This window comes from Papaver somniferum, chromosome 3 (assembly GCF_003573695.1).
Source record: "Papaver somniferum cultivar HN1 chromosome 3, ASM357369v1, whole genome shotgun sequence".
Lineage (NCBI taxonomy): Eukaryota > Viridiplantae > Streptophyta > Magnoliopsida > Ranunculales > Papaveraceae > Papaver > Papaver somniferum.
Window position 1 is genome coordinate 184,796,728 of NC_039360.1, and position 72,089 is coordinate 184,868,816.

General features: G+C 36.6%; 2 protein-coding genes and 2 long non-coding RNA genes across 26 annotated transcripts; 3 read left to right on the forward strand and 1 right to left on the reverse strand.

The window, feature by feature from the left end:
• The first annotated feature begins 4,262 nt into the window (after positions 1 to 4,262).
• On the forward strand, positions 4,263 to 6,779 carry LOC113358260. Of its 13 annotated transcripts, none has more exons than XR_003364362.1 (6): positions 4,263 to 4,561; positions 4,881 to 4,906; positions 4,994 to 5,061; positions 5,142 to 5,192; positions 5,295 to 5,630; positions 5,727 to 6,779. It is a non-coding gene; the product is annotated as an uncharacterized LOC113358260 (long non-coding RNA). The 13 variants fall into 13 exon arrangements; XR_003364363.1 differs by having other exon boundaries at positions 5,013 to 5,061; XR_003364361.1 differs by having other exon boundaries at positions 4,263 to 4,906.
• A 13,487-nt stretch (positions 6,780 to 20,266) lies between these two features.
• LOC113360419 lies at positions 20,267 to 21,418 on the forward strand. Its single transcript, XM_026603928.1, has one exon. It carries the CDS (start codon positions 20,267 to 20,269, stop codon positions 21,416 to 21,418), a length of 1,152 nt encoding a protein of 383 aa, XP_026459713.1.
• Positions 21,419 to 21,490: 72 nt separating this feature from the next.
• Positions 21,491 to 22,957, forward strand: LOC113360420 (ATP-dependent DNA helicase pif1-like). The gene is made up of 3 exons (XM_026603929.1): positions 21,491 to 21,797; positions 21,894 to 22,327; positions 22,472 to 22,957. Exons 1-3 carry the CDS (start codon positions 21,491 to 21,493, stop codon positions 22,955 to 22,957), a joined length of 1,227 nt encoding a protein of 408 aa, XP_026459714.1.
• Positions 22,958 to 58,782: 35,825 nt separating this feature from the next.
• On the reverse strand, positions 58,783 to 62,939 carry LOC113358262. 11 transcript variants are annotated; one of them, XR_003364368.1, is made up of 10 exons: positions 62,784 to 62,939; positions 62,319 to 62,383; positions 61,914 to 61,988; positions 61,100 to 61,242; positions 60,788 to 60,947; positions 60,641 to 60,700; positions 60,142 to 60,481; positions 59,857 to 59,915; positions 59,259 to 59,744; positions 58,783 to 59,017 (listed from the first exon to the last, which is right to left on the reverse strand). It is a non-coding gene; the product is annotated as an uncharacterized LOC113358262 (long non-coding RNA). The 11 variants fall into 11 exon arrangements; XR_003364374.1 differs by having other exon boundaries at positions 61,914 to 62,000; XR_003364375.1 differs by having other exon boundaries at positions 59,857 to 59,940; positions 62,508 to 62,937.
• Between the last annotated feature and the right edge of the window lie 9,150 nt (positions 62,940 to 72,089).

Here is a 72,089-nt window from a genome sequence, read left to right on the forward strand (position 1 = left end):
TGCATTTTGGGTTCCAGAGGTGTTCACTTAAGAATAGAAAATAGGGAACTGTGATCCAGAAGATCCATCCAAGGAGTTGACTCTTGCAGATAAATCTTTAGTTGGGATCTACCTGTCCCTTTTCTTGATGGGAGAATGAATGACGGGGATAGAACCTGCGGATTATGGATTCACAATCCACTCATAGATGGGAAAATTCATTACGGTGTTCACTTAATTTTCTTTAGCAGTAACCAATATAAAAACTGCATATAAAGGAGCCTAATGCCCCTAGAAAACAGTAGAGCAACAAATTCACATAAAAAATTATGTTAGCCAGATTATTCATAGTCCTGTGAGCGTATCCCGCAATGTGGCAACATGCACAAAGTGTCTAACTTACTATATATGACCATCTCAGTTCCTGCAATAATCTATATATAACCATCTCAGTTCCTGCAATAGTCAAAATAGTGAAGACTGTTAAACATGCATCTCGCGGTTTCCCAGCACCTAATCGTTTGTAACTCTAGTGCCAAAAATACGCACATGTACACACACAGAGACAATAGCTAGGTACTAGTGAATCAAATTCAACATCATATAATGATATAAAAAGCAAACCTTACACCAGCAACAATTACAAATGGTATCATGTAAAGCAGTGAGATAGCTGTACGACCATTCATAAAAATAATAGAGCATCTTAATTGCATTGATAATATCATGAATAAGTAAAACTATGTGACTAACTGATTTGCAATTGTCTTAAATCCGAATGAAGATACGTCAAAAAACTACGTTATCATACCATCAACCACTATTCTTTTTACCGGACAGACATAAATACCACTTCGATACATTTTTCATTATACTGTAAACTCAACCTATTTAACAAAGTAGAAATAACATATATTTATCGTGGATTTTGAAATTAGCTACTGCCAAGTCACGATGTGTTCAGTCACAAACAAATTAACTACGAAAATAGATGCTAGACAGTAGGCAGTACAACTTACCAACATGATCCGCAAACCCGTACTAATTATATGGGACGAAGTTCCCATGCAACATAGATTTTGCATTGAAGCAGTTGATCGGACGCTACGTAATATTGAGATTAAGGAAAGACAATTTGGTGGAATTAATGTTGTTCTATAAGGATACTTTAGACAGACATTGCCTGTTATACCCAGTGGATGTCATAAAGAAGTCGTTGGAGCATGTTCGAGGATATTATTGCTTTGGAATGATGTCAACGTTTTGGTGCTCCATCAAAATAAGCCGTTGGATGCGTTTTAACCGGAAAATGTAATTTTTTCAAAGTTCTTAGTATAGGTATGGATACCCCTAATGTCATTTACATCTCTTTGTTGAGTTTTTCCTTTAACATGGCTCTGATCTATATTTATTGGATATGAATGATATGTTGGTGATAGTCTTAAGGAAGTTGTTGAACTTTCACAGTTAGTAAATAGATGTACAGACACCCTAGGACTGATAACCGGTCGGTATCCTTGGCTGGGAACAAATGAAATAATATCTCTAGAACACTTTACTGAGTGGATTATACTGTCATCCTACAATGACGCGATGTGCAAAATATTAACGTAAAAGCAATGAAGAACTTATACGGGGATATGTATACATAACTTGCTGCAGATAAGCTAAAAGCAGATGATGCTGGAAATATTCCACCTGGAATGCCTCAATTCAAGTTAGATATCAAAGTTGGATTCCCAATCATGGTGTTGAGAAATCTTGCACCAACAGAAGGTCTCTGCAACTGTACACGACTATTTGTAATTAGATGTGGAAATCATGTAATTGAAGCCAAGTTTTAAATGTCGAAAAAATCAGAGAAATTGTATTCATCCCAAGGATAAATTTCAAACCATTAGAGTCGTAGATGAATAAGAACAGTCAATGAAATACGCGAAATCGATCTATGCACTCCCGTGTTTAGCTATGTGCAACTTTACGTATCATTTCTGAGATGCACTGCCGCATGTAGTATAACTATACTACTGCTGGATGAAACCAAGGACCTTTCAACCACAAACATTGTCTACCCCGAGGTTTTATTGTAGAACTACTGAATTCACATATGAACTTTGATGTAATTTCAAGTTGATTTTTTTCTTTATGTGGAAAACTCAGAGAAGACTCAACGTCTAATGAGGGGTTGGATGCAAAAACTACAGAGACATCCTCTTTTTTGTTGCATATATTGTTTTGAAGAATCAAATTTCTAATTGAATTATTTGTTAAATCCTGATGCTTATTTTTTTTTACCGTCTCAACAGAATTGGATGCTATAGAATCTGTATATGCGATAGTTTGTTGATCAAAAGGGAGTGATGCATCGTATGCATGCATAACTTCGTAGTTGGTTCATTTTACCTTTGGTGAAAGGCGATAATTGAAGAAAAAAATTGATAAGGAAAATTTTGAAAATAACGAAAGGTGATGGAGACAGGAAACAAAAAACTTCAAAGAAAAAGATGAATGATGAATTGGATATAGAAATCATCAAAAAATTAACAATTATGATAGATGAATATAATGTGGTTGCAAAATGTTTTAGGATGGTTCGAGCTAAGATACATCAAATTCCCATGATGTATCTTGGCTAAAAATGACTACCATATTCTAATTTCGAAGTAAAGCACCATCGATTTGAACTTTCATGAAGTTGACCCAATCTGAGCACTTCTGTTCAATCTCATTCTTTAAATATTATCACCATTACGTTCTAAACTAAACTAATTTATAGTTGCCAACATGAGTCCATATGTTATTTTGATTTTTCTCTATTTCGGTATTCAGTAACAATGATTGGTTAAAAACTAATCAGGAATAAATATTTATGAAATTAAATCAAGTGATTGATTTTTTTTTCAAGATATTTTTTGCTAGAATTGTGTGTCTAAATATAAAAAGTTGGATTCTATTAATACTAGCTAGATTCTATTAGTACTAATGTTACTAGGCGTTTAGTGATGTTATAGCAGTATGGGTACCCTGGAATAATATAAGTTATCTATTGTATAATTGACTAAGTTTTTGTCTTTTAAGTATTTGGACACATTAACTAAGTTATAGTTTTTTTTAATGTATTTTACAAAGAAATAAATTACGTATACTTCTAAAATTATAAGGAGAGGTTGAGATGGGCCCTCCGGCGATACCTAAGATACGTTGAAATCAAAACACATGCTAATTTAAAATCAAAACAGAAACACATGCTATGACGATTCACAACAATGTCTAGAAAGGATATGCAGTTCCCAGTGTAGAAAAATTTGGACTCGAAAAAGAAGACAATTGTACAAGAATAATGAAATCCCAAAGAGAGAAGCTTGGAGTTCATGGACGTGTCAAAATTATATTCATGCACTTTTTGGAGCAGCTTTTAATGGATCTAAATTCTTTTGTTATTTTAGTCAATTTACATTCTTGACTAGGTGTATTATAACTCCATTTTATATTCTTCACTTTATCATACGCACGGTTCATCAAGTTTTTGGACGTGTCAAAGACATTCACAACTTCAATAGCTTTTGCATTATTCACCTAATTATTTACCTTATCATTGTTGTGGTAATTTAAATTCTTATCCATATCAGACTGTTTTCTCTTCGGAATATACATATCTCCTAGATTGCTTTATTAAAAGTATATATTTGCTTTAAAATTTTTTTAAAAAATAAAAATTCTTCTGAATAATTTATTAAAGCAAATACTGGAATTGTTCATTTGTTCGTTTCAAGTAAATAATTCAGTTTTTGTTCAAACCACGGTTCAACTTAATTTCTTAGATAAAAGCGCTCAACATCATCCACTTAAAGTTGACTGCCATCTTTGACATGTGACGTTCATGTTTAATCGGTGACCACCATATAGTTATCCTGGAATCAATGAACCGACAAATCGAAAGAAAAAATTTAAGAAATCGTCAACGGTGATACCTAGATAACATAAACCAGACAATATCAATAGAGTATAACAATCCTATTATTGATATTTTATAATATTTTTAGGGGACATATCAACCTAAAAATTATGGCTCCAATACGGAAAACTACATGACGCTTGACATTAATCCCAGGAAATAAGAGTAATCCGTGGCCGTCCAGATTAGATCCTGCGGCTGGTATCGCAGGATCCGCGAGAGTAAACCGGGGTCGTACGATCAGCGGGAGTAATTTATGGCCGTCCGAATTTATGGCCGTTCGAGATTTTGTTTGTAAACAGTACGAAACAATAAAAATAACGAAACTGTGTTCTTCGTTCATCAATCTCTTTCTCCCCTAAACCTCTCTCCCTCTCTCCGTGTTTTCCATTGAAGCAAAGCTATTGGTTAGGGATGATACTGCTACTGTAAAATTTCTAAGATCGTTAACCTTATTTTAATCTCTATCTCACAGTTGTTTAATTTATATTGAATTTGGGTTTTTTTATAAATCGAATGGAAACCCAAGTCGTTGAATTTGGGTTTTTTTTATAAATTGAATGGAAACCCAAGTCGTTGAAGAAACCCTGATGATTTCACGGATTTTCCTTGATTTTCCTTTTTGAGGTTAGTTTCAAAAAAAACCCTAATTTATTTTGTAGAAATTTTAATCCATGATTTCATTGGTGATATAAGATGTAACTCGTTTTGATTATTTGCAATTCAGGTTGTAAAATTCAAGCTTTAGACTCAATTCCAACCAAAATTTCATGTCCTGCAGTGCTTTGTGTCTCAAATTTGTATTCGGTTTTTGATTATTTATTTTCTAGGGTTTTGGCTGTAAATTGAATTTTAGGGGTTTTGATTGAAAGAGTTTTAATTCTATGGTTCTGACTGTAAATTGAATTCAATTTTCCCTTTCCCTGTTCTCTTTCGATCTCAATAGGTACACAAACGAGAACTCTTAACCAGGTATGAATTTGATTTTTTTTATATCCTCTTTGCTTTCGATAAATTGTATCTCAAGATTTTGATGATTTGATTTGGGTTTAATCTCAGGATTTCTATTGTTGTGTAGAGAGACAACGAGACATAGTGAGAAAAAGCTGGCATCTATCTCATCTCAGGTAAATTTTCTAAATAAACACTGGTACCTATTTTTGATTGTTCTGTTGTCGGATGTAAATGGCATGTGCTTGGTTTATAGTTAATTTCCCATCGAAGATGAAGTTGATTAAAAGAGAGGGTTATAGAATGGGTATGTTGATATGTACCCGATTTTTAGTTTTGTTTGATATTTTACTCCTCCTTTTCATAGAGATTTCTTTTCTATTTGATTATTTCGTTGTTTTATGTGCAGTTGCTGATACACTTAAGGATGGAAAAGCAAAACATAATCATCTTGGCTTATCGACCCTGTTCTTATTTAAGGTCGTATCTGTTCATAAATTTGATGCTTGGATTAGCAATTTGGATGGTTTTGTTGGTTATGTAATTAGAAATTCATCTTAGTTTTGCAGCGTTCAAAAGTATAGAAAACCTTTGAAACTGTGCGAGGGTCAGCATTGGAGCTATCAAAACTTTGGGGGTTAAAGTTCTGATCTTCTTAGCCTCTAGCCTTCTCAAGAGAAAGGTCTGTCCTGCTCTATTGAAGATTTTTCTGCTCTTTTGTGAACGGGTTCACACTCTTATGATGGTAAGATGATTACAAATCTATTTAAGGTCATATCTGTTCATAAATTTGATGCTCCGATTAGCAATTTGGAGTTAGTAATTCATCTTAGTATTGCAGGGTGCAAGAATATAGAAAACATTTGAAGGTTTGCGATTGTATTATCTACGAAGTGCTGCAACTTTGTGGAGAATCCTATTTAGTTGCGAAACATGTCTATCGGAGGTAAATCCTATTACTTTATGCAAGGACCTAAAGTCTGTGGCTGCCAAACTGAAACTGACAGGCATATCAGCAAACTGTGGGTGTACAAGTTGCCAGCAAGCTTCCTCAGAATGTATAAATTGCCATATGTTTTACTCCTCCGTGGACTGTTCCTCATGCTATTAAGCTGTTCTATTGGGAGCATTGAATCTGTCACCATGTACATTGTGTAGGATTGTGATTGTATTCTTTCAGTTAAGACTTATATTGAATCTATCCTGTGTCGTGTTAAGGGCTTCGAGGTATTAATGTTTTCTACGGATTCTCAACAGGTATACTATATTCCGTGGTAATTATCGCATGTCTTTATCATCTCCACTCCTCAATGTGAAGTTTGCTTGGAATTTTTCTATTTTTTTGTTGTTGCAGTAAGGGCTTATATCTGTTCTTCATAGAGTTTGCAGAGAAGGTTTGTATGCAGGGTATGACCAACTAAAATTAAGCATTGCTCTCTTTTGTAGTCTGGGTCATACTTATCACGGATTGGGTTGTCTAATACTTTATACCGTACCTATTATGTATGTACTTTATATGCAATACGCTTATTGTTGATGAAGCTATTACCAACGGCGAAACATGAAAGTCTGCTCCCATGAAGCGGTTTGATGCAAATCTTTTCCCCTGCATCATGGATGTTACCTGAACCTATAAAAGAAGAGATACTTTGGGAGGATGCCAAAGCTAGAGATAAAACAAGAAAGAGAAGGAGAGAAGAAAAAAGAAAAAGGATGCAGAAGATAAAGATAGGAGAATGGCGTAGTAGCCATCAATTTTATTTTACTTAGGATTTTATTGGATAGTTTTTACAGCTTCGGTTGATAATCTACTTTGCTTTCTTTTGTAAACAGTATCAAATTTTTTTCAAAATGACTTGCATTCCTGCACCAATATAACAACTGTAATTATGCACTAAGTTGCATTCATACTGCTTAAATGTTAGAAATCAATTAACAAACATAATAATACACAGACCCAAGTCCATTGCCAAAAATGGATACAATTCCAGCTTCGTACAAAACAGTACAAAACAGGAGACGCTAATTACATAGACTTCCAATGTTTTGAAGAGTAAACTCTATTGTTGGTGATGAACGAAGAGTGCCACTGGTGGAGAAATTGGTGGGTGCCGGAATTTAAACGGACAGGAAATAGTTGGCTTTGATGGCTGTAACAGACATGAAGAAGATTTAGTAAGGATGAAATGGGTATTGGCTTGATTTTCTATGTGGCTGTTTAATCGAGTCAGATGGGATTGCTGAGTTGAATCTGCAATGGGTTCATGCTGAGAATTGGAGGAAAGATGGCAGCGACAGTTGGTGTAAGTGGTGTTCAGATGGTCCGGTAGTGGCCTTGATGTCGAGAACCGCAATGGGTCCGTTGCAGGTATTGATTCGATGAAGAAAGAGGATATGAGCTATCACGTAAGGAAGTCTTTTGGTTGTCATTCTTGCCATTGATCCAGTACTATGCTGATGATTTTTGTTCGTGTCCTTTTCAATATTATGCATTGCAGTTCTTAATTTGTTTGTTAGTTTTTAAAAGATTTTGTTTCATATGTCGTTGGTAAGTGCAATCGGGATATTGAGATACATGATTGAAAGACTGTCATAGTTGTTGATAGGTAGTTCAGTTTGTTTATTTTTAAGTTGTTGATATTGATTCTTTTACTTCATAGCAATAAGATGTTTGCAGCTGCAGATGAAAGCTTCGAGAGCTAGCAAGTATATTTACCACTGATGCTACCGACAAGCTCTGTACCGGACTGGCCTGGAACACCAAAATTGTTCACCGGCTTGGGCCTCCACTCAGTTCTTCCCTTAACAACAACCTCATTGCCACTCTGGAGTCGAAGCATGTCGGCACACTCAACATCACCGACATCCAAAAAGGAGCTGCCAGCACTGGCATCACCATATACGGGTGTCAAGGACTTCAACACAACAGCTGGTGACTCTCCAATATTGTTGGAGGAACGCTCTGCAACAACAACAAAAAAATCAAATTAATAATCAAAAAATGAATTCATGGCATTTGGGAAACATGAAGGACAGACTGAAGTCTACATTATTGATAGGAGACTATTATTGGGTACACTATACACAACTCAAGCGAAACCGTAGGCATTTAATTCACTATTTCGATGGTCCAATGCAGACTATTATTAGTAGGAGATGTATTGGTTGGTAACAGTCCACCTTCCCTGTGTACAACCAATTTCCCAAGGTGCAGGAGACAAACAATGCCGTCATCAGTTTCCTATTATAAATTTGTTTCTTAACACGGACCAACATATATCAAAACTAACCGAATTCCCGATTTAGAACATATACCTATCTTATCTGGATTTCCTAATCCGAAATTTTAGGTGTCTCTGTGCATGTCTATATAAAAAGCCTTTGCTGCAGCTTTGGTTTTTAACATACGCTTTGGTTTCTTCTCATAGACAAGAACTACTGTTTTGCCACACTAATAGATAAGTTGACTTGCGTCTATATAAAAGTGCTTAACAGAAATTCGTACAACATCACAACAGAGTATTTGGATTAGTAAACGTTATCGAACTGATTTGAAACACCATGAGGTTAGTCTTTCATTACGTAGCATTGATTTTTAACGTTTTTGTTGATCACTATGCTTAATGAATATGTTTATGAATCAGTTCTTCAAAGAGGCAGAAGAAAGCATCATCGCAGGCTGGCGAGGATGGAAAACAATCAACCCAAGCACAACAGATAGTTTCAGATTCTCGAACTCAGCAACAACAAGTTGTATTTGGAACAACTTCAAAATCATACTCTGATCTAATTATGCGACAACAAGTTGAATTTGGACGCTCTTCAAATTTATCCTCTGCAGACGTTCAACCTAAAAATTCAAAAATACAAACAAGCAAAAGAGAACCACGAAAGAAGATTGTATCGGAGGTAATAATTACAAACAAAACAATCATCTATTGTATATGTTTTTCAGCTTAACATTGCGCTCTAACCTCAGTTGTATTATACAGTCTAGCCATACTCTTTAACTCCGGAGCTTCTCGAGAGTTTGATTAAGAATTAAAAAGTTTAAAGAATTAGCATGACATAAGAGAAAAAAAAAACACAAAACATTAATGTATGGTCCAAAATATGTATTACAGGCGAAGTCTGTGGCTGCAAGGTTAAGGTGGGAGAAGAAAAGACAGGATGACAGGGAAAAAAAGGAACATGTGGAGCGTGCAGCAAGGTTGCAGTTTGAACAACAGCTTGAAATTGAGCGACGGGTACTTTTTTAGAACAGAATGGTGGACATTAATATTCAAGGGAGATTTGCTATGTAATAAGATTACTGTTAATTTTTTTATACAACTAATCTGTGGTTGTCTCTTATTGCAGGCTAGAATAGAGGAAGATATGAAGCGAGAGCAAGTGAGAAGCAAGATTATTTTAGTTGTTTAAAAAAAAAACAGCTATATATTAACGTGTTTTTTGTTGTGAAAATGAACTTGATTAATTTGCATCTTATGTGTACTGTAGAGGAAGTCTGAGGATGCCAGGTTAAGGCAGGAGAAGAAGAGACAACGTAACAAGGAAAAACAGGAGCAGGTGGAGCGCGAAGCAAAGTTGAAGTTTGAACAACAACTTGAAATTGAACGACAAGTACTTTATAAATATAGAATGGTTCTCGTTAATATTCAAAGGAGATTTGATTTGTATTTACATTACTGTTAATTGTTTATAAACTTACTCATTGCAGGCTATAGCGGAGGAGGATACTAGGCGAGAAAGAGAACAACAGGAATACAACGAGCGTCTTTTAAAAGCACAGTTAGCGCGGGAAAGGTGAGGAACAATATTATTATTGTAGAAATATTTTTATATATACATTAACATGTTTGATTATTTATAATAGATTATTTTATTTTTACAGTTCAAAGCACGGCCTGAAAGTCAGTTCATAATAGAAAGGACAAAGGTAAGGTTTCATTCTTTTAATTAACGTGTGTATAGATGAATGAATGGTTTGTGTTTAAAAGTATGGTTATATTTTGTCTGCGATTCTCAGGCTCGGAAAGTGGAGGGTCAACGCCGGCGTCGTTTGAACGAAAAGGAACAAGAGCGTGAAAAAGAACGTAAAGGATTATTAAATATTCGCAGTAAATGGTCTGGGAATGTAATAGAACAACGGGAAATTGACCGTATCAATAGTCCATTGGATGCTCAGGTTCGTATATTATTTATTTACTGTACTAATTGAGATCTAAGCCTGTCGAAAGCAAAAATCAATAGTTAAATTGTGATCAATGGTCGTGTTATATAATATTTTTCTATACTTCAGGCATCGGCTGTCTGTGTTGGAGAAGTTAATTTGAGAGGAGAACCTCAGACTACAGAACAGTTAATTCGTCAGCAAACGCAAAGCGATAATAATATATTGGACGATAAAGAATATAAGCAGCGTGTAATGGTGGAGAAGCAAAGACAAACTCAGGTGAAAATTGAATTTGTCAATGTAGTTCCAGTTTATGTGGTCAGAATTTTATGTGTATGCGTATATGCCTAAGTAAATATATTTTTTCGTTTTTCAGCTTTTTAGTCAACAACCTTGCACACAATACATACTCGTGGGATGTAAGGTATGGATTGATATTTTTGTTTGTGTGGATTTGGTTTTTAAAATTTCGCTTTTTAATTTATTTATGTTTCTGATATTCAGGCTAGGAAAAATAAGGCGTATAATGAGCGGAAAAAGGCCGAGAGAGCATCCAAAAAGGAACCAGTGCAGAAAGTTAAAAGCACTAAACAAGTATCCTCGGTAAGAATTGTATATGTGTTCAGTCAAATGTAAAACATGTTATGCACATACGTTATCTGATTCATTGTGTATTTGTTCCTTTTGAACTTTTAGACACGTTCTGCAGCCAATAAAGCACGACGGGCAACTGAGAAAGAAAATAAGGCAGAAATGGAAAGAATGGATACTAGCGGTGAAGCTGTCACAGTTCAAAAATTGGATTTGGTTCCCAAGGCACGAGTGCTTGTGCAGCCAGAAACATTGGTGAGTTTTTAATAGTTATATTTTTTTAAATTGGTAGTTCTGTTTAAACAGTTTTTTTTAAAAAAAATCAAAATTGCAGTATGCATCTCTGACTAAGGAAGAAAAGTATAAAATACTTTTGAGACGTGGAAAAATCAAGGAACAAGTTATGATGGGACAACAAGATGGAGTTTCTAATGGTGGAAATACACCGAAACAGAATAAAATGGTAAGATTTCTTTACGAATCATTGGTAGACGTATTTTTGTGTCTATTTTGTTCTCAATGTTCTGTACTGTTAGTGCTCGATTATGTATTAATTATGATATTTTATGTCCTTGTAGGTATTTTTGGTAAATAAACACTTATGTGGAAAAAGTTGCTCGAAAAGTGATTTTTGCACCCCGGAGGACATGTGTTATTCGAACTCTCAGTGTTGGTTAAGGGGCACCTCAGTTACTAAGGGGCACCCTATGTACTATGCACACCCCATGGATATTCGCACCCCATTTCTGTTAGGGGGAGAACCATCTTCTTCTCCACGGAATGAACAGAATTTGGCGGGGAAAGTTTTGGCTTCAACAACGTATTTTTGGTTATAATTTTATGAGACTTTTTTTTGGAGATTTGTGGCACAGATTGGTTGGTGATGAGCTGTAACAATAAAACAGGGGCAATAATTTCCTTTGATTCGTAAAAGGAAGGATATATTCTTGGTTTGAAGAAAACAGTTGTGAAGATATTTTCAAGGTTTTGTTCATGAAGATACGTGCTGATTTGGAGAGTTTTGCATGGGAATGAGTTGGCATTACCCTGTTTGACTAAAACAGGAAGGGTAACATATTCAGATTCGGATAAAAAGGAAAATCTCCATTTATTGTCGACAAAACAAGCATGGGAAGTACATATATGTTGTGTTTATTATGGGAGATACTTGACTAAAACAAGAAGATTTTATTCTCTGGATTATATTATATTGATTAAAAGAGATTTCTTTGCCAACTCAGAATCGCGTGAGAATAAAGAAAATATTCTCGAGTTTAATGTCATTACTGAGGAGATTATGAGCATCTATTCAAAATATTTCTTGACTGTTGGGTATATAAATGATTCCTGGGAGCCAGAGAGGGGACATCGAGAGTCTGAGGAAGAAAATAGAGAGACAGCGTTGCAAATTCATTGTATCATTAGTTTTCTTTAATAAAAACACCATTTGAGCTATAAATTATATTTTTGAGTGTGTATTTATCATGAGAAGCTAAACCCCAACACTAGGACAACGGAGGAAGCAACTTTTCATGATTGTGGTAAATGAATTAATTCTTTTATTGACTTTTTGCATAGATTTAATTGCTTTATGATTTCTATTAATTATTTGTTATTTTGTTAGATGTCGCATGCTTAGTTCTAAATACTTTAGATGTGTCATGCTTTTAACTTACAAATAATATTTTACGAAATCTATTTTTGGCAAAGAACTAGAGTCACAACTTCTTTTGTTTGAGCTATATTGCTAGAGTTAATGACTGAACCATAACAATATGAAAAGTAGTGAAATCCCGCGTCTCAGCGTCTCTTCATCTTGTGACAAATTGTGTATATATATTTCTCCTTATTTTCTTTACTAAGTCTTAAAACAAATTCTCAATAAATCTGAGTGAACGAATCATCTTACTACAACATCATTGAAGAATACCATCAACTTTTTATTTTTGTAATTTTTATTTTATTTTTGGACTTTTTTATTTTTGGACATTGGACATTTTTATTTTTTTAAAACCCTACGGAATGGTAATTTTAAATAAACTTTTTGCAGGGAAGGACGGTGATTACGATATCACCTCGCCCCTCGGGTTCATACACAACATTGGAGTTGTGGCCCGAGTCGACTTCAACGGTTCATCCCCCGTCTGGAACTGGAGGTAAGAATTCTAAACACCCGCGAATCTCCTGTCAGCGGGTTCACTGGATGATTTTGTATGCATATATGTTGAGGAATCGAATACGGCTGTTTTAATTTCCTAGTAAAGGGAAAGGCCTGGCCATACAAGATAAGGGTTCGGATTTCATCACCGTTCTCTTCTTGCCCGCCTTAGGAAAACGAAACCAAACGCGAACCTAAGCCTAAAATTTTGACTAGAACGAGACCGATAGGGTAACGAGCTTAATAGGAAAGTCATTCGAGAAATATTGGTTACTCTTTTAAGCATACTTTGAAGTTCATGATGGTTTCTGTGAGTTGAATGCGTGACTGCGCCGCCTTGTAATAGCGGTGAGGCCTTGGGTATCAAAGCTCCACTGAGCTTCCCTCGCCCCTATTCAACTTGCTTTGTCTCGGATTGATTTCAGAGGGGTTTGCTTAAATTGTAACGAATTCCCTCTCGAAGGATTAGAAGTTGGTCTAGAAACAATCTAAGTGGAGCCATCATGCTTTTTGTTTGCTAGATAAAATAGGCTTGTTGTGGTCGAGTCAGCCTTCTTTGTGCTTGTTTAGAATTCCCCTGCAGTTAGGATGTCGAATTGGTATTATAATAGCCAATACAATGAGTATCCGACTGAGAAGCTTGGACATTATCCTTTTTATGACCATAGTGTGAATAGTGATTGGGAACGCGAAACTTTTGAAGGTTACGGGTCATACCATGGTGAGCCCAATTATTATCCACATGCGCACCGGTCATATGAGAAAGAAGACTATAACACTAGTTCCTCGTCTTTGGAGGATGCAATGAAACTATTGAAAAGTAGTTCTTTTTATGATCCTTCTGATAATTCCTCTTTACTAGAGTCAACACGTAAATTAGCTGAGTCAACACGTAAGTTAGCAGAAATGAATAACTTAGTTTTTGACGAAAGAGAACTTTCTATAGAGGAATCCCTCAAGTTGATGGCTGAGACGAACGAAAGACTTGCTCGAAATAATCTTACTTTCCAATATAGTGTTTCCAATAATACCCTTAAAAATGAGGATAGTTATTTGTATAATCAAGATGACGAGGTTAGAATTGGTAACACTACTCGTTTTGATGAGGTTCGATCATTTTCATGTTATTATAATGATGATTATGATGAGGATAGTATCGATGAAGAACATGAAATATGTAGGCGTAGTGATCAGGAATTTGTTACACCGATTGAGCTTTATAATAATAGTACTGTTTCCAGTACAAATCCAAATAATTTTACTAATTATTCACCTATTCAAAAGGACGAGGATTTGACTAGAGATACCCCCGTTTTAGATGATGTAGTATTTCCTGTCTACGAAGCCGATGATAGTTTTGAGGAACGAGTTTATTCGGAGAATATTGTTTTAGAGTCTAGAAATTTAGAAACATTAGACTTAGAAAAAGAAAATGAACTCGTAGAAATGAGTGAGGATGAACCCGACTTAGAAGAATCAATTGACCATTTTCAGGAATCCGATGACCTAGAAATTAGGGAAGTTGTGACTAGTCTTTCTAGAGACACAGAAAACTCTAAGTTTGGGGGTGATTATCAGTCTCCGTGTGCTTTAACTCTTAGAAAGTTCCCCCGTGTAGGACTTGACATTTGTGCCTCAACCATCTTACAAGATTATCTTCGTACATTTTTTCCTGAACCTAATGATGTCCAGAGAGAAGCTCAGTTATTAGAAACCCATCCTCTGGTTGATGTGGTTAACCCAGGCTTGATACCAAGATTGACTTTGTTTTCCCACCAAATACTTTTCTTCCAATTGTGGGAACATTTGATTTTAAGATGTGTCGGTTATTAAGTTTTGAGACTAAACCTAATTACTTTAGGAGAATAGGGTCGACACATTTGCTTAAGGAAGACCAACTCTTTCATTGTGGTCAGTTTTGTGAGTCAAGTCTAATTGACTTTAAGGATCTGTAGTTGTTCAGGTTATTGTTATGTGCTTCTAAGTTCCTACTTGATTATTTCCAGACTCTACAACCTGATCTTAAGAATCCTTCTTTTGAGGAAGTCCTGCCTATGAAAACATTTTATTTAGACCCTTTTATAGAGCCTGAACCTGAGCCACAACTAGAGATAGTTGTCTTAAACAAAAAGTTAAATAAGGGTATGTTCGGTATCTTCTTGGTCTGTTGCAGTTTCCTCTTCTTGTGGTTAGCACTTTTTGATCCAGATGACACACAATTATTCCGGCTACTTCTATATGATTATATGAGGTGACTAATTCCTTCTGATGTCTGGCTGAAGACTTTAAACTTAGCACTTCTTGGGAGGTAACCCAATCTCATGCAACACAGTAATATCTTTCCTTAACTCTTTTGCTTCAAATGGTAACAGTTTCTCCTTGTTCATATGCTTTTAATTTTATCTTTAGAACATTGAGGACAATGTCAGATTTAAGTTTGGGGGTATGGGAGAAACTTTTTAGTTGAACTTTTGAAACTTCTAGCGTCACATGGTATCCTGTTAGCTAAGTTTACATACTGTTTCTCACCGAAAATATAGAAATTGGAATGCTAGGGATAACAACTTATTGAGACATTAGAGAAAAAGACATTGAGATCTTTGAAATTCAGGAGAGAACTTGTTCCTTTTAGAGGGTAACCGTGATGGATCTAACCATCCATGATGGAAAGGCAAGTAGGTTAGGAAATGCCAGAAAGACAAAGCAACCTCTGAATGTAATCATAGTTACTGGATTACGACTCTCTCTCAGTAGAAACTTATCATCATCAACAGACAGAGCGACATCAAAATCTATGAAGAAAGTTGAAGACGTTTAAGGTTTAGAAGCAACATAGAAAAGAATAATTCAAAAATCAAAGTTGAAGACTTAGTTACAAGAAGTTATAAGAGGAAATGATATAAGTTGTTGGAATTCATGATACCAAGACATCACAAGTTGCGCAGATCCAAGTTCTAAAGTCCTTCTCTCATGACCATGTAAATTTTTGTCTTGTAATTTTTTGTTTTAAAAAAAAAAAAATGAAAAAAAAAATGAAAAATGAAAAAAGAAAAAAAATTAAAAAAAAATTAAAATAAAATCCAAGTTTTAAAGTCATTACGTTCTTTTTGTTCAATAAGGCCATAAGGAAGTAGAAATTTATAAGTCAAGCAAGAAATCGAAGAGAAGAGTTAATTGTCAAGGTTCTATGAGGTTCGAGAGTTTATCATCAACAAATGAAGACCGAAGAAGACGTTGTTTCTACTGAGCACTATGAGAGAGTCGAAGAAACATGCATTTTGGTTGCTTTGTTAGTCCGCTTTCAATCTGGCACAAGATCTTTCTAGCACTGGTTTAACTCATCACACGTAATTAGTCCAGCTGTGTAGCAGATGTCCCTCTCATCTTTATCTCTCTCCTAATCTTATCCAGCTGTAAAGCAGCGGACGTATCTTACAATGTTTATCTAGCTGTGTAGCGGATACCTCTTTATCTAGTAGTGTTGAAGATATGTGTCCCGTTTTCTTCAATCAGCTTTAGATCTGACACCTTTAATTTCCCTGGCATTCTAAGTACTTGGAGATAGGTTGAGAATATGTATGTCCTCTTAGCTCTTTGGATACTTGTGACCAATTAGAAGTCATGGTTTTTGTGGGTACACCTCTGATAAACCCACCCGAGATTAACTCGGTTTTATTTTTTAGTTTTGCTCGAGGACTAGCAAATAATAAGTTTAGGGGTATTTGATAGACGCATCTTTGTGTCTATTTTGTTCTCAATGTTCTGTACTGTTAGTGCTCGATTATGTATTAATTATGGTATTTTATGTCCTTGTAGGTATTTTTGGCCAATAAACACTTATGTGGAAAAAGTTGCTCGAAAAGTGGTTTTTGCACCCCGGAGGACACGTGTTATTCGAACTCTCAGTGTTGGTTAAGGGGCACCTCAATTACTAAGGGGCACCCTATGTACTATGCACACTCCATGGATATTCGCACCCCATTTCTGTTAGGGGGAAAACCATCTTCTTCTCCACGGAATGAACAGAATTTGGCGGGAAAGTTTTGGCTTCAACAGCGTATTTTTGGTTATAATTTTATGAGACTTTTTTTTGGAGATTTGTGGCACGGATTGGTCGGTGATGAGCTGTAACAGTAAAACAGGGGCAATAATTGCCTTTGATTCGTAAAAGGAAGGATATATTCTTGGTTTGAAGAAAACAGTTGTGAAGATATTTTCAAGGTTTTGTTCATGAAGATACGTGCTGATTTGGAGAGTTTTGCATGGGAATGAGTTGGCATTACCCTGTTTGACTAAAACAGGAAGGGTAACATATTCAGATTCGGATAAAAAGGAAAATCTCCATTTATTGTCGACAAAACAAGAATGAGAAGTACGTATATGTTGTGTTTATTATGGGAGATACTTGACTAAAACAAGAAGATTTTATTCTCTGGATTATATTATATTGATTAAAAGAGATTTCTTTGCCAACTCAGAATCGCGTGAGAATAAATAAAATATTCTCGAGTTTAATGTCATTACTGAGGAGATTATGAGCATTTATTCAAAATATTTCTTGACTGTTGGGTATATAAATGATTCCCGGGAGCTAGAGAGGGGACATCGAGAGTCTGGGGAAGAAAATAGAGAGACATCGTTGCAGATTCATTGTATTATTAGTTTTCTTTAATAAAAACACCATTTGAGCTATAAATTATATTTTTGAGTGTGTATTTATCATGAGAAGCTAAACCCCAACACTGGGACAACGGAGGAAGCAACTTTTCATGATTGTGGTAAATGAATTAATTCTTTTATTGACTTTTTTGATAGATTTAATTGCTTTATGATTTCTATTAATTATTTGTTATTTTGTTAGATGCCGCATGCTTAGTTCTAAATACTTTAGATGCGTCATGCTTTTAACTTACAAATAATATTTTACGAAATCTATTTTTGGTAAAGAAATAGAGTCACAACTTCTTTTATTTGAGCTATATTTTCTAGAGTTAATGACTGAACCATAACAATATGAAAAGCAGTGGAATCCCGCGTCTCAGCGTCTCTTCATCTTGTGAAAAATTGTGTATATATATTTCTCTTTATTTTCTTTATTAAGTCTTAAAACAAATTCTCAGCAAATCTGAGTGAACGAATCATCTTATTACAACATCATTGAAAAATACCATCAATCATTAGTGCCTGCATCCATTCTGTTACATGTTTATCATTCCATATATCAACTAAAAATAAGAGTACAATAACATATTTACATAAACAATAGATCAGCCGAATTCAGCGTATGATAAAGATTATGTTTAAGAGAACTAAAGAGTAAATGTCAGAGTAAAATAGCATCCTAAACATTATGTTTAAAACAGAAGAAAAAAGGAAGGAAAGAAAATAACCAACAATCGCTTTTTAATGATTGTTTGCTTTATTTCAGAATCGTAAGTCATTCAAGATACGTCGTTTTATTACTATATATAGAGCTTTCATTAATGTGGATTATTTTTGTAATAGCTTCGTAAGCATACTAGGATGAGAAAAGCTGCGGAGGGTCCATTCGGTGGTCAATATGAGGGTGATGAAGCAACATGTCGTGCACAATATATGGGTAGTGATGCTGCGTGTGCTGACCAGGTAATAAACGATGAAATTGAAGATTTTTTTTATCTAAGACAATACTTTGTTGTTCTGATTTAGCTTTGTTTATTTTTTTTTGTGCAATTTTAATCGTAGTTATTGGTTCCGATGATTAATTTATTATGCAGTTGGGTATGGAAGATGAAGTTGTGAATAAGCACGTGGGTTCAAAAAAGAATGACTCCCAAGAAAACGACCATGATATGTAATTATACTAATTCTAACATAAATTTTATGGCTAAAATTTACTTTTAAAACTTTACATAGAGATTTAGCTCTTTTTGATGTGGCTATTTTTGAACAGGTCTATTCCGCCTCAGGATACATCGTCTGGCGATTACAGTGACTACTACCCATCATATGATGAAAAACTCCTGAATGAAACTTCGGTGCTTTTATCCTCTACCAAAAAAACATCAATAGGACGCAAAGACTTGGATGAGTTCGGCCGACATTATCTGGGGAAGATGGAACATAAGTGTAATTGGTATGGCGCTTTGCACTGGATCGACGAACGAAGGAGCGATTCCTCTTTGATGAATTCTGTTTTTACTAGATGTTGTAGAAACGGAAAAGTTAGATTGCCGGATCTTCGTGAGCCTCCTCCGGAAATAAGGGAACTTTTCGAAGGGGATGACAATAGTTCAAAGATGTTCAGGAAAAATTTAAGGAGATATGATTCCGCAAACGCCTTTACGAGTCTTGGGTGCCAGTATGACAATAGAGCTAAGAAGGGAGGTGGTCCTGAAAATTTTTCGATACATGGAGAGCTGCGGCATTATAGCAGTTGTTTGGTACCTGCGGAGGAGAATAAGGCAAGCTATTCACAGCTATTCTTTTATGATCCGGAGAAAGCGCTGGATATACAACAACAAGATATTCCCAAATTAGAACGTGAAGTGCTACGTATTATACAAGATACCTTGAGATCTAGCAATAGACTCTATCCCAAGTACGTTCAGGCGAAAGAGATACTGGAGAGCATACCAGATGTACCCGGTAAAAAGGTAAAGGTATCTTTGCATTTTAATTCAGAATCCGACCAGCGAAGGTACAACGCACCAATTGTGGAGGAAGTGTCGGTTATCGTACCTGAAAAAGAGAATGACATACAAAGGACTCGCGATATTATATTACACCTGAAAGAGGGTCACAGTTGGACAAGGATAACCGAATGCCATCCTCTTTATCTGCCGCTGCATTATGTGTTGTTCTTTCCTTATGGTGAGCTGGGTTGGATCTGCGAATTAAGACTCTGGGAGGAAAGTATTAAAAATTTTGGCAATAAAAGTCTATCCCTGATGGATTTTTATAGTTATTATCTATTTCCTCGCGTGCTGGAATACTTAAGTATTCTTAGGGGGTGTAAACTTTTCCAGGAATTCGTGGTGGATGCTTGGGCTTCGACCGAACAGAACCGTTTAGGCTGGATAAGGTTCAATCAGGATAAGTTGCGTGCGGATAATTACAGTTCGATAATCAAGATGAAGGAGGATGGGATATCGCCGGATCAAGGGGGTACACCGTGTGTTTTTCCGTCTACGCATGTCGGAGGACCAAGGCAGATGCATGAGATCTATCAGGACTCCATGGCAATAACGCGCCATAATCATCATCCGGATATCTTTCTTACCATGACGGCGAATCTGAACTGGACAGAGATACAAGAAGCACTTTTTCCTCACCAGACTGCATCTGACCGTCCAGATTTAGTTGCGCGAGTATTTGAGATGAAAAGAAAGGCGTTGTGATAGTCGAAAAAAAGGTGTTTGGGGATGTGGCCGGGTACGTGTATACCATTGAGTTTCAGAAGCGTGGATTGCCTCATATGCATTTACTTATATATCTTGAGAAGTCGCAGAAAATACGTACAGTTGACCAGGTAGATAGATACGTGTCAGCTGAATTTCCCGACGAGCAGAGTGACCCGGTCCTGTTTGATACGGTTAGAAAATGCATGGTCCACGGACCCTGTGGTGACAGGAATAAAGAATCGCCTTGCTTGAAAAAAGAAAAATGCACCAAACATTATCCTAAGAGCTATAACGATACGACTTGCTTGGACGGAGGTGGATATCCGTTTTATCGTCGCAGGAATAACGACGTAGAGGTGGATGTTCGCGGTGGGCGTAAGGCAACCAACATTGACGTTGTACCTTACAACCCGCATTTGCTGCGGACGTTTAGTTGCCATATAAACGTCGAGGTATGTGCTGGGATAAGGGCGGTCAAGTACATCAACAAGTACATATACAAGGGGTATGACAAAACAACATTTGTGGTTGGATCGGCTGATGAGATACAAATATACATTTACGCAAGGTACATAGGTCCCCCAGAAGATGTTTGGCATCTATTTGGGCACCGTGTGCACAAAGAAAGGCCCCACGTGGAAAGGTTGGCAATACACCTTAAAGGTATGCAGAGAATTGTATATGAATCCGAAGCATCGACCGAAGGAGTTACACAGACAGCTGAGAATTATAAATCTAAACTGATGGAATACTTTGAGTACTATGATGAGAATCCCGATGCACCTGCATACACATATCAAGAATTTCCGCATCATATGGTATGGAAAGCAGATAAATCTAGATGGGAAGTAAGGAAACAACAGTTTGCGATATCTAGAATGTACTTTGTCTCTCCGAGCGCCGGTGAATTGTTCTACTTGAGATTGCTATTGACTGTTGTAGCGGGCGCCAGGTCGTTCGAACATTTGAGGACTGTGAATGGCGTGCTACATCCAACCTACAAAAAAGCATGCATTGATCTTGGGTTATTAGAGAGCGACGACGAATTTGTAAATTGCCTAAGGGAGGCATCAACTGTTCAGGTAGGAAGCCAGATGAGAAACCTCTTTCAGATAATCCTGTCGGATGGAAATCCAGCTGAACTAGAATTGTTATGGAGAGAATTCAAGATGCATATCTGCGATGATTTACATCACGTTATTAAAAGAAAGTATGGCATCACATAACCAACAAATGAGCAGATTGAAGACTACGGACTTTACCTGATTGATAAATTGCTGCGTGAGGGAGAGAAGGATATGACGCATTTCTGCTCGATGCCTAAGTCTGAGATTGACTGGGATAATCTTTATGGAAACCGTTACATACGCGAGCATATGCAAATGATGACAGAAATAGATAAGGATCAGCTTAAGCAGAATATTGCTAAATTGAATGAGGATCAGCTTGCGGCTTTCAAGGCGGTGACAGATTCCGTGGAGCGAAAAGACGGGTCTAAATTCTTTCTGAATGGTAGTACAGGGACAGGAAAGACATTTGTCTACAATGCCATTGCTGCGAGCTTCCGTTTGAAGGGAGACATTGTTTTGACTGTTGCATCGTCCGGTAATATATCTCATTTCTTAATATTCTGTGTTTACAAATCATTTCTTATATTGATCTAATTTTGATTATTAAATTGCATTTATTTACATATACCAGGAATAGCTTCCTTGCTTTTGGAGGGAGGCCGTACTGCACATTCAACATTCAGAATTCCTATAGATATAACAAGCACCAACGATTGTTCAATAGCTAAACAAAAAGAAGAAGCTGAATTTACAAAACATGCGACTTTGGTTATATGGGATGAGATGCCGATGCAGCATAGACATTGTATTGAGGCGGTAAACAGGTTGCTCCAGGATATTCATGAAAATAAGAAAGATGACTTCGGAGGTGTGACTGTCGTCATGGGAGGAGACTTCAGGAAGACTTTGCCAGTGATACCGAATGGAGTCCGGGCAGAAATAGTGGGGGCGTGCATCCGAAGATCTTATTTATGGGATAACATAAAGGTTTTGACACTCACCAAGAATATGCGGATGGATATGCAAGAACCGGAAAATCGAGCGTACGCGGATTTCCTACTCAAGGTAATTATCTTTGCTGTCTCTCCGTACATCTTAGATTCGGTTAATTGGTGATAGTACCTCAAGTAACCATGATCGATTATAGTTGGAAATTATATTATATTAACACAACTGATTAAAATTCTTATCTTATTTTACGTTTTGTAGGTCGGTTCCGAACCAGTCGACAAAGTTGATCTGCCATCGGCTGTGAACGTATGTAAAACCAGAAGAGAGCTAATAACAAAGCTCTATCCCTGCCTCACAAAAACACAAATCTGGAGAGGGGATGAGGCGTGTTACGAACAAGTTTCGGAGGAGGAACTAACTAACAGAATGATTCTCACGGCACGCAATGATGATGTTAATGAGATTAATGTCGAGGCACTTAATTTTTTGGACGGAGATACACACACATATCTAGCAGCTTATAGGTTGACTCCTGAAGAAAGTGGTAGGATACCACCTATAAGCAATGAATTTCTGCAAAATCTAAACCCTCCAGGAATGCCTTTATTCAAACTACAACTTAAAGTTGGGTGTCCGATAATTCTGATGAGAAATCTCGCTCCCTCGGAGGGACTTTGCAATGGAACAAGGTTGTTGGTGACGCACTGCGGGAAGTATCTTATACAAGCAAAAATTCTGACGTGAAAGAAGAGCAAGATCGGAGAAAAAGTAATGTTGCATAGGATATCATTCCAGCCCAATATTTCAGAGTTGAACATAAATATGCTGAGACGCCAGTTTCCGATTCGGTTGGTGTATGCAATGACGATAAACAAATCTCAAGGACAGTCGGTGCAACACGTTGGCATTGACTTGAATACACCTGTGTTTTGTCACGGCCAACTCTACGTTGCTTTGTTAAGGTGCACCGCTGCAAGACGAATAAATGTGCTACCCGAAGATGAATCAGACGGTTTAAAGGCAACTAATGTCGTATTCCAGGATGTTTTGTTGTGATTTATTAAACAAATGAACGATAAACAAAACTCTAAAAAAGTTGAGGGATTTGTCTAAGTATTTTCGGTTAATGTTTAATCCTATTATTATTTAGGTATTAAATCTTTAATTAATATAAATTTTAGATACTGAATAATTAAGTAAATCTCCATATTATATCTTTATCGTTGGATTATATTATATATTTTTTTTGGATTATATTATATTTCTTTTTCTATTGTTTAGCAAGCCGATGTATTATACGCAGACGCTTGTTACTAAGCGGACTCGGGTAAGAAAACCCTTTATAAGGGCCAAAAACTGTCCGCAGTTTTTTTGCATTGTTAAAGACGTAGGCAAATGTTTCCGATACCCCTTCTGTTTTCATTAGTAACTGTAGACGACGAATTTGAGACATATTATTTTCCATTTCATTTGCGTTCAGAATTGTGACTTCATGACTGCCAGCGACGCTTAGCGCAAGATCATGTACTAAATCATGCATTTTGAAAGATGTAATGTCACCTAAGTCATCCTTTTTTACATATTGAAAGAAAGAGATAGACAACAAACTAAGAAAATAATCATTACCGATATCTTCGAGAGAGTTTTGATTACCTCCAGTAGATGAATGAAGGAATCCCTCGGCCATCCACTGTTGGTTTAACTTCAACATAGAAGTCATTAACAAGCTGGTTAGGACAAGATTAGGAAATTGATGTAATCCTAAGGGAATTAGAAGTCATCTAGTTCTAAGAAAAGGAAAGACATGTAATAAGGTAATAGGACTAGGAAAAAAAATTCATAGTTCTATATATATATGATCACCAAAGTTGTGGTTGATCATATGAGCAAGATTAGAGCTTGTGTTTAGTTTTGAGAGATTTTATAAACATCAATAAAGAGAGTTGTCTTTATATAAGCTAAGTTTCATCTTGCAGTTGCCATTAATTGGTATCAGAGCTTGTTTCTGAGCCATGGAAAACGAAACCACCATTGTGGGTGTAAAACAGTTCACGCCACCATCAATACAAGTTCCAATCCTCAACGCCACAAACTACACAGTATGGGCCATGAGAATGAAGGTACTGATGAAAATCCACAAAATTTGGGAAACAATTGATCCCGGTACATTGGAATCAGACAAAAACAATGTTGCCATTGGATTACTCTTTCAAGCAATACCAGAATGTCTTGTTCTACAAGTTGGTGAACAGGAAACTTCAAAGAAAATTTGGGATGCAATAAAGTCACGTAATCTTGGAGCTGATCGAGTTAAAGAAGCCCGTCTGCAAACCTTAATGTCTGAATTTGAAAGAGTGAAGATGAAAGACACTGATACTATTGATAGCTTTGCAGGAAAGCTATCAGAGATAGCCTCAAAAGCTGCGTCACTTGGACAATCCATTGATGAAGATAAACTGGTAAAGAATTTTCTCAATAGTTTACCAAGATCCAAGTATATTCATATCATAGCTTCTCTCGAACAAGTCTTAGATTTAAAGAAGACTAGCTATGAAGATATAATTGGAAGATTGAAATCATATGAAGAGAGAATCCTTGATGAAGAAAACAATGGAGAAACTCAAGAAAAACTCTTTTACACAAACTCTTACCAACAAAACTCTGTGATAAGAGGAAGAGGTCGTGGAAAAGGTGGTAGAGTAAACAGAGGCCGAGGAAGGGGAGGAAGGTTTAACTCACAAGATAGAACAAAAAGTCAGAATGATCAAAACCAAGAGAAAGAAAAGAAGGATATATCAAACATTATTTGTTACAGATGTGATAAACCAGGAGACTTCTCCTCTGTATGCCCTGAAAGAATACAAAAGATGGAAGAAGCAAACAATAATGAAACAAGGGAAGCAGATACAACTCTTTTCATGCACGAAGTTGTATTCTTAAACGAAGGGAAACTAATACCAAAAAACTACGAATCAAAGGATGGAGAAGAAGGAATCTGGTATTTATATAATGGAGCCATAAATCACATGACATGACTGGTAAGAGACACTACTTTTCTGAACTCAATGAGAAAATCAAAGGACAAGTGAAGTTTGGGGATGGATCTTCTGTAGAAATTGAAGGGAAAGGATCAATTCTATTTCAGATCAAGACCGGAGAACAGAAGCTTGTCACAAACATCTACTTCATCCCAAACTTACAAAGCAACATTCTAAGTTTAGGACAAGCTACAGAAGTTGGATGTGATGTTAGAATGCGACAAGATTATCTAACAGTTCATGACCCAAGTGGAAGACTTTTAGTTAGAGTCTCACGCTCACAGAATAGACTCTACAAGATAAGTCTCATGATTGGAAGGCAATTGTGTCTGGATATGAGACTGGAAGATCAAACATGGAAGTGGCACGCAAGGTTAGGACACATAAGTTTCAGAACCTTAAAAACTATGTCTCAGAACAAGATGGTTCGAGGGATACCACAAATAAATGATGAATCAAGGATCTGTGTATCATGTTTAGTTGGGAAACAAACGCGTCAAGGTTTTCCAAAAGCAACAACATTCAGAGTGGTAGTAAGTCGCGACGTGGTGTTCGATGAAAAAGCAAACTGGAACTGGAAAGAAACTAATGATGGACCAAGTAGGGATCCAGGAATGTTTCACATGAGATGGGGTCAAGTAATTGATGAAGGCGAAGGACCCATAATCATCAATACCAATGGAAACAATGATGTTAATCAAGAAGAAGAAGAGAATAATGAAAACACTGAGAATAACGAAGAAGTAGAAGAAGAAGAAGAAGAAGAAGAGATCGATGAAATAACTCAACCCATTCCACTGTGAAAATCAACAAGACAGATACAAAAGCCACAGTACCTGGAGATTATGTTCTTCAAGCTGCAGAAGAATGTGAGATTATGCTACTTTCTGTTAATGATGAACCAAGGAATTTTCAGGAAGCAAAGGTCTCGACTAAATGGACACAAGCATGTAGAGAAGAAATTATTTCAATCAACAAAAACAAGACTTGGTTTCTAGTTGATAAGCCAGGTGGGGTAAAAGTGATTGGTCTTAAGTGGATCTTCAAAATAAAACGGAATGCTGATGGTACTGTCAACAAATATAAGGAAAGACTTGTAGCTAAGGGATACGTTCAAGAATCAGGCATAGACTTTGATGAAGTTTTCGCACCAGTTGCTAGACTAGAGACAATTCGTCTCTTAATAGCAGAAGCAACATCAAACTCATGGGAAATTCACCACTTAGACGTTAAGACAGCATTATTACATGGTGAATTGCGAGAAGACGTGTATGTTGAACAACCAGAAGGTTTTGAAGTAAAAGGACAAGAGCATAAGGTTTATAAGTTATCAAAAGCTCTATATGGTCTAAGACAAGCTCCTCGAGCCTGGAATACAAAGTTAGATCAAATCTTAAGAGAAATCAGATTTGTTAAGTGCTCTAAAGAAACATTAGTATACAGAAGAGAAGAAAAGGGAACGCTTCTTGTGATTGCAGTCTATGTAGATGATCTATTTTTGACTGGAAACTCCCTTAAGGTGATCAATGAGTTCAAGAGAGAAATGTCATCAAAGTTTGAGATGTCAGACCTTGAAAAACTCACTTATTACCTTGGCATAGAAGTCCATCAAGGAGTAGATGGGATTCAGATTAAACAAGAAGCTTATGCAAGGAGAATTCTGAAAGAAGCAGAACTTGAAACTTGTAATCCAACTAAGATACCAATGGAGTTTGGACTTTAGGCACAAGAAGAAGCTGAGATTGATCCAACGAGTTATAGAAGAAATGTTGGATGCCTTAGATACTTGTTACACACAAGACTAGACTTGGCTTTCTCTGTGGGAGTAGCAAGCCGTTATATGTAGAGTCCACACAAGTCTCATGGTGATGTAATAAAGCAGATATTGAGATATCTAAGAGGAACAATCAGCTGTGGATTGAAGTATGGTCGAGGAGGATCAAAAGAAATTGTTGGGTATACTGACAGCAGTCATAATATTGACCAAGATGATGGAAAAGGTACAACTGGTCATATATTTTATCTAGGAGAAGCACCTATTACATGGTGCTCACAGAAGCAAGACACAGTAGCTCTGTCATCATGCGAAGCTGAGTTCATGGCCGCAACAGAAGCAACTAAACAATCAATATGGCTTCAAGAATTGTTGGGTGAAATCAAAGGAAGTGAACCTGGAAAAGTTCTCATCAAGATTGATAATAAGTCTGCAATTGCACTCACTAAAAATCCATTGTTTCATGGGAAGACGAAACACATTCACAAAAGGTATCATTTCATACGAGAATGCATCGAGAAGGAGGTCATTAACGTAGAACACATACCGGGAACTGAGCAGAAAGCAGATATATTGACAAAGGCATTAGCTCGGATCAAGTTTGAAGAAATGAGACAACTGATTGGAGTACAAGATATGTCACGGGTAAGTTTGAAGCTTAACGGGGAGAATGTTGGTTAAACTTCAACATAGAAGTCATTAACAAGCTGGTTAGGACAAGATTAGGAAATTGATGTAATCCTAAGGGAATTAGAAGTCATCTAGTTCTAAGAAAAGGAAAGACATGTAATAAGGTAATAGGATTAGGAAAAGGAATTCATAGTTCTATATATATATGATCACCAAAGTTGTGGTTGATCATATGAGCAAGATTAGAGCTTGTGTTTAGTTTTGAGAGATTTTCTAAACATCAATAAAGAGAGTTGTCTTTATATAAGCTAAGTTTCATCTTGCAGTTGCCATTATCCACAATCGAATTAGTGTTTCTCTGTTACCCAATCTTTGGGAAATAAACAACAATACGAAAAACATTGTTTCAAATGGGATGGTAAATTATCATAACTCAATTTTAGTATTGGTATGATTCCGCCAGTATGATTTTCTGGTGTTTCTAAGCTTTTGTTGTCCCTGATCGACAACCAATGTCTTTCATCACTCTGCGAGTGCATTAGACAACCAAAAAAGTTTGCAGCAAGAGGCAAACCTCTACATTTTCTTGCTATTTCCTCTCCAATATCTTTCATATTTGGAGTCTCTGATGCTCCACCCGGAGAAAAAGCTATATTCTTCATAATAGACCAACACTCAGCTTCTGACAATACATCTAGATTGTAAGGAGGAATTAAACCTTGCACCACTGATGCAACTTTTTGGCTGCGTGTGGTGACTATAATTTTGCTTCCAACGGAGCCGACGTCTAGCACACTCTTAAGTTTACTCCACTCCATGGGATCTTCATTCCACAGGTCATCTAGCACTAGAAAATATTTTGTTCCTTCCAATTTTTCTCTAACTTATTTTACCAAAATATCAACATTTGAGAAATCTTCGCATCTCAAATCAGTGATAGACTCCATAATGTTTCTTAAAATCTTAAACACATCGAAATCGTCAGAAATACAGACCCACAATTTTTTGATGAAATGATTTTCTACTGATCTGTCATTGTATATCGACTGTGCTAGAGTAGTCTTTCCAAGTCCCCCCATACCAACTATGGATATGATGGAGACCTTTTCATATTGATTAAAATTTACAGAAGATGATGGTGAAGATGCTGACGACGATATGCTCATCGTTGTTAACATCCTAATTATATTTGATTTATCTTCCTCTCTTCCTACAATTTTTAAATCATCCCCAAAGAATGAAGCAACGCAGATTTACATATTTGATTTATGTGTTAAGGGTTCGAGCATTGATTTTGTCCTAACAAGAGAATTAGCAACGCAGATGATCATACTGGTGTAAGTCGAATGGTTCTGTGAATGTAAATGCGAATGATTTGCAGATTTCCGCTGCTTGAGAAGAAAGACTCAGAATGTGTTTGGGTTGATTTTCAGGACATGTTTATGAGATTGTTTTATAAGTTCTTCGTTTGTGTCAGAAGATTCCATATTAACAGGGCAAACCCACTGTTTGGTATAATTTCCAGTGTTTTTTGTACTTTTTTTTTGAAGCAAAGTTCTTTTGTATCATCTAACAAATATCTTTGATCCTTTATATGTGAAATTGGCTAGAATCTTTAGTTTATTCCGTTTTAAAGATTGGATGAAAAACATAAACTCGCAAATCAGGATTCAGATCAAAACTCTTCAAAAAAAAAACACCTGGAAAAGATAACGTAACGTGTGACCGAAGGGTTTTAAAAAAGAAAATGTTAATCCCACCCATATTGACCCGAAATCAAGGATGTTTGACCATGGTCATCTTTCCCCTAATAAAGTTTAGCTTTCCCTTTAACAAAAAAAAAAGAAAAAAAAGAGAGTTCTATCAGGAAAGTGATTGTTAATTAAAGAAGGAATCGTATAAAACCAAAAAATGAGTTAGGAAGGAAATCTGAGATTTCTTAATACAGACGATACGACTTGTATATATACTACGTATTATCGGGGCCTTACGGCTCCGGCTCAAACTCTCATTTTAGTTTGCACACTTTAGGCCTACACAGCAACCCTAACTATATAACAAAATATAAAACCCATTATTTATCCTTGGACCGACTGTTATCTTTGCAAAGATCAAGATCCTCTCATCCATCTTTTTATTTTGCGTTAATGCTTGACACATCGTAAGTATGTGTAACGGTCATCAACATGTGACAATGAAAAGAACAATATCCATATTAAATATTCATGAGATATTAGGTTGGAAGGAACAACGTCCGCATGATTTGTTTTACATCAATTAAAAATTATGGAGATCCAACTTCTTCCGAAAACATATGATCATGTACCTTGTGTTAACCTTTTGTATATTTTTTTTTCTTTTTTGCTTTAATAGAGAGTTTTGTTTCCTGCAACCCATATATAGTGAATTTTGTAATTTTTGGAAAAGAACTGAGTCTGTTTTTTTCGTTCTGTAAAGAATGATTTCGTACTTGTATAATTGAGTTCTATTTTCATTCCAAATTTTTTGGGTCATGTTCTCCCCCCTTACCTGCAACTCTCTCACCTCTTGAATGACAAATGACCTATGTTTCTTAATTTCATGTCCAAAAGATTTCCAAGGTAATGCACAATAAATATAGATCTTTCAACCTTCTTTATATACTATTTACCTTGTAAAATTAAGTATCTTCATCTCCTAGTGACAGTCTAAATATTAAAGAAGAACATCGAAGTCATCCCAAATAATAAAAGCTTAGATTATGAATTATGGATTCCTTACCAACTAATCCATCTAGCTTGTTACATTCATATTATTATACTTATTCACATAGTAAGTTATCTTAGAAGAAAGTTAATGGCGTGCAAATTATAGAAGTATCAAATTATACCATATAGTATAATAATCATACGGACATAACCTTTAAGTTGTGAGGGTAATGATTTATCATTTCCTGAACTTCAATAGCATTGCATAATGAATGCCTTGATTATATCAAAACTATTTTTCCGCTGCAACAAAGCTAGGATATCCTTTCAGTTACTCTGCTATCGCGTTGAAACAATCTTAGCAGTCACCTGAAGGTTTACCCTTCGAGAGAGAATCAGAGAGAATTCTTCTAAAAATCTTCTCCAACCGACCAAACAATGAAATCACTGTTAATCTGCCCAACCAACCCAAGTAAGAATGCCATCTATGGGAGTCGAACCCACAATTACATGGTTGAAAACAATGTTCTCTTCCATTTGAGCCAAGACAACAGATTCCATTTCCAAATCACATGGGATACTGGGATATAATATAAGTAATACCCAATCAAGACCATAGTGCAAGTGTGCAACACTTGTTGCACTTCAAATATGTAGGAGCTACTAAATCAATAAAGACTAGGATGAAGCCAACAACATATGCTTACAGATAAAAAAGAAAATCAACTTAAAATAACTAAGCACCCGAAGTTTCAATATCCGCAGTTTTAGCCAAAAAAATAAAATAAAAAAAGACAACTAAGTCTAAGCAAAAGTTTGCCAATACCTAAAATCAATGGAGCGTTTTAATTTTTGTTAGAACTATTGTTGATTTCACTCCTGCAAAACAAAGGTTAAACACAAAAACTGGATTGCGGCTGAGTCACGACCAGGTGGCTCTCTTTAAGACGTTTCGTGGCTCTGCCTTGAGTTTTGTGCAAGCAGTCTTTCTTTGTCACAACGTCCCCAGGATAAAACAGCCGAGAAAAACTCTCGTCGATCTCTCACGCACACAGTGATAAATCGATCACTCTCACTCTTTTAATCTTGCTCAGAAAAAATTTGGTCTCTTGATTCACAAAAACAGTATATGGAAAACTCTTACTTTTCTGTTTCTCAAAACTGGCCTATTATAGCCTTCGCAATTAAGACAAAATTAATGGGAATAAATTTTGGTTTTAATTGTCTCCATAAAATCCTGTGTAACAGTCCAAAAACGGTCAAGTAATTTATGCCAGAATAAATACTATTTAATCTGTAATAAAAACCCGTGAAAACGTTTTGAAAAAAAACTTTTTAAAAGGAGCAAAAACTACTTTCCAAATTCAAGAGACCTCCCAAGACCCCCAAGGCCCCGCTCCCGGACTAATGTTATATGTATTATTTATATATATACACCCATCAGTAGGGGGAGCGATTCGATCCCGAGACCTATCCCTCCGGGCCCAAAATGCTTAACCACTAGGCCAAGCTCGAATTGTTGATATAAATGTAAAAAATAATTATTTTAAAACATATATCCCAACAATCCCCCACTTATATATTTTAAAATCATTGAGCAAGATCCGTATAGTTATGTGCATAAGCAAAGGTACCTTTCGGTTTTGAACCTTTACATAATATTAAATTCTCCGAACTCTGACACAGAGTGAGTATATGTATTTGAACTCTATGGAGAGAACGAATTACTTAATACACACACAACTATACTAAGAGTAAAGTCCTAAATGCCAGCACATTACGGCCTTGTGCCTATCCCAGTTTCAATGAATGTTCTAGAGAGCTGCCCATGTTCTCATAGAAAGCGGCCATACTTTCTCATTCACATAGGTGAGTCTATCAAAAGTACTCCTGTAGCTTGGTAACCCACTCTATACAGAGCTATAGACTTCATTAAGAGTTAAAGAACTCAACCTTAACCCACTTCAGGATATCATGCCATGGGAAAGATGCATGATTCTATCTCCATATCATTTGTGAATCTTTATTCCCTTTGAACCTATTTCTAGGTGGGTATCCATCACAAAATGACTCAACTTATAGTGGGCGAAAGTCTCATTCCTTTAGAGGTATATAATATCTTTTCCCTAGCTAATCCTTTCGTCAAAGGATCAGCTAAGTTCTCTTCCGACCTAACATGGTCTACACGTACAACACTAGTTGTGAGAAACTCCCTAACTGTGCTGTGCTTTCGACGCATTTGTCGATTCTTACGGTTATAAAAACAGTTATGTACTTTTGCAATTGCCGCTTCATTATCACAATGGATCATAATTGCCGGTACCTGTCTATCCCATACAGTAATTTGAGAAAGCAAGTTTCTCAACCATCCTGCTTCTTCACTAGCTGTTGCTAGTGCTATCAATTCAGACTCCATCGTAGATTGAGACAGAATTGTCTGTTTCTTTGACTTCCAAGACACAGTGCCACCAACAATATTAAACAAATATCCACCAGTGGACTTGGAGTCATCTGAAAGAGAGTTCCAATCAGCATCGCTGTATCCTTCAAGGACTGCAGGAAATCTCTTATAGTGTAATCCTAGGTTAACGGTCTTTTTAAGATATCGCATAACCCTCTCAACTGCATTCCATTGTTCCAAACCAGGACAACTGGTAAACCTGCATAAAAACCCACTGCATATGCAATGTCTGGTATGGTACAATCAGTTGCATAACGAAGACTACCAATTATACTATCATATTCATATTGTCTAATGCTATCACCAGTATTCTTAAACTGTTTAATACTAGCATCAAAAGGAGTACTCACAGGTTTACAATCAAAATAGTTGTACTTCTTTAAAATCTTTTCAATATAATGAGACTGATCCAAAGAAATGCCATCATTAGTTCTAGTAATCTTAATTCCCAGAATTACACTAGCTTCACCTAAATCTTTCATTTCAAAGTTAGACTTAAGCATATTCTTAGTTTCTTCAACCACAGACAAGTTTGAACCAAAAATCAGCAAATCATCCTCATACAAACAAATCATGATGCATGTATTATTTTCAAACTTATAGTATATGCATTTGCCACTTTCATTAATTCTGGAACCATGTGAAGTCATCAAGTTATCAAATTTTTCATGCCATTGCTTAGGAACTTGTTTCAGACCATACAGTGACTTATCTAACTTACACACTTTATGTTCTTGACCAGGAACAACAAAACCTTCAGGTTGTTCCATGTAAATTTCTTCTTCTAATTCACCAATCAAAAAAGTTGTTTTAACATCCATTTGATGAACAACAAGATTATGCACAGCAGCAACAACAATCAAAACACGAATAGAAGTCAATCTTGTAACAGTAGAATAAGTGTCAAAGAAATGTATATTTTCTCTTTGTCTATATCCTTTAGCTACCAACCTAGCTTTGTGTTTGTCTACTGTACCATCAGGGTTCAACTTCCTTTTAAGTACCCATTTACAACCTATTGCTTTGCAACCAGGGGGTAAATCTGCTAGGTGCCAAGTTCCATTAAGATTATGGGAGTCCATTTCATTATCTATGGCTTCTTTCCAAAAATCGGATTCAGGAGAATTAAGTGCCTCTTGAAGACTAGAAGGGTCTTCCTCTAGGGTATAAACTTCAAAGTCAGAACCATAATCTGTCGCAATTCTAGGCCTTTCGCTACGCCTAGGTTCAATTTCAGCGTCTCTAGTTTCTGCAGTTCTATGTTCTTCTATTCTAAGTTCAGAACTCGTACTAGGTAGAGAACCCCCACTATTTCTAGATTTAAAAGGAAATCTATCTTCAAAGAAATCAGCATCAATAGATTCAATAATAACTTTATTATTAAGATCAAAAAATCTATAAGCTTTACTGTTTTGAGCATACCCAACAAAAACACATTCATAATCTTTACTAGCTAGTTTTGATCTTTTAGGATCAGGAATACGAACATAAGCCAAACAACCCCATACTTTAAAATAAGATACATTTGGTTTTCTGTTTTTCCAAAGTTCATATGGTGAAATTTTAGTTTTTGAATTTGTAACACGATTCAAAACATAACAAACAGTCAACAAAATTTCTCCCCACCAATGAAGGGCAGCACCAGAACTCAACAAACATGCAGTTACAAGAGTAGTAAAAGTACGATTCTTTCTTTCAGCTTTTCCATTCATTTCAGGGTTATAAGGAGCAGTTTTTTCATGTATGATTCCAGAAGATTCATAAATTTCAGTGAATGGTTTAGAATCATATTCAGTTCCTCTATCACTACGAAATCTCTTAATTTTCCTACCAAATTGATTTTCAACTTCAACAATAAAAACCTTGAATTTTTCAATAGCTTCATTCTTATGAATTAGCAAGTAAACATAGGTATAATTGGAATAATTATCAATGAAAGTCATCACATATCTTTTTCCAATTCTGGTTAATATACCTTCATATTCACACAAATCAGAATGCACTAACTCTAAAGGCTCAGATTCTCTAACAAAAAATTTATGAGAACTCTTGGTTATTTTTGCTTGACTACAAGACTCACATTTTTCAAAATCATGCATGGAAAGTTTTGGAATAAGACCTTGCTTGCTCATGGTATATACTGATCTACTGTTCACATGACAAAGTCTAGCATGCCAAACATTAAATGTACACACCATATAAGAAGAATATGTAATTTTATTCATTTCAACATTAAGCTTAAACATTCCATCAGCAGCATAACCCTTTTCTACAAACACTATGTTTTTAGTAATTGTGTAAACATCAGATCCAATAGTTTGATACAACCCATCCTTGTTGAAAAGATAGCCGGAAACAAGATTCTTTCTCATTTCTGGAGTGTGGAGGACATCTTTCAGCATAATTGTCTTCCCAGAAGTAAACTTCAGTTCTACCGTACCAGAACCTTTCACATTAGTGGTATGGGAGTCTCCCAACAACATTTCTTATCCTTGATTTCTGCATAGCTCTTAAATAGGGACCTATGAAAACAACAATGGCGCGAAGCACCACTGTCCATCCACCACCCATCAGTTCCACCAACCATGTGAATCTCTGGATCAGAAACCATGGCAATTATAACGCTTTCAGTAGCATTAGCTTGTGCGTTATTCTTTTCAGATTCCATGGCAGAAAGACACGTCTTAAAATTGTTAGAACTATTGTTGATTTCACTCCTGCAAAACAAAGGTTAAACACAAAAACTGGATTGCGGCTGAGTCACGACCAGGTCGCTCTCTTTAAGACGTTTCGTGGCTCTGCCTTGAGTTTTGTGCAAGGAGTCTTTCTTTGTCACAACGTCCCCAGGATAAAACAACCGAGAAAAACTCTCGTCGATCTCTCACGCACACAGTGAGAAATCGATCACTCTCACTCTTTTAATCTTGCTCAGAGAAAACTTGGTCTCTTGATTCAAAAAAACAGTATATGGAAAACTCTTACCTTTCTGTTTCTCAAAACTGGCTTATTATAGCCTTCGCAATTAAGACAAAATTAATGGGAATAAATTTTGGTTTTAATATTCTCCATAAAATCCTGTGTAACAGTCCAAAAACGGCCAAGTAATTTATGCCAGAATAAATACTATTTAATCTGTAATTAAAACCTGTGAAAACGTTTTGAAAAAGAACTTTTTAAAAGGAGCAAAAACTACTTTCCAAATTCAAGAGACCTCCCAAGACCCCCAAGGCCCTGCTCCCAGACTAATGTTATATATATTATTTATATATATACACCCATCAGTAGGGGGAGGGATTCGATCCTGAGACCTATCCCTCCGGGCCCAAAATGCTTAACCACTAGGCCAAGCTCGAATTGTTGATATAAATGTAAAAAATAATTATTTTAAAACATATATCCCAACAATCCCCCACTTATATTTTTTAAAATCATTGAGCAAGATCCGTATAGTTATGTGCATAAGCAAAGGTACCTTTCGGTTTTGAACCTTTACATAGTATTAAATTCTCCGAACTCTGACACAGAGTGAACATATGACTTTGAACTCTATGGAGAAAACGAATTACTTAATACACACAAAATTGTAATAAGAGTAAAGTCCTAAATGCAAGCACATTACGGCCTTGTGCCTATCCCAGTTTCAATGAATGTTCTAGAGAACTACCCATGTTCTCATAGAAAGCGGCCACACTTTCTCATTCACATAGGTGAGTCTATCAAAAGTACTCCTGTATCTTGGTACCCCCCCTCTATACAGAGCTATAGACTTCATTAAGAGTTAAAGAACTCAACCTTAACCCGCTTCAGGATATCATGCCATGGGAAAGATGCATGATTCTATCTCCATATCATTTGTGAATCGTTATTCCCTTTGAACCTGTTTCTAGGTGGGTATCCATCACAAAATGACTCAACTTCTAGTGGGAAAAAGTCCCATTCCTTTAGAGGTATATAATATTTTTTCCCTAGCTAATCCTTTCGTCAAAGGATCAGCTAAGTTCTCTTCCGACTGAACATGGTCCACACGTACAACACTAGTTGTAAGAAACTCCCTAACTGTGCTGTGCTTTCGACGCATTTTTCGATTCTTGCCGTTATAAAAACAGTTATGTACTTTTGCAACTGCCGCTTCATTATCACAATGGATCATAATAGCTGGTACCGGTCTATCCCATACAGGAATTTGAGAAAGCAAGTTTCTCAACTATCCTGCTTCTTCACTAGATGCTGCTAGTGCTTTCAATTCAGACTCCAACGTAGATTGAGCCAGAATTGTCTGTTTCTTTGACTTCTAAGACACAGCGCCACCAGCAATATTAAACAAATATCCACCAGTGGACTTGGAGTCATCTGAAAGAGAGTTCCAATCAGCATCGCTGTATCCTTCAAGGACTGCAGGAAATCTCTTACAGTGTAATCCTAGGTTAACGGTCTTTTTAAGATACCGCGTAACCCTCTCAACTGCATTCCAGTGTTCCAAACCAGGACAACCGGTAAACCTGCATAAACCCCCCACTGCATATGCAATGTCTGGTCTGGTACAATCAGTTGCATAACGAAGACTACCAATTATACTAGCATATTCAGATTGTCTATTGCTATCACCAGTATTCTTAAACAGTTTAACACTAGCATCAAAAGGAGTACTCATAGGTTTACAATCAAAATAGTTGTAATTCTTTAAAATCTTTTCAATATAATGAGACTGATCCAAAGAAATGCCATCATTAGTTCTAGTAATCTTAATTCCCATAATTACACTAGCTTCACCCAAATCTTTCATTTCAAAGTTAGACTTAAGCATATTCTTAGTTTCTTCAACCACAAACAAGTGTGAACCAAAAATCAGCAAATCATCCACATACAAACAAATCATGATGCATGTATTATTTTCAAACTTATAGTATATGCATTTGTCACTTTCATTAATTCTGAAACCATGTGAAGTCATCAAGTTATCAAATTTTTCATGCCATTGCTTAGGAGCTTGTTTCAGACCATACAGTGACTTATCTAACTTACACACTTTATGTTCTTGACCAGGAACAACAAAATCTTCAGGTTGTTCCATGTAAATTTCTTCTTCTAATTCACCATTCAAAAAAGCTGTTTTAACATCCATTTGATGAACAAAAAGATTATGCACAACAACAACATCAATCAAAACACGAATAGAAGTCAAATCTTGTAACAGGAGAATAAGTATCAAAGAAATCTACATTTTCTCTTTGTCTATATCCTTTAGCTACCAACCTAGCTTTGTGTTTGTCTACTGTACCATCAGGGTTCAACTTCCTTTTAAGTACCCATTTACAACCTATTGCTTTGCAACCAGGGGGTAAATCTGCTATGTGCCAAGTTCTATTAAGATTATGGGAGTCCATTTCATTATCTATGGCTTCTTGCCAAAAACCGGATTCAGGAGAATTAAGTGCCTCTTGAAGACTAGAAGGGTCTTCCTCTAGGGTATAAACTTCAAAGTCAGAACCATAATCTGTCGCAATCCTAGCCCTTTTGCTACGCCTAGGTTCAATTTCAGCGTCTCTAGTTTCTGCAGTTCTATGTTATTCTATTCTAAGTCCAGAACTCGTACTAGGTAGAGAACCCCCACTATTTCTAGATTTAAAAGGAAATCTTTCTTCAAAGAAATCAACATCAATAGATTCAATAATAACTTTATTATTAAGATCAAAAAATCTATAAGATTTACTATTTTGAGCATACCCAACAAAAACAAATTCATAAGCTTTACTAGCTAGTTTTGATCTTTTAGGATCAGGAGTACGAACATAAGCCAAACAACCCCATACTTTAAAATAAGATACATTTGGTTTTCTGCTTTTTCAAAGTTCATATGGTGAAAATTTAGTTTTTGAATTTGTAACACGATTCAAAACATAACAAACAGTCAACAAAATTTCTCCCCACCAATGAGGGGCAACACCAGAACTCAACAAACATGCAGTTACAAGAGTAGTAAATGTACGATTCTTTCTTTCAGCTTTTCCATTCATTTCAGGGTTATAAGGAGCAGTTTTTTCATGTATAATTCCAGAAGATTAATAAATTTCAGTGAATGCTTTAGAATCATATTCAGTTCCTCTATCACTACGAAATATCTTAATTTTCCTACCAAATTGATTTTCAACTTCAGCAATAAAAACCTTGAATTTTTTCAATAGCTTCATTCTTATGACTTAGCAAGTAAACATAGGTATAATTAGAATAATCATCAATGAAAGTCATCACATATCTTTTTCCATTTCTGGTTAATATACCTTCATATTCACACTAATCAGAATGCACTAACTCTAAAGGCTCAGATTCTCTAACAACAGATTTATTAGAACTCTTGGTTATTTTTTCTTGACTACAAGATTCACATTTTTCAAAATCATGCATGGAAAGTTTTGGAATAATACCTTGCTTGCTCATGGTATATACTGATCTATTGTTCACATGACAAAGTCTAGCATGACAAACATTAAAAGTACACACCATATAAGAAGAAGATGTAATTTTATTCATTTCAACATTAAGCTTAAACATTCCATCAGTAGCATAACCCTTTCCTACAAACACTATGTTTTTATTAATTGTGTAAACATCAGATCCAATAGTTTGATACAACCCAGCCTTGTTGAGAAGATAGCCGGAAACAAGATTCTTTCTCATTTCTGGAGTGTGGAGGACATCTTTCGGCATAATTGTCTTCCCAGAAGTAAACTTCAGTTCTACCGTACCAGAACCTTTCACATTAGTGGTATGGGAGTCTCCCAACAACACTTTCTTATCCTTGATTTCTGCATAGCTCTTAAATAGGGACCTATCAAAACAACAATGGCGCGAAGCACCACTGTCTATCCACCACCCATCGGTTCCAGCAACCATGTGAATCTCTGGATCAGAAACCATGGCAATTATAACGCTTTCAACAGCATTAGCTTGTGCGTTATTCTTTTCAAATTCCATGGCAGAAAGACACGTCTTAAAATTTTTAGAACTATTGTTGATTTCACTCCTTCAAAACAAAGGTTAAACACAAAAACTGGATTGCGGCTGAGTCACGACCAGGTCGCTCTCTTTAAGACGTTTCGTGGCTCTGCCTTGAGTTTTGTGCAAGCAGTCTTTCTTTGTCACAACGTCCCCAGGATAAAACAGCCGAGAAAAACTCTCGTCGATCTCTCACGCGCACAGTGAGAAATCGATCACTCTCACTCTTTTAATCTTGCTCAGAAAAACTTGGTCTCTTGATTCACAAAAACAGTATATGGAAAACTCTTACTTTTCTGTTTCTCAAAACTGGCTTATTATAGCCTTCGCAATTAAGACAAAATTAATGGGAATAAATTTTGGTTTTAATTGTCTCCATAAAATCCCGTGTAACAGTCCAAAAACGGCCAAGTAATTTATGCCAGAATAAATACTATTTAGTCTGTAATTAAAACCTGTGAAAACGTTTTGAAAAAAAACTTTTTAAAAGGAGCAAAAACTACTTTCCAAATTCAAGAGACCTCCCAAGACCCCCAATGCCCCAAGGCCCCGCTCCCGGACTAATGTTATATATATTATTTATATATATACACCCATCAGTAGGGGGGATTCGATCCTGAGATCTATCCCTCCGGGCCCAAAATGCTTTACACTAGGCCAAGCTCGAATTGTTGATATAAATGTAAAAAATAATTATTTTAAAACATATATCCCAACAATCCCCCACTTATATTTTTTAAAATCATTGAGCAAGATCCGTGTAGTTATGTGCATAAGCAAAGGTACCTTTCGGTTTTGAACCTTTACATAGTATTAAATTCTCCAAACTCTGACACAGAGTGAACATATGTCTTTGAACTCTATGGAGAGAACGAATTACTTAATACACACACAACTATACTAAGAGTAAAGTCCTAAATGCCAGCACATTACGGCCTTGTGCCTATCCCAGTTTCAATGAATGTTCTAGAGAACTGCCCATGTTCTCATAGAAAGCGGCCACACTTTCTCATTCACATAGGTGAGTCTATCAAAAGTACTCCTGTAGCTTGGTACCTCACACTATACAGAGCTATAGACTTCATTAAGAGTTAAAGAACTCAACCTTAACCCGCTTCAGGATATCATGCCATGGGAAAGATGCATGATCCTATCTCCATATCATTTGTGAATCGTTATTCCCTTTGAACCTGTTTTTAGGGGGGTATCCATCACAAAATGACTCAACTTCTAGTGGGAAAAAGTCCCATTCCTTTAGAGGTATATAATATTTTTTCCCTAGCTAATCCTTTCGTCAAAGGATCAGCTAAGTTCTCTTTCGACTGAACATGGTCCACACGTACAACACTAGTTGTGAGAAACTCCCTAACTGTGCTGTGCTTTCGACGCATTTGTCGATTCTTGCCGTTATAAAAACAGTTATGTACTTTTGCAACTGCCGCTTCATTATCATAATGGATCATAATAGCTGGTACCGGTCTATCCCATACAGGAATTTGAGAAAGCAAGTTTCTCAACCATCCTGCTTCTTCACTAGCTGTTGCTAGTTCTATCAATTCAGACTCCATCGTAGATTGAGCCAGAATTGTCTGTTTCTTTGACTTCCAAGACACAGCGCCACCAGCAATATTAAACAAATATCCACCAGTGGACTTGGAGTCATCTGAAAGAGAGTTCCAATCAGCATCGCTGTATCCTTCAAGGACTGCAGGAAATCTCTTATGTAATCCTAGGTTAACGGTCTTTTTAAGATACCGCATAACCCTCTCAACTGCATTCCAGTGTTCCAAACCAGGACAACCGGTAAACCTGCATAAAACCCCCACTGCATATGCAATGTCTGGTCTGGTACAATCAGTTGCATAACGAAGACTACCAATTATACTAGCACATTCAGATTGTCTAATGCTAGCACCAGTATTCTTAAACATTTTAGCACTAGCATCAAAAGGAGTACTCACAGGTTTACAATCAAAATAGTTGTACTTCTTTAAAAATTTTCAATATATAATGAGACTGATCCAAAGAAATGCCATCATTAGTTCTAGTAATCTTAATTCCCAGAATTACACTAGCTTCACCCAAATATTTCACTTCAAAGTTAGACTTCAGCATATTATCATTTCAAATTCAAGAGACCTCCCAAGATCCCGCTCCCGGACTAATGTTATATATATTATTTATATATATACACCCATCAGTAGGGGGAGGGATTCGATCCTGAGACCTATCCCTCCGGACCCAAAATGCTTAACCACTAGGCCAAGCTCGAATTGTTGATATAAATGTAAAAAATAATTATTTTAAAACATATATCCCAACAATTTTTATTAACAAAATTATTTAACAAAACATACCATACCTGGAAAACTGCGATTCCTTGTTCCTTTAGATCAGAGGAATGTCCTACAAACCTCATTGCATAATCATCTATTTCGGGTGTTAACCTCATAGATTGCAACATCATTCACTCTTTCTGAAATCTGAAAAGATTAATCTGAAATCTGAAAACATTGTTAAAGATGTTGTTGTGTACTTTTCAGAATACACCTAATCTAAGAGCTCGCCTCTTAAAAGAAGAGTCATACATATAATATGAGAAAGAGAAGAGTCATACTTATAATATGAGACTCTGCTGCAAACATAAAAGCGATGGATTGCCAAAACAAAGAATATGAGTTTATTAGACATACTATCACAACACAACAAAGAACATTAATGGCATTGTCTCATATAAATAACATTATCAACATAGGATGATTTGACAAAAAAGGTTCCTCTCCATCTTTTGTTCATGTGTCTTCTCTAGGAACAGGGGAAGACAACCTTATAAGAAACTTTAGTCAACAGAAAGCTGGACTACCACTTAAGAGTAATACATACAGTGAGTATAGGAGAAAAAAGTATTAAAACCTTGGAAATTATTAGTTTCATTCACAAGTATTAAAACTATTATTGCATTTATATTTAGCGAAGTCATGTTGTTAAATATTTTTCTCAGAAAGCCTCATCATGTCCCTGTTCCAATAAAGATAAGTGTTTTCTGCAAAGAATATTTTCTCCTAAAATATAGTAAAAGAAGAGAAGCAACACTGAACTAACATCAAACAATTCCCCATGCATTTATATGGCATTTATGGAATTTTTTATGATGGCACCTTGAAAAACAATGCTCAAGATAATCACACCTATACACCGTGACCACTGATATCATCGAAAATAGGCCCTAAAGTATTAACTCTACAGGATGTTTGGCCTCAAAAATACACAAAACTCTTAGGTCCCATGCATGGTTGGAGCATACTGAATTCACACCTCGACCAGTTTGGAATGTCGACAGTGAACTGACTAATATTTAGATTAGAAGTATCTTCTCTCATGTAAATAGAAGTATCTTCTCTAGTTTTTTTAGCTTGCACAAATAGTGAGGGCTGCAAGCAATGTACATTGAGGATGATTGTACTTGACTAAGGGGCAAGATACACCATAAATTGGAGTCAGCTAAACTCCTCAAATCTAAGTGCATCTCGTGGAAGTGGACGCATGAACGGAAGATTATTGCAGAACAGAAAAGGTATGATAGCTAACTTACACTATCTTGCTAAAGTTCATTAACATGAACTTCCATCAATTCTGAGAATTTTGGATCCTGACATAAACAAAAACATGGTGATCACATATTCCCTAAATTATCTATAAAAGGTTATTGTTGCGGAAGTGCATGAGAAGTACAACTAAATCGATAAATAAAAAACAAAATTAGCTAAATAAAAAACTGTCGTTTCCACAATAGTACTGACATCTTAACCTGAATTATTGTTGCTATCGCTTACACCATCCCCATCCCTGTAAGGAGCTCATCACTATCAGAAGAATGTTGTCTTGAGTCGCTTTCATAATCACTGAATACAGGACCGAGAGAAACGTCTCTCCAACAGCTACACATTCATAATTATCAGTTATGCTCATTTGTAAGACCACCTTTGTCTTCAGCATCATCCTTTTTATCTACATCCTACATTAACAATAAAAGCTAATGAGATTACATAACTTTACTCAAAATCAGTATTATGATCATTTTTTAAAATCCTTACTTGGAGTCTTTTTTTTTTTTTTTTTTTTTTTTTTTTTTTTTTTTTTTTTTTTTTTTTTTTTTTTTAAATAGCTTCAAGTGTTTGCCTCTTCTTCATTAAGCCTTTTATCCCAGGCAAGCTCTACGAACATGCTTGATTGATTCAATATGTTAATTCAAGGGAGTACTCTCGTACCTTCTCAGTCCATTTTGTTTGATATGCAAGTAGTAGCAACTATGTCGACACTTGTACAACAACAGACAATCTAAGCATTGAAGTATGTTTCTTCATTGAATTGGAATCAAGAGCCCTATATATCAGAGTTATACGCTTCTTTAAACCCATCTTAGTAACACATAAAGTATAATCATAACAAATATAATATGAGTACAAAGTACCAAAATACCAAACCATTGAGACTATACATCTACTTCAATTTATTGGTCGGTGGAATATACATAACAGGTGACCTCAAGTGACTAAAATATGTCTGAATGCACTGTCATGGATGTGTTCTGAAAGATCAAGAAAGCTTCGAATGACACTAATGATAAATACAATATTTTCTTCTTATTCATTCTTTCTACGGTTTCCTAAGGAGACATAATTCTGAAATATTATTATTACAATAATAGGATGAGAAGATCCTGAAAAAATTAAGAAGACCAAGAAAATTGTTACCATTTAGAGCCACATTAAATCTGAGTCTTCCCGACCCCCTACAGAACCAACAAAACTGAAAATTGCTACAGTTGGAAGAGTTGATTTAGCTGTCCCTCTTGAAAGACAATGCTGGAGCACTAAAAACCAACACATGATAATTAGTACAGATATTCGCAAACAGAGACTTCAATATCAAAACCAAAAAAGAGCACTGCTTAAATGCTCAAGCAAGCAAACTGTAAGTTCTCTTCGCAAGTTTGGCTATATTTCAGGAATGATACTGGTGCTTTTTGGCCAATGCCTAATTGTATTGATGCAATCATTAAACGTCGGAAATTCAAACTGGTGCTACTTAATCCCAATAGCAATATGCTGGAGCATTTGGAAGTCGAGCAACGCCGTAGTTTTTGACGACGCTTCAATCACTACTGATTCAGTCATCAAAAATGTCAAGATGCAAGTGTACTCTTGGTGCAGAAATTCTGCAGAACTCAAAGGGTTTTCTCTGGATTATACCCTTGCCAACTGGGACTCTTTCTTTATAACTTAGTGTTTCGCTAGTCCTTTTTCTCTAGGGTTGTTTTGTCTGTTTTTTTCCCAGCAGCTCTTTTTGAGCTTCGAGTTATTGGGTTTGTAAGCTCTTTTGAGCCTTTGTTTGCTTACCTCTGGTAGGCCTTCTATAAAATCTTTACCTTTGCTGATCGGAAAGAAAAGAAGGAAATCCAGTGAAATTTTCAAGCAATAAGATTAATACTATGAAACGAACTATGCAACATAATCGAACACCAACCTGACTGCAAGGTGCTTCAAGTGTGTAATTGCGATACACATGATTCTGTTTGACTTTCCAGGGAAATTCCGCTGGGTGTCAGTGTACATTCGATTAAGCTTCACAGAGAAACCAAAGACATCACATGTCACCTGCTTCTCAGTCTCCTAGAGATAAGAGTCGTACCGGTCTTGTCCAAAAGCATTTAACTTGAATATAAAATAATTTGAAAATTCAGATTAGCAGTCCAGCCGGTCACCAGTATGTAGATCTCTATGATGCAACCACTGGAGTTTTATATAATGGTGTATGTAACTGTATAGAAAATACTGACACATATAAACATTAGCAAATTGTGTACCACGTTGTCAACTTAGCCTGTTTAGAAATCTATGAAAACAAAAGAGAACTCAGTAGGCTTTAGGACATCACATGTCACAAGTAGGGCTGCTTCTCAGTCTCCTAGAGATAAGTGTCGTACCTGTCTTGTCCAAAAGCATTCAAAGTTTGTTTCTCTGTGAATATGATTTAAAGCGTACACTTATCTCAGCTCGCGGGAATTTAATTCCTGTAACATTAATTAAACTAATCGATCTGTATCTTTTCATGCAATTTAAGTATGTGGCCATAGCAGAACGGTCTCATTATTTAGTTGGTCGTGTCATATTATAGTGTGTTGGTTAGTCGGGTCACTGTAACGTATTTAATTAGGGTGTTAGTTGGTCCTGGTTATAATAGCCATCAGCATATTTAGTTAGTCGGGTCATAATAGAACGATCCCAATATTTAGTTGGTCGTGTCATATTATAGTATGTTAGTTAGTCGGCCCCAACGGTAGAGAAATTTTAAAGGCAGATGTGATGCCCACATTTAAATTAGGGTGTTAGTTGGTCCTGATTATAATAGCCATCAGCATATTTAGTTAGTCAGGTCATAATAGAACGATTCCAGTATTTAATTGGTCGTGTCATATTATAGTGTGTTAGTTAGTCGGGTCACTGCAGCGTGTTTAATTAGTTGGATCATAGTAACCGGAGGGGTCGGGTCTTATGGCCTCGGCGGTCGAGGAATTTTAAAGGAAGATGTAGTGCCTACATTTAAATTAGGGTGTTAGTTGGTCCTGGATATAATAGGCAGGAGCATATTTAGTTAGTCGGGTCATAATAGAACGATTCCAATTGTAGGATCATAATCTCGCAGCGATAATGTCTCAGCGAAATTATCAACAACACAACACAACAGCGTCGTAGAACAATTTCAGAAATGATATAATAAACGACGTCAGCTAAAATCATGAGAAAGATGTGATAGTCCTGCGAAAATTAGAGAGTTTGCGAGAATGTCGCAAGCCATATCCGAAAATAAAGGACAGATTAGCTGTCATCCACTATGTATTTCCTTATAAATAGTCGTTCAATTGTAAAGGAGGTAGAGATATTTTTCTGAGTGAGAAGCAAGTAAATAGGAGAGAGAAAATCTAGAGCAGTGGTTATTCTTGATTCCTTTATCTTTTCTTGTAAGATTATTCAAATATTCATCAATAAAATTAAGATTATTGATCTAAAATGAGTTGAATGTTAATAAAATCTTGTGAGGGGTGTAGTGTAGGATTTCCTGCAACTACATAATGGCGCTAGAAACAGGGAGATGAAGATCGAAAGTTGAAGATTGTTGTTGAAATTGTTCAAATCAAGAAAGTGATTAAATAAATCAGTGAACCAGTTAAAAGAAAATGATTAGAGTCAATGAAGATGACAAAAGATTGGAGTGTAATATGATAACAAAAACAATGATTAATGAATTCCATGAAAACATCAAAGGAAGAATACATAAACGAAATTTTGAAGGAAGGAAGGTTATGGCAGTAGAAAAGACATCACCCTTGAAATATTGGGAAAAGCAAAAAATCACATTCATGGCGGCAGAAATACCAAAAGAAAATTTGAACAACACATCTCCGCTGATTATTACAGTGCCTATTACGCGAAAAGAGAAGGGAACAACAACAAAATCCACGGAATAATGGATATTGAACAGAACTTTAGTCGATACAGGAAGTTCAGTGGATATAATATTCTATCATGCATTCAGGGGAATGGGATTTAAAGATGAAGAAATGTCCAATTCAACATATCTTGTTCATGGCTTTGGAAAATCCACAACAAAACCTAAAGGAGAAGTAGTAGTACGAATTCCACTAGGAGAGATCGAAACACACGTGACACTATGCGTGGTGGATATGGAATCGCCATATAATATGTTGTTAGGAAGACCATGGATACATGCGGTAAAAGTTGTAGTATCAACGTTGCATCAATGTATTAAATTCCCCACACCAAATGGAATAGGTGAAATCAGAGGAGATGTTGACAATGCGAAATTATGTCATCAAATTGAAGTAAAGCATTATGAAGGACAAGTAAAAAGGAAACAATTCCGCAGAAAGTTGGCAAAGGCGGCAAAGAAAGAAGAATAATTTAGAGTATACATGATAAGGGCAAAAGAAGGCAGGGGAATACCCAGCGAAATTTCGGAAGATGGAGAGGGACCTGTGAAAAAAATAAAAGAACCAACACCAATGGGAGAATCCAAGTCCAGTTACACTGCCGCAGAACCAACAAAAGAAGTAAACGTTGGGACTATAAAAAGAACTTCTAATATTGAGAATTGGAACCAAGATGGATGTATAAGAAGAAGAAAGAACTGTTAACCTTTTGCGAGAATATAAAGATGAGATACCGGGAATAGATTCATCAATTGCATGTCACAAGTTGGATATTAACAAGAATGTGAGACCATTTAAACAAAGAATAAGAAAAATCGCAACAGCTTACCATTCCCAAATAGAAGAAGAACTACAGAAAATGCTTGATGCAGGAATCATAAGAGAAGCTAAATACCCAGAATGGATAGCGAATATGGTCATTGTCCCAAAGAAAAACAAAGGAATAAGGATTTGCATATATTTCACTGATTTAAACAAAGCTTGTCCTAAAGATAGTTTTCCATTACCAGATATTCCTCAAATGGTGGAATCCGCAGCGGGAAATGATAGGATATCGTCTTTAGATGGGTACAAAGGATATAACCAAATCCCTCTCGCTGAAGAAGATCAAGAACATACTGCTTTCTTCTCCCCTAGGGTTTTATATTGTTACACTAAAATGCCATTTGGTTTGCGAAATGCAGGAGCGACATATCAAAGAATGGTAGAGAAGGTGTTCGCGAAATGGATACACAAAACATTAGAAGTATACGTGGATGACATGTTAATAAAGATTAAAGAAGCCAAAGACCATGAACAGGACCTGAGGGAGATTTTTGAACAAATGCGGCAGTATAACATTAAACTGAATCCTGAAAAGTGTACTATTGGAGTTGCATCGGGAAAATTTTTAGGCTACATTGTACCAAAGGAAGGAATACAGGTTGATCCAGAAAAAGTGCAAGCAGTTCGTGAAATGCCAACACCCGCAACAATAAAAGATGTACAGAAGTTGAATGGACTTTTAGCTTCGCTGGGGAGATTCATTTCGCGATCATCAGACAAATGCAAATATTTTTTCGATATACTCAAGAAGGGGGTGAAATTCAAATGGACTGATGAATGCGAAAAAGCTTTTCAAGGGATCAAAAAAAATCTTATGAATACAACTATTTTACAAAAGGCAGAATCAGGAGAAAAATTATTGATCTATCTTGTGACGACGTCGCATGCATTAAGTTTTGTGTTATTGCGAATAGACGCAGGAGTGGAGAAACCCATCTATTACATTAGCAAAACTTTTAATACTGCCGAGAAGAATTACTCAAAGATTGAGAAGTTAATCTTAGCATTAGTTTATGCATCATTTAAGCTCCGCATATATTTTCAAGCACACAAGATAAAGGTATTAACAAAAGTACCAATTGAATCAGTGATGAAGAATTCTAAAAGATCAAGAAGAGTGGAGAGATGGAATGCACAAGTAGTCCACTTTGATATTAAATATGAAATTTTGTCTTCACCAAAATCACAAGTTGTTGCAGATTTCATGGCAGAATTTCCTTTAGAAGAAGATGAAGCGGTAGAAGAAATGATGGATATAGAAGAAGAACACGGAGATCCAAAAGATTTATTAACAGAACCAAATAGATGGGAGATATTGGTAGATGGATCATCAAATGGAGAAGGCAATGGAGTTGGAATTGTTTTAATTTCGCCAGAAGGAGTGAAGATGTCTTTTTCATTCAGATTGGAATTCGCATCCACTAATAATGAAACGGAATATGAAGCTGTGATACATGCCTTAAAATTTGCAATAGAAATGAAACTAGAAAATGCCAGGATCACTAGTGATTCGCAGCTAGTTATTCGCCAAATAAAGGGAGAGTATACTACAAATGAACCATCCTTGAAGAAATATAAGAAGCTCGTTGAAGAATCGTCAGCGAAAATCCCAAAAATAAAATGGAGGCACATTTCAAGGAAGGATAACAGACTCGCAGACACTTTTTCTTTCATCTCAAGCATGATGACAGATCCAACTGCGAGATGCATAAAAATACAGACACTTTTGTCACCATCAATCAATAAAGAAGAAGAAGTGGACGTAATGATGATAAAAGGTGGAGAAGAAGAACAAACGAACAATATCGCAGATTGGAGAACAGAACTTCAGGCATATTTGGCGAAAGGAGAAACACCAATAAATAGATTGGAAACACACAAGTTAAAAATCCGCGCAACGAATTATGAATTAAGAGATGGGCTGTTATACCGAAAATCCTTTAATGGACCATCACTCAGATGTTTGACACGAGAGGAAGGAGAAAAAGTGCTAAAAATGTTACATAGTGGGGATGCTGGCAATCATAGCGGGGGAAGATCTTTGGCACATAGAGAAAAAAATGCAAGGCTATTACTGGCCATACATGCACGAAGATGCAAAAAAAATATCAAGACATTGCGAAGATTGTCAACGGCATGGAAAGAAAATACATGCACCTGGAGCACCATTGTCATCTTCAACCAGTGTGTGGACTTTTGGAAAATGGGGTTTAGATATTGTGAGACCATTTTTACCAGGTTCCGGACAAAGAAGATACTTAATAGTCGCAACAGATTATTTCACAAAATGTACATAAGTGAAGGCAGTACAGCATATTCGCGACAAATATATCTTTACATTCATATTCGAAAATATCATTTGCAGATTCGAAATTCCTGCGCAGTTGGTATCTGATAATGGGAAGCAGTTTGAAGGACAGAACATAGAAATGTTATTTAATGCATTTAAGATGAAATGTGGAAATTCTACTCCTTTGTATCCACAAGCTAATGGGCAGGTAGAAGCAACAAACAAAACAATTGCAGATATATTAAAGAAGAAATTGGAAGGACATCATAGAGCATGGTGCGAACAAGTACATAATGCAGTATGGGCTTATAATACAACTAGAAGAGAAGCTACTGGAATGTCACCTTTTTGTTTAACATACGGAGTTGAAGCGGTGTTACCAACAGAAGTTGTTATTCCAACAACAAAGAGAGAATCTTGGGAGAAAAATCTTAGTGCGGGTTTGATCTTAAACAACATATGGAGAATTATCAGCGAAGAATAGCCCGAGAAAATAATAAACGTGTCAAAGTACGCGAATTCCAACCAGGAGATTTAGCTCTACGAGAGACACCAATATATCAGCGAGAAAATGGTGGAAAATTAGCGAAAAAATGGGACGGACCTTACATCATTAAGGAGATAGTTGGAACAGGAGCTTATAAATTAATGGATCCGGAAGGTAGAGATGTTGGTCATAGACTTGACAGACCATGGAATAGGTTTTACTTAAAAAGATATTATCCGTAAGAAGCTTTGAGAAGTTATGGACTCTGAAAGAATAATTGCGAGATCATTCATATCAAAACAAGATCATGATGTGCGAAACTTTCGCAGAGATAATCATAGAACAATGACATGAAAGAAATGGGTGAACCTTTATGGCGTACACCCTAGTTCGCGAATAAAATTTCGCAAGAGGCAAATGTAAGACCTAAAGTACGTCATATAAGGGGGTACCTGTTGCATGGCTCAGGGAAAGGCTACACCGCCACCGGAACCTGAGTCATGGAGATTTGGGGTCAATAAAGCCCATCCGGGAGAGGCACCTTGGATTCTCAGCTTAAGCATATGACTTAGGTTGGGAGACTAAGGTAATAAGGACTCTCCCAAGGAGTGCAGAATATGATCAAGGCGTCGAGGTACACGGTTGAGTCAAGAGTGTCAGGGGAGTTTGAAGCGTACCTTGCCATTCTTGACAAGTCTTGGCTTATACTGCACTCGGCCCGAAGAAAACCCCACTTAGGATGCAGTCTCGTAACCATAAGCCCTATAGCTAAAAGGGATAAGAGGCTGCGAAAACAACTGGTTGTTGTTAAGACTGGATGGGAGGATCTAACCTTATATGGTAGAAGTACGCCTCCTTGAAGGGGAAATCAGGGGGAAGATAAGGGCGGCACCCTCCATTAGGGAGATTGTAAGTGTCTTAAGACGCAAATGTCATGAGGCTTTTTACTCGCAAGGGTATTAAGGCTTGTCATATTTGTGCAACAATCCTGAAGAGGCAATAATACAAAAGAAAAAGATAAGACGAGATCAATGGGTTTTCGCATGAAAGTGCGAAGACGTCCTGCGATTTCGTCGCAAGACTGCAATGTCATGGGGCTTTATTTTCGCAAGAATATTTAGGCCTGTCATATTGTCGCAACATTCCTGAAGAGGCCATAATACAAAAGAAAAAGTTAAGGCAAGATCAATGGGTTCTTGCATGAAAGTGCAAGAACGTCCTGAGATTTTGTCGCAATGACAAGAGGTGGCATAATAAGACCTTTAATTACGAAGGAAAAATAAGACCACATGACAAAACAAAATATTTATAAGTATTCATAACAGATCATTTTCCGCAAGAAAGATAATGAGAGGCAAGTATAAGAATCAATAAACAAGAGGCATTATCTTTCACACCAGCAAAATACTAAAAGGGAAAATTGATTCCAAAGTTGGTTGAAGAATATTATTCGCAAAAATTAATAAAGATAAGACAATTCAAGAAGATAAAACTAGATAAGAAGCTCATGCTTCAGTATTAATTCCAGTAGAAGGATATAATAGACGTTCTTCGCTAATGTTCTCATTATCGCCAGCCTCTCCTGCATTTCGATTCTGATCTTCGCCTTGATTAGCACCTTGATTATCGCCAACAATTACTTCTTCAGAATATATTTCTTTTTCATTTTCATTAACACCAGCAGTTGCTTCCTTAGAAGGAATTTATTCTCCATCTTCCAAAAAACTATCCTCTGCACCACTTTCATAATCATAATCACTGTCAGCAGGACGAGGAACTTCATCATCATCTACTTCCAGAGGTTCGATTGATGTAGGAAGAAAAGATTTAGACAATAAAATATCATTTACAAGGACTTCAACCTGGAGATGAACTTGACGAAGAAGTGCTCTTTGATGATTCCTATCTTGAATATCCTTAAAGTAAGCAAGATAATCAAGTCTTCTTTCTGCTTGGTCGCGAGAACCAGTAAGGACAGAGACAAGTAATGCATTTTCTTTGCGAATTTTGGCATATTTAGCCTCCAAAACAGAAATGGAGGAATGAAGATTTTTCTCAGACTCTGCGAAAGGTAGAACACAAAATTTCAATAAGATGAAGAACTCAAAAAGATATGACAAAGAATAAAATAGTAAAGGCAGTCAAGTTATTATGACTACCTTCCTTTTGCAAAATAAGGTGTTGAATCAAGGTCAGACAACTATTCTCCCAACGGTCCATTGCGTCATCAAATTTATCTCCAACTAAACCTTTAAGTCGAGACTGAAGATTTTTCTCTTTAGAAATATGAAAGGCATTTTTCTTCACAAGAGAAGAATGAGATTATTCTAATTTGGAATATTGTTCTTTAAGTTGATTCGCCTTTACACTTAAAGCTATGCTACCTTGAATAAGTGTATCTCTTTCAGTGATAGATGACACTGTTACTTCTTTAAGTTCATTCCTCAAAGAGCGAAGAGATTGTTCTTGGTTATCACATACTTTCTGAAGAATGCTAAGTTGTTGTGAAGATATCGCCATCTTGTTTAAACAAGTTCGCTTCTCTTGAGAATATACGGCCCCGACGGTCGAGAAAATTTAAAAGAAAATATAGTGCCTAAATATTTAGTTGGTCGTGTCATATTATATTGTGTTCATTAGTCGGCTCACAATTGAATGTTTAATTAGTTGGATCATAGTAGCCGGGACCTGCAGCCCCGTCGGTCGAGAAAATCTAAAAGCAGATATAGTGCCCAAACATTTAGTTCGCCGTGTCATATTATAGTGTGTTAGTTAGTCGGGTCACGGTAGAGTGTTTATTAGTTGGATCACATTAGCCGGAAAGCCGGGACCTACGGCCCTAGCGGTCGAGAAAATCTAAAAGCAGATATAGTGCCCAAATATTTAGTTGGTTGTGTCATATTATAGTGTGTTAGTTAGTCGGGTCACAGTAGAGTGTTTAATTAGTTGGATCACAGTAGCCGGAAAGCCGGGACCTACGGCCCTGGTGGTCGAGAAAATTTAAAAGCAGATATAGTGCACAAAGATTTGGTTGGCCGTGTCATATTATAATGTGTTAGTTAGTCGGGTCACAGAAGAGTGTTTAATCAGTTGGATCACAGGAGCGGGAAAGCCGGGACCCACGGCCTCGGCGGTCGAGAAAATTTAAAAGAAAATATAGTGCCCAAATATTTAGTCAGTCGTGTCATATTATATTGTGTTAGTTAGTCGGCTAAATTAGTTGGATCATAGTAGCCGGAAAGTCGGGACTTACGGCCACGACAGTCGAGAAAATATAAAATCAAATATAGTGCCCAAATATTTAGTTGGTCGTGTCATATTATATTGTGTTAGTTAGTCGGCTAACAATTGAGTGTTTAATAAGTTGGATCATAGTAGCCGGAAAGCCGGGACCTACGACCCCGGCGGTCGAGAAAATCTAAAAGCAAATATAGTGCCCAAATATTTAGTTGGTCGTGTCATATTATAGTGTGTTAGTTAGTCGGGTCACAGTAGAGTGTTTATTAATTGGATCACATTAACCGGAAAGCCGGGACATACGGCCCCGACGGTCAAGAAAATTTAAAAGCAAATATAGTGCACAAAGATTTGGTTTATCGTGTCATATTATAGTGTGTGTTAGTTAGTCGGGTCACAGAAGAGTGTTTAATCAGTTGGATCACAGTAGCAGGAAATCCGGGACCTACGGTCCCGGTGGCCGAGAGAATTTAAAAGAAGATATAGCGCACAAAGATTTGGTTGGTCGTATCATATTATAGTGTGTTAGTTAGTCGGCTGGCAGTAGAGTGTTTAATTAGTTTGATCATAGTAACCGGAAAGCGGGACCTACGGTCCCGGCGGTGGAAGATTTAAAAAGCAGATATATGGCGAACATATTTAGTTAGTCGTATCATATTATAGTATGTTAGTTAGTCGGGTTACAATAGCGTGTTTAATTAGTTTGATCATAGTAACCGGAAAGCCGGGGCTTCGGTGGAGAAAATTTAAAAGCAGATACAATGCCCACATATTTAGTTAGTCGTATGATATTATAGTTTGTTAGGTAGTCGGGTTACAATAGCGTGTTTAATTAGTTTGATCATAGTACGCGAAAAGTGGAGAAAATTTAAAAGAAGATATAGTTCCCACATATTTAGTTGGTTGTATCGTATTATACTGTGTTAGTTAGTCGGGTTACAATAGCGTGTTTAATTAGTTTGATCATAGTAGCCGGAAATTCGGGGCCTACGGTCCCGGCGGTGGAGAAATTTTAAAACCAAATAATGGACCACATGTTTAGTTCGTCGTATCATATTATAGTTTGTTAGTTAGTCGGGTTACAGTAGCGTGTTTAATTAGTTTGATTATAGTAACCGGAAAGCCAGGACCTACGATCCCGGCGGTGGAGAAATTTTAAAAGCAGATATAGTGCCCACATATTTAGTTAGTCGTATCATATTACTGTGTTAGTTAGTCGGGTTACATAGCGTGTTTAATTAGTTTGATCATAGTAAACGGAAAGTCGGGACCTACGGCCCCAACGGTCGAGAAAATTTAAAAGCAGATATAGTGCACAAATATTTGGTCGGTCGTGTCATATTATAGTGTCTTAGTTAGTCGTGTCACAGAAGAGTGTTTAATCAGTTGGATCACAGTAGCCGGAAAGCCGAGACCTACGGCCCCGGCGGACGAGAAAATTTAAAAGCAGATATAGTGCACAAAGATTTGGTTGGTCGTGTCATATTATAGTGTGTTAATTAGTCGGGTCACAGAAGCGTGTTTAATCAGTTTGATCAGAGTAACCGGAAAGCCGGGACCAATGGCCCCGGCGGACGAGAAAATTTAAAAGCAGATATAGTGCACAAAGATTTGGTTGGTCGTATCATATTATAGTGTGTTAGTTAGTCGGCTCACAGTAGAATGCTTAATTAGTTGGATCATAGTAGCCCGAAAGTTGGGACCTACGGCCCCGGCAGTCGAGAAAATTTAAAAGAAAATATAGTGCACAAAGACTTGATTGGTCGTGTCATATTATAGGGTGTTAGTTAGTCGGCTCACAGTAGAGTGTTTAATTAGTTTGATCATAGTAACCGGAAAGCCGGGACCGCGGTGGAAGATTTAAAAAGCAGATATATGGAGAACGTATGTACTTAGTCGTATCATATTATAGTTTGTTAGTTAGTCGGGTTGCAATAGCGTGATTAATTAGTTTGATCATAGTAACCGGAAAGCCGGGAACTACGGCCCTGGCGGTGGAGAAAACTTAAAAGCAGATACAGTGCCCACATATTTAGTTGGTCGTATCATATTATAATTTTTTTAGTTAGTCGGGTTATAGTAGCGTGTTTAATTAGTTTGATCATAATAACCGGAAAGTCGAGACCTACGGCCCCGGCGGTGGAGAAAATTTAAAAGCAGATACAGTGCCCACATATTTAGTTGGTCGTATTATATTATAGTTTGTTAGTTAGTCGGGTTATAGTAGCGTGTTTAATTAGTGTGATCATAGTAACCGAAAAGCCGGGGCCTACGGCTTCGGTTGTGGGGAAAATTTAAAAGCAGATATAGTTCTCAAATATTTAGTCGGTCGTATCATATTATACGGTGTTAGTTAGTCGGGTTACAGTAGCGTGTTTAATTAGTTTGATCATAGTAGCCGGAAAGCCGGGGCCTACGGTCCTGGCGGTGGAGAAATTTTAAAAGCAGATATATGGCCCACATATTTAGTTCGTCGTATCATATTATAGTTGTTAGTTAGTCGGGTTACGTGTTTAATTAGTTTGATCATCGTAACCGGGGTGGAGAAATTTTAAAAGCAAATATAGTGCCCACATATTTAGTTAGTCGTATCATATTAGACTTTGTTAGTTAGTCGGGTTAATAGCGCGTTTAATTAGTTTGATCATAATAACCGGAAAGCCGGGACCTACGGCCCTGGCGGTGGAGAAAACTTAAAAGCAGATACAGTTCCCACATATTTAGTTGGTCGTATCATATTATAATTTTTTTAGTTAGTCGGGTTATAGTAGCGTGTTCAATTAGTTTTATCATAGTAACCGGAAAGCCGGAACCTACGGCCCCGACGGTGGAGAAAATTTAAAAGCAGATACAGTGCCCACATATTTAGTTGGTCATATCATGTTATAGTTTGTTAGTTAGTCGGGTTATAGTAGCGTGTTTAATTAGTTTGATCATAGTAACCGGAAAGCCGGGACCTGCAGTCCCGGCGGTGGAGAAATTTTAAAAGCAAATATAGTGCCCACATATTTAGTTAGTCATATCATATTAGACTTTGTTAGTTAGTCGGGTTAATAGCGTGTTTAATTAGTTTGATCATAGTAACCGGAAAGCCGGGACCTACGGCCCGGCGGTGGAAAAAATAGTTTGATCATAGTAGCCGGAAAGCCGGGACATACGGCCCCAGCGGTGGAGAAAACTTAAAAGCTGATACAGTGCCCACATATTTAGTTGGTCGTATCATATTATAATTTTTTTAGTTAAGTCGGGTTATAGTAGCGTGTTTAATTAGTTTGATCATAGTAACTGAAAAGTCGGGGTCGCAGTGGAGAAAATTTAATAGCAGATACAGTGCCCACATATTTAGTTGGTCGTATCATATTATAGTTTGTTAGTTAGTCGGGTTATAGTAGCGTGTTTAATTAGTTTGATCATAGTAACCGGAAAGTCGGGGCCTACGGCCCTGGTGGTGGGGAAAATTAAAAAGCAGATATAGTTCCCACATATTTAGTCGGTCGTATCATATTATAATGTGTTAGTTAGTCGGGTTCAGTAACGTGTTTAATTAGTTTGATCATAGTAGCCGGAAAGTCGGGGCCTACGGTCCCGGCGGTGGAGAAATTTTAAAAGCAGATATATGGCCCACATATTTAGTTCGTCGTATCATATTATAGTTTTTAATTAGTCGGGTTACGCGTTTAATTAGTTTGATCATAGTAACTGGAAAGCCGGGACCTACGGTCCCGACGGTGGAGAAATTTTAAAAGCAAATATAGTGCCCACATATTTAGTTAGTCGTATCATATTAGACTTTGTTAGTTAGTCGGGTGAATAGCGTGTTTAATTAGTTTGATCATAGTAACCGGAAAACCGGGACCTACGGCCCGGCGGTGGAGAAAATAGTTTGATCATAGTAGACGGAAAGCCGGGACCTACGGCCCCGACGGCGGAGTAAATTTAAAAGCAGATATTGTGCCCATATTAAAATTATTGTGTTAGTTGGTCATGTCTATAATAGTCGGGAGCATATTTAGTTGGTCGGGCCAGACGCGTTTAAGTTTGATGCCGCAAGATCGATTCTCACCGCACCCATACTTTTTGTGTCCAAGAGCATAGCTCAGTGGTATCCCATCAACTCCAGTAAGGAGGAAGTCAGGGATTCGATACCCACCGTAGTACAGGTTTGTATTTAAATTAGTTATATAGAGGGGTTTGGCGGGGTTGGATCTAGCAGTGGGGTTAGTCCAACTTGCTGGATTTGGATAGGGACCTGGGTCCGGCTTTAGCCTATCAAAAATATATATATATATATATAGTTGATCGGGTCAAAGTAGAACTGTATTTAGTTGATCATGTCATATTATAGCGTGTTTGTCGGATCACAGTAGTGTGTTTAATTAGTTGGATCATAGCAGCCGAACATGGCCGGGAATCGTGGAGAAAATTTAAAGACAGATGTAGCACCCACCACATTAAACTTAGGGGTGATTAGGTGATTAATATTTTGTATTTTCTTTATTTTCTTTATTTTTTTTTATTTTTTGCTGGTTGGCAATATTTGGTATTAATATTTCTCCAAAACTTAATTGGCTCTATAGAAGTATGTTCCAGAACATCGACCAACAACGAACCCCAAACAAACCAAAAACTGAAAACAGTAACAAAAAGAATAACAACTTATATTTAAAAATCTTACCAATCTATTATCTCCTTGTCAGCAGTTTATATAATATTAAACCGAATTGCACATTGAAGGTTAAAGAGAATAGGATGAATATATGATGAATACAGTACAAAATACTGAACAAAATAAACAATCAGAATATCCATCATAGGGGTCACACCTTCATGATCAACCTCCAGTGCTAGAGTTTTGAAAGAGTCGAGCATCAACTGAAAACCAATCAGACAAAGTTTATTAGAAAACCAAGAGACAAATCTATATGACCCCAATATTGTCACCCTGGTTCGTGGACCCTATAAGTAATCTTTATATTGTGTTATATATTGGATTATTCATATGGAAAATTTATATTCTCACTATGGTTCATGGACCCTATCAGTATTCTTCCTATTGTGCTCTAATTATAGAAGAGAACAAATCATCTATAGATATAAAGGAATGGGTTATTACCTTAACGTTTTGCGATACGTAGTACTTTAAAGAGAATTCAAAGAGAATCATCCAGCAAGGCGTGGTCCATGTCAATCATCTTGCACTGGTATACATGACTTACTCCCTAAGAAGTTTAGGAATGATATAAAGGTAACCAGAAATCCAAACCTGGCGCACAAACATTCCATTAGGAAGCCCAGAGACTCATCATTCTGTTGGCATGAGAAACGTCAAACCTTCCATTTGATATGAAGGAAACTCTAATGCATTACCAATCACACCTTCCATTTGATTTTTCATATCCAAAATTACATAGTTTCATGATCCCCATTCTCCAAATCAACTTCAACATAACTCCCCATAGCATAAAGAAATCCAGTTAACATCAGTCTACACTTGAATATCGATAATGATGCACATCACTCACAAAGCCAGGCTAGATATGTTTCATATAATCATGTGAACAGAGTATAGTTCAATGCCGACATAAAGAAATTCCAGTACCTAAAGGTAAAAAATAGTTATGTTTAATCCACCTAAAGTTAATTACCACCCAATGACATAATGTAAACAGAAACGACAATGTAATTTAGTAGCGAGAAAGTCGAAAATACACCTTACAGAAACCATTGTTTGTACCCTAAGCCGTCACCATGCGAGAAAAAAGAAATTATTCTGCGAACAAATAGAAAATACAAAACTATTGTGTAATTCAGAATAACCATTATACCATCGGTCGCCCTATTACGGGCGTGTGCTCTACCTGTCTATTCTTTTTTTTTCAGGAGTACGAATTTTCTGATGTCTCTTAACAGCCAAGGTATCTTTTCTTAAATCGTAAACACAAAAGCAAGGCATCTTTCCTTAAATCATTAACATTAGCTTCAAGAACAAAACTAACCTGATCAGTACTGTCAAGATAACCCGTATATACATGTCCAAACCATCTTTCACCAAAAGCACACTCTTCCTTGAATTTATTCGTACCACCAGTTGTGCGTGCTTCTTAACTGCCAAACGCAACCATTGAACCATGAAAAAGCACCAGTTCCTTTGCCTGACTGATTACATAAAAACTTGACTAAAATCCAGTCTTCTGGCTTGTCTTTCAAACTGCACTTGGTCCCTTTTAAACAACATTTTGCTGCTATCAACACGAACAGTTGCAGCAACACTTTTTACAACTGAAAATCACTTCAAGAACTTGACCCCATCGTGTACTTTTTACAAACCAATTTTACCTTCAAAAACCAAGTCAATAATAAGATTGAATATAGATTTGTGGTGCCTGACTTTCTTTTGCTTAGATTATGATCAAACACTCGTCGAATATCATCATATTATAGATGTATTATAGATGTACATGATATATATTGCAGTAGGATGGTTTTAGCAATTACCTGCCTTTCATCTTTCTTTTATTCATTAGTCGCTCTTTGTGTTTCCAGTATCACGTAGGTCTACATACAAAAAGAAACCATCAGTCGATGATAAATAACTGACAATTTAAATCACATAAGAAAGAAATTGTGGCAAAACCATCAAACCTTGGCAGCAGTTATGAGATTTGTTATATGTTATTTCGGTCTTCCTACACTTTTAATTGCAGTCATTGTGATAGATTCTGTCTTGGGTATGCATTCATTCGACCCAGTTGAATGACCCAATTCTCTACCATCCTGACCCCTTAACTCTTGCTTCAAGCTACTAACAATGCGCAAACAGCAAAACCATCAGTATACCTTAATTGGTTGATTTATAAATTATACCGAAAATCAACCAAACAAAAATATTGAATTACATTGATTCAGATTGCTCGTAAAAAAAGGAAAACCGTGAAATTAGAACAGTTCACATACCGTTAGTTAACGCTTATGGTATGTTCAATGAATAAAATCAGCAAATCTTGCAACCAATTTTTGAATTTGTACAGAGAAAAGGAGAATGAGTAGAGCGCATGCAATATTCCAGAAGAACATCGCAATCAACATATGCCTGCTAGCTAAATACGAAAAAAAAATTCAAATAGCAACCAAAGAGGAGATATCAAGGTCTTTGGCCTAATCACTAAAATATTGAATTAGGCAATGACCTTTTAGAGTTCCATACATACAGAAGCCTTGGAGTTGCAAGAGAAGAAAGTTATTTTTCTTTTTTCATCCTGTACATGTATAGAGTAGAAAAGAAAAAAAAAAAGGCGAGCAGCGCAAGTTTTTGGGGAGAAATAAGCCGACATAACTTGTGCTTGTTACATTAAGTGATCGGGCTATCTATTTACAATAGCGTTGCACGTCAGTAGTCAATGTAATTCGCAACAGTAACACAGTTGGTGGTATCTTTACTTCCAAACTTGAACTGGGCTAGTGTTGATACACCTAACAACACTTTCTATTGAAGGTGAATTAGATGTATATAAACAATAATGAAAACTCAGTAAATTTCGCTCATGCTCTAAGTGATGTTAAATATCTAAATCCAAGGAAACATCCAAATTCGATTATCAAATTATTGTAAACACCCATAATGAAAATATACACTTAAGTAGACTGATTCCACAAAGAAAGAGTCAAAGGGAATTGATCAAGTTTCAAACTGAGCACAACTAAGGAGTAATGAAGAACAAACAAAACTTAATTCTTTGGAATAACACAAATATGAAAACAACCCCATTACCTCATTGGCAAAGACTACAGGAGATCAGCTCTCTTTTTTGTTTCTTCAGCTTGACTTCTGAGCTTTTCCCAGTACCTGCAATCAGAACTTAAGCTAAAATTACTTTTAATAGATGGTACACAGAACTACAGATTAAAAATTTACCACAATCTTCATTAAAGTCTCCATGAACAGGATTGTGTTTCAATAGCTCTGAATCTAAACCAATTAAAACAAATTAAAAGAACCAATTCTCTGTTCTTAAAAACCAATTAAATTTCAAAAGCGTAAAATTGACCAAAATCAGAGTCATTCATCTCTGTTACAGTACCCATCTCTCCCTCATGGGCCATATTTAAAAAAACCAATGGTTGCATGTAATCAAAAACACTAATCATACCCAAACTTATCCGAAAAAACAAATACCTGAAGCATGAAGATGATGAAGAAAGGTTTCAACCTATTGTTCAAATTACCCCCTTTACTTGCTTCTGTAATATCACCACCAACATCAACACATACTGAGATTAAATGGAAGAATTAAGAACAGGAGATAAGATTAAAATCATCAAAATAATAACAACATGAGATAAGATTATGATTAAGAGAACATACCCTAGAATTCGTCTTTACTAATCAAGAATAAACGACAAATCTTATAGCAAGGGTTTGACCAATCTTTACCTCAACAACAACAACAATTACATTGGGTAGATACAATCTTTCATCAACAATCGACAGTACTAAATCGCACAATTTTCTCACTAAATTGAGGCAAGGTTGAAGAGAAAAGAGGAGAATCCGATAGAGGTTTCTCTATCGGGTTGCAGAAAGAATTCAGAAATCAGAAGCGATAATTAATAACGAAAAAGATCTGATCTTTTACACAACCTGTTAATTTGTGTATAATCTATTCATTCGACTCCTTTGATCATCCGCAAACGATGGCAGCAACTCACTTCTCTGGTTTCTCCGCTCAATTCTAACTTATAATTCACTGAAATTTGCTTTGATTCGATGTAAACAGAGAAACAATTGATTCCGAGAAAAGAAAAAGATAACCTCAAATATCTAGACAGAATCGACGGTAAATATGTATATAGAATCGACGGACGCGAATCCCTCTCACCGTGGGCCCAGGACCACCCCGAATAAAAGAAGAGTACACACAATCCGACGGGCACAAATTACTCCTCGAATCCAACGGTGGTCTTTGTCCCAGACATAACCACCGCTTTTCTTAATTAAGAGACTAGGTATCACCACGGCCTACGGCGGGGCTCAACCTTTTTCGATTTTTGCTTGCTGTTTGGATCGGCAGGTTAATATACTCCCACAAATTTTAGTCGGCCTGTGATATCAGGGTCGTATTTAGATAATCGTGGTATGGTATGGTGTGTTAGTTAACCGGGTCATAGTAGCGTGTTTAATTAGTCGGCTCATTTAGGTATTATCTACACTACGACCTAAGAGTTGGTTATGCTGATTTTACGGGGCCTGTGGCCCCGTTGTTTTGCTGGCCGGGTAAAATTGTTCGGGGCATATGGACCCGGCCGTGGATTAGAATATTCAGAACTGAAACATAGTCTCGACAATAAAATTAATTATGATAGAAAATTCAGGGACAAATGCAGACCTTCAATTAAAATTAATTGTGATTAAGTTTAAATCTAGTGGTTCGGCCGTTAAGTAATTCCGGGCCTACAACCCCAATGTCTTGTTGAGATGTGCAAATTTGTCGTGGCCCCACTGTTTTGCTGATCGAGGAAAAACAGCCGGGGGCCTACGGCCCCGGCCGTGGATTAGAATCTAAGATGAAACATAGCCTCAACAATAATATTAATTATGATAGAAAATCTAGTTACAAAATTAGACCTCGGATTAAAATTAGTCGGGATTAAGTTAAAATCTAGTGGTTCAGTTATTCGAGGCCTGCAACCCCGAAGTTATTCGAGGCCTGCAGCCCCATTGTTTTGTTGAGGTTAATATTCTCCCACTAAATTTTCGTCAGCATGTAATTATTGGGTCGTATTTAGTATGTCGCGCCATAGTAGTCGTGGCTCCTTATTAGATGGTTGGACTTGGATTTGTCTCATAGACAAAGACATCTTCTTTAGTTTAGATATATAAACGGGTCACGACATAAATTATTAGTTTAGTTTAGATTGTTCACGATGTGATTAGGTTGATTAAATTTGTGTAAAGTTTCATATTCCTACAGCCCCGACTGTAGCCCTTGAGCAAATCCTAGTGTTTTGTTGGTTGGGTCAAATTAGCGGGGAACAAGCCATGATGTTTTGTTGGTCGTACATTTCTCATGAATCTTAAAACAATATGTTCTTCCAGGAAGACTGATGACGACGCCAGATAAATACTACTATGACATGTATAAGGAAGAGAATTCAATGGTTAGTCGATACCAAAAAGTTTTGCAACTTTTTACCGGAAAGAAACTAATTTCATAAAACCAAAAAAAAACCCAAAAAAAACACTTGAACAGTAGCAACATAATGGATCTTTATTTGTCTAATTGCATCAAACCTAAAGTACGAGAAACAAAAAAGATGATACTTTATTAAGCAAATTACAAATGTTGCAATACCACTTTTTTCCTTCTTCCAGAAAATTAGACATTAGAATTCACAGATTCTTATAATGGACAGCTCCAATTGTTCTAAGGTTAATCGTACATCTACATAATGGTTGTTCAATTATCCTTATTTTCGATATGCAACAACGATGCTAATTCCTTATTTTCAATATGCAACAACAATGCTTATAGTTGATAAATCCTTTAGGAAACCAACCTCTTTACTGTATGAATACGTTCTCCTATTTTTTTTGTTACTGGCCAACCAACCTTGAAAAAAACATTTCTTTCAGTCAAGTATTGCGGCACTGGATCACGATCTATCATCGTTGCACTTCTAAGGAAACCCATCCCATTCGCAACGCTGTTTTAAACTTCTCCTTCTGTAAGCATGGTCACCCAATAACTAATGTGGCAGCTTTCTTTTGAAAGTGTAAACCTTCCTTTCATTCATCATTTTCATTGAGGTTTCTGAAGAAAAAATCCCTTATAATTGTTATTGACTGGAAATCAGAATGAACATTTGCCAACACACAGATACCTTTAGCCTTTAGGAAGTTGTGTTACCCAATACCCACTATCCCGTCATTTCTTAATGGAACACCTTAAGTTGGCTTTTCCTTTATATTTTACAGTTTTGTATCTTCCTAGGTTGGGTTCTTAGTGTTACTGCATGATATAACACAATAATTTCCTAGTTAGTGTTTTGTTACTCCACAGACCTATCTCTTTTCACATATTTTGTTAAAGTAGCTGTAAGTCTCGATTCTCAGGCAAGGACCTCCATAAACACTTCTACCTTAGTTACCAACATATGCCTACAACACTACAGATATCATTGCAATTTAACATATTATTTGCACATTTTCAGGTTAATGAGCAGTACCTTTTTAATTAATCAAAGCTGAAGTGGGGACCATAGTAAGCTTTTTATCTATACCACCTAAGTTGCGTAGTACTTCTTTGCCCGCAGAATTATGAATCTTATCAGTTTACTCAAGGGAATTTTGATTTTTAATCTTTGGGAAAAAACGAAGAATTTGTGACAGCCTCATAAGTTTGAGTAAAAATATCGCCATCATTTATTATAAGCATACTTCACCTACAGAATGCGAGGGCTTGAGAATCGGTAGTGCTACTAATGTCGTAGTACTTCCTTTTTGCATCCCCTGTCACCTTTTTCTTCTCCTTTTTCGTTTTTTCTCTTCATAATAAATTTGGCTATCTATGGAGTCATTTTCTTTTTTTTCTTTTTGTCTCCTCCATTTCTTAATAGTGTTTTCGCCATTTTATACTGCTTTGTAATGTTCCGTGAACCTGAAAACGGGATATACAAGTCTCTTGTCACTTCTCAAAATAAGATGCCGAAATAAGATTCTATCTTGGTACATTATTTCTACTCATGTGGACAGTTTCTACGTATTTGCATCTAACTCATAGATATCAATGCTGTTAGATTCAATTGCCGGAACAGAATTTTATAATCGTACAATATCAGACGTGCGCATACATTTAATAGATTTATCAGTTCAACAGGATTTATATCGTATTTAGCATAAGATTTTTTTCGGAAATTCCGTTCTCATTCAGGAAGCTGAATGATATTTTGGCAGAAGAAACAAAACAATTAATCAGATCATGGTGCAATATTACAGTAGAAACAGAGAGAAGAGAATAGGGATATAAAAGAGGCAGATTTATTCGCTTCAATGACATAACAAGTGAAAACAAAAGTAGGGTTCTATTCAATTACCTATAATCAAACTGCTAAAAAAAACTCATAAGTGAAAACAAAATATCGTTATTCATCAATGAGGTCCTGATTATGAATTTGCTCATGAGAATACACATAAAAACAAATTTTGACGTGTAATAGCTAGAGAAACAGCTGTGAAGAAGAAGAATTTGTACCTATGAATCCATGCATTAGCTCTTGAATTAAGCAAAGAGAGATTACAATCTATTTCAGAAATATAAAAACCTATAGAACAGAAGATTTGCAGAAAGAAAAAACAAACAAAGAAGCTAAATCTGGACGAAATCCTATTGATATATAAACATAAGGATACGTACCTATATTTACAGAACAAAATTATATGAAAAAACGTTCCACACGTGGTTAGTGTAGTATTAGGAAACCATATTATTAACGGGAGTCGGGACAGTACCAAAATCATGAATCCAGGGGAACCCGACGCTTGAAAATTTCCCTCGTCCAACTCTCGATCCCCGCCGCCAGATGATGAAATCGATGGTCGGATATATCAGTCTACACAAACAACACTTCTTTTTATAATATAGATATGGAAACATGATAGATTATACCACATTGGAATACAAAAAAAAAAAAAAACTCTCTCCTCTGTAGCTTCTTCCCAAAACCAAAAAAAAACTTACACTACCATTAAAGCTTGCTGCTCAGAGTCCATTTTGGACTAAATCTGAGCAGGTTTCTTTTCTTTTTTTAGTTTTCATAGATAGTAGTCTATGATAGATTTATTTAAGTTTTTGCTTCAATCTCCATTGTTTTTAGGAGATTTTTATGGTGTTCTTGTGGGTGTTTTGCCCATTTTATTTGCTTCTTATCCTTTATGGAGATCCTTTATGCTCTCTCATGGAGTTTCTCCCTCCTCATTACCGTATATTTTTTCTCTCCTAATTTTTTTTGCTCTCTGGCGTATTTTTTAGGGTTTTTCATTTTTTCTTCACTTTCACTTTTGTTGATCATCTCACGGTGATTCAAGATGGGGGATCAATCTGATCCATCCCAAACTAGAATGTTAACATATGTTGATCGTTTAAAAAACAAACAACAGTTACCTACAACTTCAGTTGATTTGAGTACTTTACCAAACCCTACTAGGAAGGATGGCAAGCCTGCTGTTGTCTTACCAGAGGCGTTTTATTTGGATGTATGTGAAATTTGGCAGTTTAGCCTTATTGGTCGTTTAGATTTTAAGGGAATTAATTTCAATGACGCAAATAAAACCCTAGAGCAACAATGGCAGCTAGGCGATGGCCGGGTTCAGTTTGTTCCTCTGATTAGGGATTTCTTTATAATTAAGTTGAAGTCACAGGAAGATAAAAGCAAGATTTTTGAAGCTGAATCATGGATGATTGATGCAAAAAAATTAAGTTTAATGGAGTGGTACCCTAGTTTTGACGCTGACAGACAGAGAACTTCTCACGCTAGAGTATGGGTTAAGTTCCCAGGTTTACCTATGGAATTCTGGATCGAAAAACTTTGCTTGCTTTGGCAAAGACTTTGGGTACTCCTATAGTACTTGATAAACGCACATTGGCACACGAATATGGTTACTTTGCTTCAGTTCTGATTGACATCAATTTTGCTGAGAATGATACAGACTCAATTCATGTTACAGTGGGAGGATTGGATTTTTGGCAAGCTATTGATATCCCTAAGAAGCCTAAGTTTTGTTCGAAGTGTAAGATCGTTGGTCATGCTGACTCAGAATGCAAGCGCAAGCACAAGAACAACAATAATTCTGGGCAACTACAGATTTCAACTAATGTTCCATAAGGTACGCATGTACACAATAAGGATAATGATGGTGGCTTTATCACTAATGTTGTGAATGCTTGGCAAGAAGCTAAAAGTAAGAAAGGGAAGACAACTCCAACCATTCATGTCATCCCTGAACCTGTACGTAGTTTATCAAAGAATTCTGGAGTACAAGGCCAGCATGATGTTATGCATGGCCAACATGCGGTTGTGCATGGCCGGAATGCTAATGATATTTCGGGGAATTCTATTCTGGAGGAAGGCGAGATTACATCAAGGAGTGTTCAAGTGTCTGTTGAGGAACAAATACAAGGTGAATTAACACAATCTGAAGCTGTATTTCGTTCTGCCTATGTTGAATTGGCAAGAAGTAAACATAACGCAACAGCGTATGCAGCGTTAGTTTCTGGTGCTATAGGAAGTATGCCCAGTTCTAAGCCAGTCGTGAATTCTGAAGCGGGGGCGAGTAGAAATTTATTGACTGATAAGTCTGTTGTTAATTCTTCCAACACTCCTTTAACTGATGCTCTTTTTGTTCGTGAAAGCATAGTATCACCAAATCAGTTTGACGTGCTTAATGCGGAACTTGGTTTACTTGATGATCTCCGTTTTGGAAGCTGGTTCCATTCCTTTTATTGACGTTGTATCTGGTAAGTGGACATAAAAAACACCAATTATTCTTTCACGTAATAATCTTGTTCCTGGTGCTTCTCGGAATACTGGGATTTCAAATGTTGCTTCTAAATCTGATCACAACTTGGATAAAGGAGGTAGGGAAGCGCCTTCTAAAACTAAGTGATAGGATCCGGAGATGCCTATATTATAATAACCACAATCGCACGGTGTCTAACTAGTAGACAGAGGCAAGTACGGATCGTTCCCACAAGGAGCGGTGGAAATATCAATAATCAGTATTCCTAATTCACTAACCAGCAACGACGTTTTTGTGATTTTTAGAATTAAGGAATTAAAAGAATATAGAAAACAAGAAAAATAATTAAATGTAATGAGAGAGACGGTAACCAGGGTTTTACGATATCCACCACTATTTCTATTCAATTACTGAAAAAAGACAATTCTAAAATATTTTATTTATTCACTGTTCTATTGACATCACCTATTATATGCATAGAATCGCAAATATCACTAGTATACGAGAAGCATAGCACATCAAAAGATTAAATCCAAGCATGCACCACAAAAAGTATTAGCGAGAAAATTATACGAAACTAATTTTAGTTCACAAATATTATTTGTCTATCCTTAAGCATAACCCATCAAAGAGAAGAATCCAATCATGGACTATCAAACAATGGAACAAATATAACTACAAAACTACCAATTATGCGCATAAGGTTTTGAACCCGGTGAAACAACAACTAATATCACCATTTGTTAATAAACAAAATCATAGAATCAATAAATCAAATCATAATAACCTCCAGAACATATTTATTTCAAATCAAATTATTCTTATGTTCAAAGTGGTTTCTACGTAGAACCCTAACTACAAAACATCTAGCAAGACATGGCTTTTTCAAAAGCCATAAACATATTATAGAAAATCAAATCGCTAGCTAATCAAATAGAAATGGAAATCAAACCAAAACGCCAAACCCTATTCTCCAGTTGCGTCTCTAGCCTCCGTCGGCACTTTAGCCTATGTCGGCCTTCCCCTTCTCTTTCTTCTCTGGCTGATTATATATCACAGAAGTGGAGTGAAAAAGTCCAATTAAGACCTAGCATTCAACTCCCTATTAGGCCCAGTCCAATAACATAACCCAACTCCAAAATCAAGTCACTAGCCGGTCTCGGTTTCGGCACTAACTCCAAATTCTGTCCTTCCTGCACGTCTCACCTCCACTTTTCCATTTATCACGTGTCCACTGGACTTTATGAGCATCTTGTTTTCGAATTCTAAGCTTAACCTTTCAGTACACAGTCCCAGACCATACAGTCGATCACCAGCACCCTCATTTCATCACTAAAGTCCAGCTACTGCCTTGTCCCTCCAACTTCAGCTCCTTCTCAGACTCGCCACCAGTTCAGTCATTGTCAACGTCTTAGTTTCTCTGCAATCGCCACTTTGCTTCGCCACTGGAGAATATCCATTGAGCTCATGGCTGCGAGCATCCGTTCTCAGCATAAACACCATCACTTCCAGCTACAACCATAGCAGCAACTCTTTAATTACGACAGTACATCTCCACTTCATTCCATCTTCTCTCGTGAGCTTCTGTTGAATCTTCCCATTCGTCACCTACTCGAACTGCAGAACCATCTCAAAACCTCATCACAGCTTCTTACTCGGTTTCACATGACAGCTTCAGTTCACATCCAAAACCTAGTTTTGATTCAATAGCAAACTTCAAGTTTCGGTCCCGTGAAACACCATTTCAGGCCAAAGCAAATTGCAGTTCCACTGCTCGCAAGCCATCGACACATCCGCAGCAGCATGAGCATCTAGTATCCATTCTCAATCAAATTCTTCACTGTTGTGCATTCCCTCATCGAGAACTCCAAGCTTCTACATCTCGTCATCATTTGTTGCAGGGGCTTAGCCAATTACTCATACAACTCCATTCAACCATCAGCTGGTTCTTCTTCATCCGCGGCTAAGATCTGTACATAGCCAACACCCAGAAATCTCAATCGTTGCCGTTGTTCTTCTAGTTGGAATCCATCCCTCTCGAGCTCAAAACTCATGAAAATCTCCTAGTGATAATAACCAATTCCAACAATGTTTCTTCGTCTTGGAACTCCAGATTGATTACAAGCTTGAGAACTAACACTGAAGATGAAATCCACGTCTCCTTGCTGCAATAAATATCATGAACAGAATACCGAACAAAACCCATCATCTATCAGCTGTTGGCGAACCTCCAGTCCGTCTCCATTTTTCTTCATTGAGAACTTTCACTTGGATCCGACTTCAGACCATATAGGAACCCCACATATCGGACTTCGTTGCTCTTAGGTTTTAGTGGAGACGTGCTTGTATTGTGACATTCCCAGCCAGGCCATGAAATAATGGCTGGGTGCTGACACCATAAATTGTTAACGTGGCAGCCCAACCAGTGATGAAGCTTCGTCTCTCTCTTAGTCTTGCCATGAGTAGTCCATTGGTTGTTTTCACGGGAAACGCCAAATTAGCTTGCAAATGAGCTATTTATTCTTTAGTGATCAGAATCGCGCGTACTTTCTACAAAAGCACAAAAATAGTGTTATTAGCTAGAACATAAATATGGGTATCAAATATAACACATACGTGCTTATCACTAAGCCTGGTAATTGGGATATTAAAAAAGATAACAACAGATCTACGCAGAGAGTTAAGTTATCAAGCACAAACTCAGTTGTTTCCCAATGAGAGTTCTTTTTTGGAATATAAAAGGGATTGTGCGGGATGAGGCACAATGTAAACTTAGAGAATTAGTTAAGGAGCATAAACCTGACCTTATTGGCATTGCTGAGCCGAGGGTGTCAGTTTCTTCAAGATCTATTAGACGTTTTCTGTTAGAGGGTTTTAATAATATAATAATTCATAATTCTACAGAGAGTACAATCGGAAATCTGTGGGTGTTCTGGTCGCGGGATATTGTTGAGCAAGTAGTTCTAAATACTTCGAGACAGGCTATTAAAATTGGTGTTAATGGTGTTATGATTTCTCTTGTTCATGCTAGCTCCATGCAAGCTACTAGGAGGAATCTTTGGAGACAACTTAATATGAGTGATCAACAGGTTCCTTGGTTGGTCATAGGTGATTTCAATCGTGTTCTTCGTAATGAGGAAAAGAAGGGTGGTGCGGTTCCTAGAACAGCCGTGGTGAATGAATTTGGGGATTGGATGGATGACAATAATCTTTTTGAGCTGATTTTTTGGGGTGCAAATTTACATGGTCTAATAGACAAACCTGAAAAAGCGGGGGTCTAACAACACCACCCAATATTTCGCTTAGCAATCTGTATGGACTAACTCCGAAATACTTTGCTATAGAATCAACTAGACAGTCAGACTCAATCTAGATAAAAGTATCTCAAGGAATTAATATCTCTCTCTTGATTTGATTTTTACTCAAGCTAAA

Excerpts from the sequence above, each read along its gene's own strand:
- LOC113360419 (XM_026603928.1), top strand. The coding sequence starts at position 20,267 with ATGCATTTACTTATATATCTTGAGAAGTCGCAGAAAATACGTACAGTT.
- LOC113360420 (XM_026603929.1), top strand. The coding sequence starts at position 21,491 with ATGACGCATTTCTGCTCGATGCCTAAGTCTGAGATTGACTGGGATAAT. Across the intron at positions 21,798-21,893 it reads TTTGACTGTTGCATCGTCCG|GAATAGCTTCCTTGCTTTTG; the intron begins GTAATATATCTC and ends TACATATACCAG. Across the intron at positions 22,328-22,471 it reads ACGCGGATTTCCTACTCAAG|GTCGGTTCCGAACCAGTCGA; the intron begins GTAATTATCTTT and ends TACGTTTTGTAG.